Here is a 72,089-nt window from a genome sequence, read left to right as displayed (position 1 = left end):
GGTAAAAGAGTGCGACAAATGTCATAGAACAAGAAACATATCCAAGAGAAATCAGATGCCTCAGAATGCCATGTTAGAGGTAGAACTGTTCGATGTGTGGGGAATAGATTTTATGGGATCCTTCCCACCGTCCTTTGGAAAGCAATACATTCTGGCCGCGGTTGACTATGTGTCGAAATGGGTGGAAGCAGTAGCACTGCTCACGAATGACGCGAAAGTGGTAATAAATTTCCTCAAGAATTGTATCTTTGCACGGTTTGGGGTACCAAGAGCACTGATTAGTGACGAAGGTACCCACTTCCTCAACAAGCTGATGGAGAACCTGCTGAGGAAATACAATGTCAAGCATAGAATCACCATACCATACCACCCCCAGACTAGTGGACAGGTTGAGGTATCTGAAATTTTGGTATCAGATATGAGATGTCAAAGGTAATGTCACGACACTAATATCTGAACAATACAAAACAGGATAAAAGATAAAGAACAATAATACAAGAGACACAAGCAATTGTTAACCCAGTTCGGTGCAACTCACCTACGTTTGGGGGCTACCAAGCCAGGAAGGAAATCCACTAAAATAGAATCAGTTCAAAGACTCTCAGTAAATAACGCAAGTTACAGTCTTTTTCACCTAATCTCTGCCCGTGTGACTTCTACCTAAGAACTCTTAGATATGAGATCCAATCTCACTTTCCCTCAATCACACCAGTGATATAAAACAAGAATTACAATGAAAAGAAGACACTCTTCAAACACACACACTTGATCTTACTTAGCAGCTTCAATCAAGTAGACACACACTCATGCTTAAAAGCTTAGAGTGACAAATTACAACTCAAAAATCAGACCAATTCAATCATCTATGGATGAATTGAATGGTTTACAAGTCACACGACTACACAAGACTTAAACCCTTATTCTCTCTGAATATTTCGCTCTGTATTTCTTGTGTATCAAATCAGGTTTTCCATGTCCTTTTTGTAGAAGCATTTGGCTGGGCTTGGACATCATAAAACCCTAAAACTATTTTCCTTTTAAATCTTCTCATGACAGCTGATTAGATCTCTTTGGAAAATAAGTAAATCTGGTTGTAATTAATGATTGAATGCGTGTGTAAATCAGATCTTCAATCATACATAGATTTGCATTAAAAACGTAATCACATAATACATAACATTCAAACTGAATGTTCTGTTTACAAATGTCATGACATCGAGTCTGACATCCTGGAACAATCCTGCATAATTCCATTTTAAATATCCAGCAGGTACATTATATCAGATGTCATGACATCAGGTATGACATCCTGAAACAATCCTGCATAATTATATTTTCAACATCCAGCAGGTACAAGATATCTTATGTTAAGACATCACATGTAACATCTTGTGAACACTCTTGGTTTTACCAAGATTGCTACCAACACCTAGAACAAACAAAGTCCCCCTTTGGCAAATTTTGGCTAAAACATATATCAGTCCATTTGTTCACAAGAAAAAAACACATCAACAGATAAACAACATAACAACAGTTTAAGCAGCAGCAGAAGCAAACACAATTACTAGCTATAATAGCAACTAGTTTTTACACAAATGCACATGGGTACTTCTTCTCCCCCTAAGTCTGTTCAACACAGACATCTCCTTCAACAACAACAACACTTAAACATCCAGAGTCACACTCTGACATCTCCTTCAACATCTGTAACATTCAGAATCACATTCTGACATCTCCTTTAACATCACCTGTACAACCACCTGTACAACACAAAACATTCTTTTGTTCAACATCTGACATCTCCTTCAACATCACAGAACAGAACATCATAGAACATCATAGAACATCATTCTGTTCAACATGAGCTATCACATGTTTAGCCTAGCTACAACAACACATAATAACTGCAGCTCTCCACATCTCCACACAACTGCAGTTCTCCACATAATACCTTCTCCCCCTTTTTAGTCAAAATAGACCAAAGTGACCAATTAGACAAAATAAATGTCAAGTAGTCTAGCAGAGAATATCACAAGGGATGTTATAACATATAAAATGTTAAAACATAAATGTCAGGTGGTACAAACCATAATTATACACAACTGCAATAGCTGAGATAATCAGAAATCCAGAGAACTCATAAAGAGCCCAAATATTACATCATGGCATCAGAAAAGACTGCCAAACAGAAAACATCAAATCATCCAAGCATCCAAGCATCCAGAACACACATCATTAACACAGGGGGACCATCAACACAACAACTTAGTCTGAGGAGGTAGCATCTTCTTCACTTTCAGATCCAGAACTGCCACTAGAATTGTCTTGAGAATCAGACCTCTCACTTGAGGTATGGGCATCTGTCTCCTTGGATTTACCAACCTTATCCATCTCTTCTTGCTCCAAGCTACTAATGAGAACCTCTAAAGCCTCTTTCCTAGCCTTGGCCACCCTAATCCCAGATTCCAACTCCTTACATGTTTCTTTCAATTCAGCAATTAGGCCACCTTGAGAGGTTGGCTTCTTCCTTGCAGATGTCATGACAATGTCATTGACATGACTACCCTCAAATAACTTGTAGTGAATTGACAATGGAGGCTTCCTTCTACTGGGGATATCACTTGTGTTTAGAATACCAGGTTGCTGGCTTAAAATTATTCCACAAATGATTGAGGGAAAGGCAATTGGCAGCTTCACTGCATTAGTGATAGCATGTCTAACAATTTGTTCAAACATGAACCTTCCATAATCAAAGTTGAGCTTGGTTCCAATAGCATATATTATCCTTCCAAGAACATTAGAGATTGTTGAGATGTGGTTTGTTGGTACCCAGTTGGCTGAACCTATCTTATGCAAGATAACATATTTTACAGTTAATTTTCCAACTGATAGATGCTTTTTGCTTGGCCATTCCTTGACTTGACCAGCAGTGATTATCCTACAGACTTCATTGTCTGTGGCCTCTAATTTAACAGCTCCTTCTGTTCCTCTCCCTAGGAACTTATTGTTTACAGTTGGGGAGAACCTTACACACCTTCCTCTCACAAACACTTTGCAAAACTCTTTGCTGTTCTTGTCAGTAATATCCTCCGGGATGTTCATAAAAAACTCCTTCACCAGACCTTTAAAACATTGGGGCAGTGCACTAACTGTTTTCATCAAACCAGCATACTTGATCAATTCCATAACCTCTTTCACTTCCACAACCTCCTTCCCTAGCTCCCTTTCCACAACAACTCTCCCATGTATCACAAATTTCCACTTGGCTGCACCATCTTCCAAATGAAAAGAAATGTTATCCAAATGCACAGCAGCAACCTTGGCAGGAGATTTTCTAACATTTTGCTTTTTAGCAGGAGAGATGTCTGGGACATCATCTTCAACATCATCTTCAGAATCAGAACTTTCTATGACCTTTCTCTTCTTGACTTCCACTTTACTCCATGATTTTGAAGGACCTACAACAACAGCCTTCTTACCAGTTCTGGCTGTCACCATCTCAGCCACAGACCTCCCTTTCATGGTCTTCATTTTCTTTGCAACACTTGGCTCCAAGTGATGAAACAAGGTGTCATCTTCACTATCTGAGCTGGTAGTTCCAATATTTGGTAATGATTTTCCATAAATGGGGCACTTTCTTTTAAATGGGCAGACAATATTTTTATTACCTTTTCCACTCCATATTAATTGCTATAAATTCTCATGGATACAAATCCCCAATTTCCCTCTTAAACATTCAAACTGATTAGCATCCAAAGCCTTTGTAAATATGTCAGCTAATTGCATTTCAGTAGTAACATGCTCCAGTGCTATGATTTTCTCTTCCACCAGTTCTCTAATGAAGTGATGACGAATATCAATGTGCTTTGTCCTGCTGTGCTGAATAGGATTTTTAGAAATATTTATAGCACTCAGGTTGTTACAGTACACTGTCATGACATCTTGTGTGAGATTATATTCAATCAACATTTGTTTCATCCAAACCAGTTAAGAACAACTACTTCCAGCTGCTATATATTCATCACAAACACCTACAACAAAGGCAATGTCAGGTCTACTTGCTGTGAGGTATAGCAGACTTCCTCTCATGCTTCTGCATAAACTTTGATCTGCACTAACACCATTTTTATCTTTGGAGACTTTCGAATGTGTAGGAGCAGGTGTCCTTTTATGACTTGCACTCTCCATGCCAACCTTCTTAACAATGTTCTTGGCATATTTGCTTTGAGATAGAAAGATAGAATCTTCTATCCGCTTGACTTGCAGCCCAAGGAAATAGGTCAGTTCTCCAACAAGGCTCATCTCAAACTCAGACTGCATTTGTATAACAACATGTTCTACCATCTGATCTGACATCCCATCAAACACAATATCATCCACATCTAGTTGAGTCACCATGAGCTTTCCTCCTTCATTTTTCATAGATAGGGTCTTTTCAATACCTCCCCTCCTGTAGCCATTGTTAGTGAGGAACACGGTGAGTCTCTCATTCTTTCTGTCTGAGAAATCAGCTGGGGGATCATTTGGAGATACCTTAACATCATCTGTGACATCAGTCTGTTGGTCATCAACCACAACATTGATAGATTCCACCATTACTTTTGTTCTGGAATTAAAGACTCTGTAAGCTCTGCTGTTTGTTGAGTAGCCCAGAAAAATTCCTTCATCACTTTTGGGATCCATCTTCCTTCTTTGTTCACTATCAGTCAAGATATAACATTTACTACCAAACACATAGAAGTATTTGACTGTAGGTCTTCTCCCTTTCCAGACTTCATATAGGGTTGTAGGAGTCCCTTTCTTCAAGATCACTCTGTGTTGAACATAGCAGGCTGTGTTCATAGCTTCAGTCCAAAAGTGGTAGGGCAATTTCTTAGCATGAATCATAACTCTGGCTGATTCTTGAAGGGTTCTATTTTTCTTATCCACCACACCATTTTGCTGGGGAGTGATGGGAGATGAGAACTCATGATGAGCTCCTTCTGAAGAGCAAGATTTAGCAAATTTGCTGTTCTCAAATTCCTTCCCATGATCACTTCTAATTTTGACAGCTTGACTTTCCTTTTCTCTTAGAAGTTTTAGACAAAGATCTTTGAAGACTTCAAAAACATCAGATTTTTCTCTTATAAAATTGATCCAGGTGTATCTGGAGAATTCATCCACCATTACATATGCATACTTCTTCCCACCAAGGCTTTCCACCTGCATGGGTCCCATCAAATCCATATGTAGGAGTTCCAAAACTTTGGTAGTGGTGTCATGTCTGAGCTTCTGGTGTGACATCCTTGTCTGTTTTCCAATCTGACATTCTGCACAGACTTTTCCTTCATCAATCTTCAAGTTGGGAATTCCTCTAACAACTTCAACAGATATAATCCTCTTCATACCATTAAGATGTAGATGGCCTAATCTTTGATGCCATATCTTCACTTCTTCTTCTTTGGCTAAAGTACACATTGAAGAATAACCAGTTTCTTGAGAACTCCACATGTAGCAGTTGTCTTTAGACCTAACTCCTTTCATGATCACTTCATTTTCTTTGTTAGTAATCAGACATTCAGTTTTAGTGAAGTTTACATTTAGACCTTGGTCACACAGTTGACTGATGCTTATTAGATTTGCAGTCAATCCCTTAACAAGTAGGACATTGTCAAGGTCAGGAACTCCAGGTCAATCAAGCTTACCAATCCCCTTGATTTCACCCTTTGCTCCATCACCAAAGGTTACATAGCTTATGGCATAAGGATGAAGGCCAGTTAGCAGGTTTTTGTTTCCAGTCATGTGTCTGGAGCACCCACTGTGATGTTTGGGTCTAGGTTGATGGTGAGCAAGACTGGGATAACCATGCAGCTTATAGCAGAAGGGCTTTATGTGGCCAAATTTTCCACAGTAATGACACCTCCATCTTTGGTGTTTCCCTTTCTGCTGTCTTCCCTTACGATGTTGTGACATATGATGTGACATCTCAGGTTTGCTTTTAATATGGTTGCACTTAGGTTTGGATTTAGGTTTGCCACTAGTGTAACTGCACTCAGGCTTAGATTCATTGAACCCAATGCCAGATTTGTCTCCTGTTATTTGTCCAGTCTGGAGAATCTTGTCTAAGGTGTCAGATCCATTGTTTAGCATTCTTACATACCTTGTCATCTCATCCAGTTTAGAATTCAAGAATACAACTTCAGTCTTTAATTTGGAGATGGTTTCCACATGTTCTGCCTTCTCATTCTCCAGCTGTGCTATCACTTTCTTCTGGCTTTCAACTTGTGGACTCTCATCTAGTTTGGCATTCAGAACCACTGCTTCTGTTTTTAATTTAGAGATGGTTTCCAAGTGTTCTACCTTCTCATTCTCCAGTTGAGTTATCACCTTCTTCTGGCTTTCAACCTGTTGACACACTTCTGCACTTCTGTGACACAACTTTCTGTAGGTAGTGGCCAACTCTTCAAAGGTTACTTCATAATCACTCGAGTCTTCATCAGAACCCCATCTTCTAGTCAAGGCAGTCACCAGATTTGCCGACTCTTCTGTTGCACTTTCATCAGACCAAGTGGCAGCAAGACTCCACTTCTGTTTCTTGAGGTAGGTTCCACATTCAGTTTAATGTGTCCATACCCATCACATTCATGGCACTGAACTCCTTTTCCTTCTTTGGGCTTTTCATCTGACCTTGTTCTTCTTCCAGCATTGTTGGATTCACTGATGTCAGATGAGATGTTCTTGACATTTGCCTTAGATCTTATATCCATATTTTTCAGAAGTCTGTTGAACTGTCTTCCCAGCATTGCTACATCATTTGCCAGATCTTCATCAACATCCTGACCACTTTCCTCCTCTTCCTCCTCAGTGTTTGACATGAAGGCTATGCTTTTGGCTTTCTTTTCAGATCCATCACGCATTCCCATCTCAAATGTTTGGAGGGAACCAATTAGCTCATCAACTCTCATATTGGAGATGTCTTGAGACTTTTCTATGGTTGTCACCTTCATAACAAATCTCTTAGGGAGCAACTTGAGTATTTTCCTTACTAATTTTTCATTTGACATCTTCTCTCCCAGGGCTCTCGAGGCATTAGCAATTTCAAGGATACTCATATGAAATTCATGAATATTTTCATCTTCTTTCATCCTTAAATTTTCAAACTTGGTGGTGAGCAGTTGTAGTCTAGACATCTTCATTCTAGAGGTACCTTCATGAGTGGTTTTGAGAATGTCCCAAGCATCTTTAGCCACCTCACAGTTGTTTACCAATCTGAAGATATTCTTGTCTATTCCATTGAATATAGAATTCAATGCTTTAGAATTTCTAAGGGATAAATCATCCTCCTCCTTGGTCCATTGTTCTTTAGGCTTTTTATCAGTTGTAGCTTCTCCTTCCTTAGTAACCACTGGATGTTCCCAGCCTATTAACACAGCCTTCCAAGCCTTATTATCCAGAGATTTTAGGAAGGCTACCATTCGAGGTTTCCAGTAGTCATAATTGGATCCATCCAAAATAGGTGGCCTGTGAACATATCCTCCATTTCTCTCTATAGTACCAGAAAGTATCGTCCCTAGATCTCACCCAGAACCAGAGCAGGATGCTTGCTCTGATACCAATTGAAATCCTGGTATCAGATATGAGATATCGAAGGTAATGTCACGACACTAATATCTGAACAATACAAAATAGGATAAAAGATAAAGAACAGTAAGGCAAGAGACACAAGCAATTGTTAACCCAGTTCGGTGCAACTCACCTACGTCTGGGGGCTACCAAGCCAGGAAGGAAGTCCACTAAAATAGAATCAGTTCAAAGACTCTCAGTAAATAATACAAGTTACAGTCTTTTTCACCTAATCTCTACCCGTGTGACTTCTACCTATGAACTCTTAGATATGAGATCCCATCTTACTCCCTCTCAATCACACCAATGATATAAAACAAGAATTACAATGAAAAGATGACACTCTTCAAAGACACACACTTGATCTTACTTAGCAGCTTCAATCAAGTAGACACACACTCATGCTTAAAAGCTTAGAGTGACAAATTACAACTCAAAAATCAGACCAATTCAATCATCTATGGATGAATTGAATGGCTTACAAGTCACACGACCACACAAGACTTAAACCCTTATCTCTCTGAATATTTCGCTCTATATTTCTTGTGTATCAAATCAGGTTTTCCATGTCCTTTTTATAGAAGCATTTGGCTGGGCTTGGACATCATAAAACCCTAAATCTATTTTCCTTTTAAATCTTCTAATGACAGCTGATTAGATCTCTTTGGAAAATAAGTAAATCTGGTTGTAGTTAATGATTGAATGCGTGTGTAAATCAGATCTCCAATCATACATAAATTTGCATTAAAAATGCAATCACATAATACATAACATTCAGACTGAATGTTCTGTATACAGATGTCATGACATCGGGTCTGACATCCTGGAACAATCCTGCATAATTCCATTTTAAATATCCAGCAGGTACATTATATCTCGCACCCACCTCTTCAGTAGGACCCTGTGAGTTCCTTCCTTCGCGCTTGTTCACAAACATTGTGGACAATGTTGAGTTCAAGTGTGGGGGAGATTTTATGTTATTTGTAATTTGTTTATGTTATTTTTATATTTTAATTTTGTATTCTAGATTGAATTTGTCTGTTGAATGTACATTATGCTGCAAATGTGTATGTCAAGTCTGTGTTGATAGGTTGGAAAAGTAATGATCACAATTGAGAGTGGATGAAAGATCACACAACTCACCATGGCTTGTTGTGAAGGATCTCCCCAGAAAGTAACACTGCTGAAAATAAAGATCGTACGCAACGTATACAGCTTAACCGACACGAGTATCCTGCACATTCCGAAGTAAGAAAGCAATTGCACCAAATTAAGGAGCACTGTGGATCCTGTCAAAGCTGAGCCAAACCAAGTGAGTCATAAAAAGCCAAACACATTAATCATCATGAGCGTCATTCAGGTTTGTTTTTATCACTCTAAATTTGCGTAGACTCTCTGGGACTGTCACTGCATGATACACACACTGGGCACGTTGTTTGTAATTAACCCCGAGTCTTTCTAGCCATCCCGAATTATTATATCCCTCGTTAACCCCCTTTGAGCCTATATCCATTTTTTTGTTTAAAACACCATGAATGTAACCATTGGCCAAAATACTTCCTCACCCTGTTCAGAGTCATGAGAAGGTATTCAAGCTGTGTTGAAAAGCTAAGTTTGGGGTAAAAACCCCAAAAGCTCTCAAAGCCCTAGAAAGTGCAAAAACAAAAGAAAAAGAAAAAATTGATAAATCGAGAAAGAAGCACGGAAAAGGGCAGTCGGTAAAAATTCAAGAAATAAGAAAAGAAAACCGAGGAAATAAAAGAAACAAACACAGGATGGAACATCGACTCTGAACCAAAAGCCCATTGTTTTCCTTTTTTTTTTGTGAATCCATACCCTAACCCAAGCCAACCTACAACCCGGAAGACCTCAAAAGTGTGTGTGTTATGTGTAAGTGATGGGAAAAGAGAGACTATTCAAACTTGTGAGTGATATTGCATACTTTGAATTATGAGTGTAAACAGCTTACCCCGAGAGAATTGGTGAGAATGTGAAATAAGTTGACAGGTGAAATGGTGCTTTGAAGTGAAAGTGTGAATGATGACTTACAAGGATGGGTAGGACTTGTGGAAGGAAAAGGGAAGACGTTCGCGAATGATCTCAGCAGTGGTGGAAAGCATACAGAATTTTGACTTCCGTTATGTTATTTACGCATTTTTCATCTTTGTTATGTTTTACTTTTTTTATCTTGATTTCATGCGTGGGATAGCTGTGTTTATGTCCGACGGATCCAGGTAGAAGAACCGGAGAACTCAGAAGAAGACAATGCGAGATTCTGACACACAAAGGAACCAGAAAACCCCGATACAGGAGGCCTGACACGGCCACCCATGTCACCTGACACAGGTCGTGTCATGGCAAGGGAAGCTAATGAAGGAAAACAGTAGTAATTGATATTTGTTGATGCAACAGTAGGGTAGATTGATTAAAGGTTTTCTCACCAAGGACTTGGGAGAAAATACCCTTGAGAACTGGTAGTAATTGATATTTGTTGATGCAATAGTAACTCAGAGTTGTTACAGGGATAAATCATACACCTTCCCTAGCATTGTTCCTTTTTCTCTATAAACCCTTATTTTCATATTTCTTTATTATTTTCTTTTTACACTCAAAAACCAAATTAATACTTTTTGTTTAATTGAATGATAATTTAAACTCAATACTAACGTGCAGTCCTTGAGATCGACATTCGGGGAATTTCCCCATTATTACTATAAAAGGCAAAATAGTACACTTGCTATTTTCCCGATCAAGTTTTTGGCGCCGTTGCCGGGGACTGCCAAAAATATAGAGTTTAATTTTATTTCAATTAAAATTTTGTTGCTCTGCAATAAAATTATTTTTCTGTCATTTATATTTTACTAACTAGTGTATGCGAGGAAAACCCTCAGCTGAAATTCTTTTTGACGCAGAGATCGAGAGAAACCTTCACAGAAGATGCAGAGAACAAAGAGTGGATTCTACAGAAGAAAGTACCTCGGATCAACCAAAAGTCAAGGAACCAATGGCTGAAGTTCCTCCAAATCTACCTCTTCCACCATTGGAAAGACTCCTAGGTGACTATGGAGGTGCAAACGCACCGGGTGGTCGACTGACCATTGTTAACCAACCGGTGAATGTGACAAATTTTCAACTGCATCCTAACACGATCAATCAATTGGAAAGAAAACCTTTCACCGGAAAGGTTAATGAAGATGCCAACAAACACCTGCAGAGATTTTTGACCATGAGCACCACATTGAAAATTGATGGTCACACTGATGAAGCAAAAAAATTAAGAATGTTCTTGTTCACTTTAGCTGAAGACGCAGAAGAATGGTTCTATTCTCTCCCTGCCGGTAGTATCACTTCCTGGGAGGAGATGGAAACTGCATTCTTAAATGAGTATTTTCCAGCATCAGTATTCCTGAGAAAAAGGTATGAAATTCTGAATTTCAAACAGAAGGATGGTGAATCATTGGGAGACAATTACAAAAGATTCAAAAGGATCTTAGTCGCGTGTCCCACTCATAATATGGATCAGACAGAACAAATGCAGATGTTCGTTAATGGGCTGAAAATAAAGACAAAACAGTTGATTGATACAGCAGCCGGTGGCTCAACAAATTTCTCAACAACCACTGGTATCAAGAGGATTATTGAAGCAATAGCGGCCAATGAGCATCTAGAGCTATATGACAGATGTACCAGGCAGCCAGATGGGGTGATTGATCTAAAATTAGAAACAAATAAAATCCGTTTGGAAGACACTGTTGCTGCCGAAGTAGACAAAAAGCTGAAAGCTATGAATATAGGTACTCAACAGATAGCGCAGGTTCAACCAGCTCAGGAGAGAACTTGTGAAATTTGTAATGGACCTCATCACAATGTCTATTGCTTTGCGACTCCCCAACAAATTGAAGAGATCAAATTCTTGAAGCAGAATAATCCCTACTCTAACACTTACAACCCAGGTTGGAAGAATCATCCAAACTTCTCCTGGAAAGATCAGAGAGGGAATGTTCCACAACAGGGTACAGGGCAATATCAGACTCAGTATCAGCAACAACAACAACAATAACAGGCACCTAAAAAGGCAGATTGGGAGATTTCCATTGAAAACCTGGCAGCTCAAAATAGGCAATTTGAAGAAGAGACTAGAAACAATCAGGAAAACACCACCGCCTCCCTAAAGAATCTCGAAGTTCAGCTGGGGCAGATAACACAACAACTGGAAAGTTCTCGAACACCAGGTTCCCTACCAAGTGAAATAGTTCAAAATCCAAGGGGTTAGGAGAATGTTAATACTGTCACGACGATAGAGAAAAAGGCTGCTAAAAAGAAAAAATTTATATCACCGAGCAAGCTGACTAAAGAAGAAACTACAAAAGGAACTAAACCGGTGATTAAGCTGCCCTATCCTCAGAGAATGACAAAGAAGGAACCTAGTGAGTCAGACTTGGAGAAATTCATGACAATGTTTAAAAGGGTTGAGGGTCACATGGCCTTGTTTGAAGCACTTGAAAGGATGCCTATGTACAAGAAATTCTTGGAAGAGGTAATGGCTGAAAAGAGACCAACCACTGAAGAACAAGTATCCGGTAAGGAACAGTATAATGCAAACTCACTGGAGCAGAACATTCCTAACAAACAAAAGGATCCAGGAACTGTCACAGTACCATGCACAATCAAAGAAAGAACCTTCAACAAGGTACTAATAGATTCTGGAGCTAGTGTGAATCTGATGCCATTATCGATCTATCACAGGATGGGTATTAAAAATATCAGTGATATAAAGACCAATCTGAAGTTTGCGGATCACTTAAGAAAAGATGCATATGGTATAGCTGAAGATGTGCTGGTAACAATAGCGGACTTGAATTTTCCAGTCGATTTTATAATCCTAGACATACTTGAAGATAATGAGGCACCCATCATTCTGGGTCGACCTTTCATGAAGACGAGTCGATGCAAGCTCGACATGGATCAGTGCACGTTAACCTTGAAAGTTCACGACAAGGAAATAACATTGAATGCTATTGAAGACCAGGAGCTAGAGGAAGATACAGAATCTCAGTATCAAGTAGGAATAATCAGGACATTGAATGCTATTAAAATCTCACCACTGCCAGTAGCCACCCTAAACGGAAAGATTCCCATCTCTATACCAAACACCAAGAGGAAGGTTAAAAAGGAATCGTGGCATAAAGGAGTCCGCACTGAGAGAAGAGACAACGTCCTAGTTGTGGACAAAAGGTGCAACAAGGTTTTGAACCTAAAATACCCCCCATAATAAGGGGAATGAACCGTCGAGCCATGCGACGTTAAACGAAGCGCTCCGTGGGAGACAACCCACGCTTTTCATTTCTAAGTATTGTGTGTGTCTGTAGGTATACAGGAGTTCTACAAGGAGGAGCCAGAGGAACCAGCGGTTGACCTGACAAGAAAACCCAAAAACGACCAAAAGGACAGCCTGACACGGCCACCCGTGTCAACTGACACGGCCACCCGTGTCAGCTGACACGGGCCATGTCAGAGGAGAAAAATGTATGAAGGGTGTTGGAAAATAGTGGCCTGACACGGCCACCCGTGTCAGCTGACACAGGCCGTGTCAGGAGCACTGAAGGAAAATTGGTTTGAGATGTGGTAAAACAGTGGCCTGACACGGCCCGTGTCAGGATCACTGTAAAACATTTTGTGAAAAGTGGCTAAACAGTAGCCTGACACGACCACCCGTGTCAGCTGACACAGCCGTGTCAGGCATGCGGATTTTTGAATTTTTTTTGAAAATTTGAAATTTTCGTGGGGCCCACCCACTTAAACCACTCTTAACCACACTTTTTCCCTTATCACTCATCATTATCATATTTTTACCATACTCATCACTCTCTCTCATACTTTTTCATCTTCTTCTCCCACTCTCTCACAAACTCCATTAACACTCACTCACCTCACCACACAAAACCCTCCATGCACCCAAGTTCCCCTCACCTATAGCTAAAACACCCTTCACAAATATTTCTCACCTCGCCGTTCCGGTCGTAACCACGGTTTCAGATTTTTCTAACTTAAAAGTTCAGAATATTGCTATTTTTTGCAGGTCCAAAATGCCCCCGAGAAGAATCCTTACCGGAAAGCAACAACTGACAGAGATGGCGAAGTCCCGGAAACGCTCGAGCCGGAATCCTAATCCCCACAATATTGTGTTTGACAATCCGGAGCAAGAGCGACGTTACCAAATTCATCGGAAGCGCAAGCTCACGCCGACCAGGTATATGTGTGAGAATACTCTGAACGCTCTAGGGTTGAAATTTGAGGTAGACAGAATGTTCCATGTTTTGGGCATGCTCGAGTTTATGAGTTTGGAGGCGCCGACCTACGAGCGCATTACTCTCGAGTTCCTCAGTACATTAGAGTTCCAGCTGGAAAAGTGGTGGATTAACATAACCATTTATTATTTCGGTACCTTACGTTTTCGGTTATTTAACAATTATCATGAATTATCTGTTGAGGAGTTAGCTGCAATACTCCGACTCCCTCTGAACGGACCCGGAGCGGTCCCATACGGGTTCTCTCCGAAGGATTTCTGGATCGCCATAACTGGGAGGACGGATTACTCCTCCAAAGGCGGGAAAGCCTCGGGCATCCAGAATCCCTGTTTCAGGTACGCCCAAAAAGGTTTAGCCTACACATTGTTCGGTAGAGGCGACATCACTGGAGTAGCTACTCAGAGAGAGATATTCTTCATGTACTCGATGGCCCAAACCAAGACCATCAATGTAGTTGTCTTTGCAGTAAACTACCTGGGGAGAGTCGGCCGAGCGAACTCTGGAGGAATATCCGTGGGAGGAATGATCATCCAAATTGCATTGCATTTCGGGTATCAGGCTGTTTTACTTGAGGACGCGCCAATTGCAGGTAATACAAAAATTGACATGTCCGCTTTGATTTCCCAAGGTATGACTGCGGTTGCCCCCACTTATTATTCCGTACTCATTCACAAAAGGTTTATCATCGCTCTGCCGGATCCGGACAGAGTTGCTATCACTGACTGTGCGAATTGGTTATATGTGAGTGCCGATCCCGATGCGGATGAAGACCACGAAATTGACCATTTTAATGCAGGTGAGCACTTTGTAGATGACCAGGAAGAAGAAACGGAAAGAGAAGAAGAATACCCTCAAGCACCTCCTGAGCAGTTTGTTCCACAGCATCAGGAACCCACCCAGCAGGGGGCGGGTTCATCATCTTGGTCAACTGACCAATGGAGCTGGGTACAGACCGAGATAGGTGACTTGAGGACTGAACAGCAAAGGCAAGGCATCGAGCAAGCCCGTCAGGGAGCGATGTTGGATGAGATGAGCAGCATGATGCGACAGTTGATGTTGCATTTCCCGCACCCACCTCCTCAGTAGGACCCTGTGAGTTCCCTCCTCCACGCTTGTTCACAAACATTGTGGACAATGTTGAGTTCAAGTGTGGGGGAGATTTTATGTTATTTGTAATTTATTTATGTTATTTTTAATTTTTAATTTTGTATTCTAGATTGAATTTGTCTGTTGAATGTACATTATGCTGCAAATGTGTATGTCAAGTCTGTGTTGACATGTTGGAAAAGTAATGATCACAATTGAGAGTGGATGAAAGATCACACCACTCACCATGGCTTGTTGTAAAGGATCTCCCCAGAAAGTAACACTTCTGAAAATAAAGATCGGACGCAACATATACAGCTTAACCGACACGAGTATCCTGCATATTCCGAAGTAAGAAAGCAATTGCACCAAATTAAGGAGCACTGTGGATCCTGTCAAAGCTGAGCCAAACCAAGTGATTCATAAAAAGACAAACACATTAATCATCATGAGCGTCATTCAGGTTTGTTTTTATCACTCTAAATTTGCGTAGACTCTCTGGGACTGTCACTGCATGATACACACACTGAGGCACGTTGTTTGTAATTAACCCCGAGTCTTTCTAGCCATCCCGAATTATTATATACCTCGTTAACCCCCTTTGAGCCTATATCCATTTTTTTGTTTAAACACCATGAATGTAACCATTGGCCAAAACACTTCCTTACCCTGTTCAGAGTCATGAGAAGGTATTCAAGCTGTGTTGAAAACCTAAGTTTGGGGTAAAAACCCCAAAAGCTCTCAAAGCCCTAGAAAGCGCAAAAACAAAATGTCATACCCCGATTTTGGTCCTGAATTTTTTCCATTTATTTTATTTTTGTTTGGCACTTGGCCTAAGGTTCATTTGCATACATTCGTTCCCAAAGCCATATTTTTGTTACACATTGGTCATTGTCTATGCCTTTTTGATCATGGTGCTTTTGATTATAAAATGGATTTTAATATCTTATTTTTTTATTATTTTGTATTTTTCAATTTGATTTTAATTTCGAATTAAGTTTAATTCCAATTGTCAATTTAATCTTAATTGTTTATTTTACTAATGATTCAAACTCTAATCAATTGTAATTTCCAAATGAATGTTAGAGTTGATATCCAAGTAATTTTAAATTAATTATAGATTAATTTGATTTTAATTTGATTTTTGCTGATTCGTTATTATTAATTAAATTGATATTCAAACTAATATTGGATTATTCCTAAAAATCCACATCCATTTTTATAATCAAATATCCAATAACCCAACTCTATTTTTAAATCCATTTTTGTTTCAAACTATACCCAAAATCCACATCCATTTTCATTATCCATTTGGAACCAAAATCCATTTCATATCCATTTCACATCCAAATCCATTCAATCATAAAAATTAACCAATTAACCCAAAGTTCATTAATCCAAAACAATTATTAAGAAAAAAACAAATCCCAATTCCAAAAGAGTTCCATAACAATAACATGCATCCCTGTTAATTTTCACAATTACAATTCGTAATCATACTCATTACAAACATGGATTTACAAAGTTTCAATAAGGAAATCCTAAAACCATTTTTCAAAAGCATGAAGATGCTCTAGCTCCAACATTCACTACAACAGAACTGAAGCGTTATATAGCCTATGCAAAGACTCTTAAACCGAAGCTATCACACAGCTGCAAGCTCTTATTCGTGGCCACTTGGTTAGAAGACAAGCTGTTTCTGCATTATATTGTGTGAAGAGAATCGTTAAAGTCCAAGCGTTGGCTCGTGGTTACAATGTTAGGCGTGCTGATATTGGGCTTGAGGTCTTGGAAATTCGTAAGGATACTCAATGTTCAAAATCTGTTGGCTCAGTTACATCCACAGAGGCAGAGAAGTTGCCCGATAATGTCTTTGTTCATAAGCTGCTGGCTGCATCGTCCCATGCTTTTCCTCTATCTATCAGAAGCGATTTTGGAGAACCTCACTTGGCTGAAAACAGGCTTGACCGATGGACTAGGTCACACTTTTAGGCACCTCTTCCTAAATTGAAGAAGAAACATGATTTGGCATCTGTTGAAAAAAAATATATCAGTTCTCAAACAGTTGAAAAGGGACAAGTTAAAAGGAATACTCGGAAATCTCCTACTGTGAAAGCCAATGATGGCTCAACTTCAGGTTCTAACAAACAGAAACAAGGTCTAAAAAAGGATTCAAAACACTCATTGGTTTCAGCTCAGAAGCCGAACACTTGGATTGGGGGAACAAGACTTAGAGTTTGCAATTGGCACGGTTTACTGCCTTCAACATATGCACCAGCTAAACCCTCCGCTCGCCCATAGCAGCCTAAACACTTCATCTGTTCAACTCACTGACGACTACGCCGCCAAAATCTCGGACTTAAGTTTCTTGAAAGAAATAGCTTCACTCCTTCTCCTGGATTTCAAGTCAATTAAGCCAATTGGAATCACTCAAATTACCGTAAGTGAATGTCGGCATTGTCATTACAGCAAACATAACCATAACCTACAAGAAACACACCAAACCATAACAGTCAATTTAGAACCTTCTGGTTACAACTTGACGGCATTGATATTTTCAATAAAAGGAAAGCTTGAAGATTGTTTCCTTCATCTCACAGTTATGATGTTTCCCATGTGATCCGTACCAGCTATCAGTTGATCGATACATCTGAAGTTGATTTTGAAGACAAAATCCAAATATCTGCTGTTAAGAAACGACCACAATCATCAGGGGGTTCTTTATTTCCCCATCAGCTTGAAGCTCTGAACTGGTTGCGTAAGTGCTGGTATAAGTCCAAGAATGTGATACTTGCTGATGAGATGGGGCTTGGGAAAACAATATCTGCTTGTGCTTTTATTTCATCATTGTATTTTGAATTCAAAGTTTCACGTCCTTGTTTGGTTCTGGTACCTCTTGTCACTATGGGCAATTGGCTCACTGAGTTTGCGCTATGGGCTCCAGATGTGAATGTTGTTCAATATCATGGCTGTGCAAAAGCAAGAGCCATAATTCGACAGTATGAATGGCCTGCAAGTGATCCAAGTGGACTGAATAAGAAAACAGAAGCCTATAAGTTTAATGTGCTTTTAACCTCATATGAAATGGTTCTTGCCGACTATCCTCATTTTCGGGGAGTTCCTTGGGAAGTTCTTGTGGTTGATGAGGGCCATCGACTGAAGAATTCACAAAAAGTGGAGCATCATCATAGATACCAACGATCGTCCCTGCGTTGGCCTGCGGATCTCTGCAACCGATCAACATCTTCAAGACTTCCTTCGTTGATGGTCTACCGGCTGGAAGTGTTATTGGTACTGCTTCACTTAGACGAAAGTCACAAATTCCTTCACATGGTCAAAGGCAGTTAAAAAATCAATGCTCCATTTAAGTCACTGCAGTAAAACAAAATAACTGACAAGCAGTAAAATTCCAAAAAGTTCCCGAATCGGAATTGAGACAAAAAGCGAAGAAGAAAGCTAAGTTCAGAATACCATTTCCGGATAATAGCATCAAATAGGACAAACTCGTTTTTGAGCAGAAAAAGCACTTCTGGAGTTTGCTTCTTTGAGCTTTTGAGTATCAAACCAAAACCCTAGGCTGTGAACATAAATAGACAGAAGAAATCAGTGGAAAAAAAACCTAATCGGAGGCAGAATTAAAAGCGGCTAAACAGAAAACCCTAATCCAAAAAATCAAAAACAAACCTATTTTGAAGAGGCGAAGGAGGGAGGTTTGAATCTCATCGTTACCGTCGTCACCGCCGGAGGTGAGCTCTTTTTTCGTTTCAACCACGATTTCTTGCATGATTCAGAGTATTTGAGTGAGACGTGAGCGATTGAGAAGAGATTGAGAGAGGTGAACGCGTTTGAGATAGGTTTGGGATGAGAGATGGCGGAAGCGATAGAGATGGCAAACAAGGTTTAGAGAGAGAAGTTGAGAGAGTGAGTAGGACGGGGAGTTTTCTTTTTCTTTTTGTTTCTGTCTTTGTGAGAGAGATGGCGAATCTTCAGAGATTTACGCCTCTCTGTTTCTTTTCCTTTTATTTTTTTTTTAATAATAAAAAGTATTCAAAACCCAATTAATTGACAAGTCTAGTTTTTACAATCTGCCATTTACTTTGGTCTGTTGGTATTATTGGTAATTAAAATTTGCAGTTCCCACCCAACAGCCAGGCGGCTAGGGTTGCGTTTGGGATTCCCCCCATTTATTTTAATTAATCATCCATTATTAGACCATCCCTTTCTTATTTTTATTTTAATTCATACTTTTAATTTATCTTAGTTTATATATTTAAGTTAGTGTTAAAATAATAGCTAGTTGGTAAGTGGCCTGGTGGAGAGGAGTGATTTCTAGGTCTTTAGTGTAGTGGGTTTGATACCTCCATGTGTAGTTTTTTTCTTTTAACATTTTCTTTTATGTTTATGCTTTATTACTCATAGTTTTTTATTATTGTTTAATAACATAGATTTGTTTTCTTTTAATTGCATCATTCATTCAAAACCATTTTAAAATTATTAAAATCACATTTTTTTTCTCGATTCAATATCGAGCCCATTTTCATACCCTTGTAAGTCGATTGCTTTTAAGCATCGCCATCAACCTCACATGGCTTACTCTTGGGCCTTCTTACAATGAGCTCTTAAGCAACATCAACTTAACTTTCAATAATTTCAAACCTCGATACTTTAATTGTTTTAATTTAATATTCAAATCATTTTCTAAATAAAACGTGAAGAAAAAAGATTACCTGGATGGAATGTCCAGTCGTAATCCCGAATATTAGGCTCAAGCTGTAAGAGCTTGTAAGTCATAAATATTCGTCTTCTCGCCAAAATATCCGTAAATACCTCAAATCACCTTCTAAATAAAGCGTGAAGAAAAAGGTTACCTGGATGGAATGTCCAGTCGTAATCCCGAATATTAGGCTCAAGCTGTAAGAGCTTGCAAGCCATAAATATTCGTCTTCTCTTTAACACTCCAATATTCAAAATCATTTTCTTAATAAAGTTGGAAGAAAAAGGTTACCTGGATGGAATGTCCAGTCGTAATCCCGAATATTAGGCTCAAGCTGTAAGAGCTTGCAAGCCATAAATATTCGTCTTCTCTCCAAAACACCTGTAAATATCTCAAACCATGTTCTTAATAAAGTTGGAAGAAAAAGATTACCTGGAGGGAATATCCAGCCGTAATCCCGAATATTAGGCTCAAGCTGTAAGAGCTTGCAAGTCATAAATATTCGTCTTCCCTCCAAAACATTCATAAATATTCGAATCATTTTCTTAGCAATATTGGAAAGAAACAGACTGCTTGGGTGGAATGTCCAGACGTAGTCTCGAGTATTAGACCCAAGCTGTAAGAGCTTGTAGGTCACAAGTACTCGTCTTTCAAACTTCAAAATACCTAATTCCTACCTTAATACTTTTTCAATAAAGATGGAAATGGAACATGGTGTATACCGTGCACTCCTGAGGCTAGGATTCGAGATGTATATCTCGCTCATCCAAGTTCTCGCCATCACTCAAAATACATCCAACCGATCAAACTCTTTTCTCGCCGCCGTGCGGTTAATCAGAGAACCTTTTTCATAAATGAAAGATATATTGTCTTAAGTGATACAAAACAATGTTTCGGCCACGATTGTTGAGTAGAGATAAATGACGCTTTTCCGAATGTAGATTTATAAATCCGTTCGATGTGTGGTATGCGTCCACTCCTCATCTGTTTTGGGTAAAACAATGTTTTCGTCGATTGTTACAATATAGCTTTCGCTAAAATCGACCAACAAACAAAACATTTTTCTACCCAGAACTACGTAAGCCTTGATTTCTCTTTTGAGATACGTAGGAGCAGGATTTATAAATCTTGTCAGGCCCACTAATAAAAAACTTAGGTTTAGTCCTTCGTTAAAAATCCAAAAACATTTCTTCTATCTTCCTTTCTTTCTTTCCCACCTAATAATTTGAAAAGCCTAATATTTCAACTGACACTAACGCACACAACTGACCTAATGGTTCCCGTTGAGTACAACGGATGTGAGGGGTGCTAATACCTTCCCCTTGCGTAATCGACCCCCGAACCCTGATATTGGTTGCGATGACCATATCTTATCCTTTCTTTTGTCTTGGGTTTTATCGATATTTCCCCTTTCCTTTTTAGGAATAAATAAAGTTCGGTGGCGACTCTGTTTAGTCCATCATTGCGAGCGTGCGATTGCGCTTCACTTTGAAGTCGTATCCCCATTATTTTTCGAGGTGCGACAGATGGCGACTCCACTGGGGAACACAAATCCCTAAGTGAGTCAAGCCTAGTTAGGTCGTTTGTGTGCCTTTGCTTGTTTACCTATGTGGATTTTCTTTATTGTTTTTACTATCTCTATTGTCATATTGATATAAATCTGCTGTATTGGTTCGATTATGGTTTGGTACTTGGATATTCTGATTGCAAACCTTGTGGGAAAAACTTTTTACCCGAGTCTTGAGTAAAAACATAAGATAGGACGAGGTTGAGTAGTGCGGGTCCGCGAGATGTATTTCTCGTTGGGTCGGTACGAGAACCTCACTTAGAGTAGATTCTTGAGAGGATGTTGTCGCTCGGCAAGTAAGTTGCCGTAAGCTTCGATGTTTTCTTCAGGATCCATGACTCTGAGAACCATTTGTAGAACCTTAGTTCTTTGCCCCACTAGGAAAGATGGTTGCGTAGTGTGGGTCTGCGAGATGTATTTCTCGTTATATCGATGCGAGAACCTCACTTAGAGTAGATTCTTTAGATGGAGTTGATGCCCGACAAGTAAGTTGCCGCAGGTAGCAAACAGTCTAATGGATCCATGACTCTAGGAACTTTTTCAAAAAACCTTAAATCATACCTGGTGAGAACCATGTTCTATACAAAGCAATCAGACTTATCCATGCCTTAAGCCTATTGAACCTATACAAAAAGAATGCATTACATTCATACATTGCATCAACATCATAAAAAGCAAACTCTTAGTTACCTCTTATTTGTTTCAGGAATTGAGAACTTGAAAATGACAACTTCAATAAGACACACTTTCACGCTTAAGTACAAGGAACCTAAGTTGGACAGTCTGAAGGGTTTAATCTCTGATTTGTCTCTCAGCAGACGTGATGAGTTTGGAAAAAGCTATGGGAAAATTTTGAGCCTTCTAAATAAGAAAGTTGACTATGGAATTATCGGCTCTCTTGCACAATATTATGATCCACCTCTACGCTGTTTCACATTCGCTGATTTCCATCTAGCTCCCACTTTGGAAGAAGTCGAGAGGATCGTGGGTCTCAAGTTGAAAGATTTTAATCCGTTTCCAAAGCTCGAAGAAGATATGGGCCCAAAGAAGATAGCTTCGGCCCTAAGTATCAATGTCCCGACTGTTCGAGACAATTGGGCTGAAAAAGGGGGTTGCAAAGGTTTTGCCGCGATGTTTTTGGAGGATTTAGCTCTAAAGTTCAAGAAAAGTGGAAATTGGAATGCATTCTATGCTGTGGTGGCTTTATTGATCCATGGGATTGTGTTATTCCCAAATCTTGAAAAATTTGTGGATCAAGTGGCCATAGAAGTCTTTCTCTCTGGCAATCCAGTACCATTTCTCTTAGCTGATATTTACTATGCCCTTCACACTCGACATGAAAAGAGGGGTGGAATGTTGTTGTGTTGTGCTCCGTTGCTTTACACTTGGTTCATGCAACACATGCCCGAAGAAGGTCCTTTTGTGGCAAAAGAACTTAAGTCTCCTCAGAAATTAGCTTCTCTCACCGCGAGTTCCATCAGATGGTATATCCGAGAGTGGGAAACCCCAGACATTATAGTCAGCTGTGGGGAATTTCCTAATGTACCGTTGTTGGGCACCAAGGGTTGCATCAACTATAACCCTATGTTATCTCGATTACAACACGGTTACCCCATGGATGATCCTCCTAACGCAAAAGACTTACAGCCATTTGTGCTCTCTGACATCCAAGCAAGCAATCCTGATGTAAGAGCAGTACGAAAGGCTTGGTTAAAGATTGTAAGAAAGGGTAAAGAGTTTGGAAAGAGAAACATTCTTGCCAAAGAACCCTACACGCAATGGGTGAGAGAAAGAGTTGAGAAAATCCAGTTGCCATATATCTTAAAGGCTCCAGCTTTTCCTAAAACTCCTGAGCCCGAGCCCATACTCCATGAGGACATGGAGAAACTCGTTACTAAGGTTAAGGAGCTCGAAGTGGAGAATGCCGATTTACGAATTCAGATGAACCGAGTTATCTTGGAAAATCAGAATTTGAAAGAGGAACGTAAGGGAAAAGCCCAAGAACTTGAGGATAGCAACAAGAGAGCTAGGCTATTGGAAGACCAGAAAGATGATCTTGATCATATCCTATTGGGTTCCACATCAGTGATCCGAACCAGGAAGGAAGAGCTCAAGAAAGCTGAGTATAGGATTTGTGAGTTAGGGAGGCTGTTGGATAAATCTCTTATGGATAAAAAAGAAATTAAGTCTGACTTTGAGGCACAAATCCGTGACTTGAGGGAAGCTCTGAAGAAATGCGAGGAAAAGTCGTCTCGCGAGATCCTCCAAAAGGAAGAAGCTGAAAGGAACTGTCACCATCTCAGGTACCAGTTGGAAGAAGCTACTAGGAGGTTTGCAGTTTTGGAGAGCCAGGAAGGTGATGCAGCGTACTTACTCCTAAAAAATGATTGTGTGTACTGGAAGAGGTTGTATAGAGAGGCTAGAGCAACCCTAGATGAAGATCAAAAGGTCATCAAGGAACTCCAAGAGCTCTATGTTGAATGGAATGGCAAGTTCCGCAACTTGGCTAGGTTTGTTAACCTCAACATGTTGGAACTTCCAGAAAAACTCCAGGAAACGGATTGGTGTATGTGTCCAGAAAACACGCCTCCTCAAGTTTTCAACTTCGTCAAGTTTATCAAGAAGATGATGAATGAGCTCACCACAGATATGGCTACGATCTTAAGAGCTGAGACATAACTTAAGTTTACTTGTACTTGAATTTGAGTTGTTGGTGTTTAAATTTTTTGTATTCGAATCGTGTGTACTTGAAGCTAAACCCTTTTGTATTCGAATTTGATTTTAATTAATGAAAGTTGTCATTTTGGGTCTCAATTATTACATGATTGTTCTTATATTCTAACATTGCTGGAATAAATAATAAAGATAACTCAGAGTTTTGTAAACAAGATGCATCCATACATGCATTCATACATTTTCAAAAAAAAAACAGAGCCTCATTTTGTCCTTTCTTCCTCCAGTTTCACGCTGAATTTTCAACACCAGTATAATACTCGTGCCAGAGCTCGTCAAAGAATGGCAGATCAATAGCATGAATTGGAGCGAGTGAGCTCAGAGCTCGAAGACCTGCGTGGCAACATGGGTCAGGTCATGGAGATATTACAGGTCATCCGGGAAAAATTAGACACCCAAACAACGGTTGTTTCAGAAATCGCCGGTCCAACGATTGAACCCCAACCTGCAAGGACGGTACCAACAACCTGGCCAACCTATGGTTTACCTCCCGGTTTCACGCCTACAGTTGAAGGTGCACCTGGTTTTGCACCATCCGCTCAGCAAACGGCCCCTCTACCGACCATCAATGAAAATCATCTTGTGGTCCACACGTTCGCACCTCCTCTCGTTCGTGCACACGTGCAACCCTATTTTGAGGATCAACAACACGCTCCAGACTTTTCAGATGAAGATGAGGAAAGGTAGGAGGACCTAAGAGGGATGAAGGAGAACTACCAGCTGCTTGAGAAGAGATTGAGGGCTATGGAAGGTGACCAAGTTTTTGGTGCTACAGCTAAGGAGATGTGCCTGGTGTCCGGTCTTGTGATCCCTGCAAAGTTCAGGACCCCAGATTTCGATAAGTATGAGGGCCACTCGTGTCCTAAGAGTCACCTCATTATGTACTATCGAAAAATGGCTGCGCATGTGGAGGATGATAAACTCATGATACATTGCTTCCAGGACAGCTTGAGGGGTGCTCCCTCCAAGTGGTACTTAAGCCTTGATCAGAGTAGGATCCGTTGTTTTCAAGACTTATCTGATGCCTTCATCCAACATTACAAGTACAACATGGATATGGCCCCAGATAGGAGACAACTGCTCAGCATGTCCCAGAAAGATAAGGAGTCTTTTAAGGAATACGCGCAAAGATGGAGGGAAGTGGCCTCGCAAGTCGAACCACCTCTGGCTGAGAAGGAGTTAGCTGATTGGTTCATGGATACAGTCAAACCTGTGTTTTATGAAAGAATGGTGAGTAGTGTGTCTGCAAGTTTCTCTGATCTGGTCGCCGTGGGCATAAAGGTCGAGTTGGGACTGAAGAATGGAAAGATGATGACTACCTCTGAAACATCTGGTAGTAATGCCAAAAAGTTTCCTGGAGGGTTTCAAAGAAAGAAGGAGGGTGATACGAATGCAGTGTCAACCAGTCAAAGGAGGAGTCATTCATGGAAGAAACAACACCAATTTGCTCAACAACAACCGATTTATCCAGTACAATATGTTCAACAACCGTATGTGGCAGCTGTCACACCAAATTTTAACCAACCACAAGCTTCAGTTTATCAACCTGTTCCTACTCAACAAGCGCCGATATACCAGCAAGCGCCGGCGCCACCTGCTTATCAACAGCCGAGGACACAGGCTCCTCGTCCACAAAATCCTCAAAATCAAAATAGGGTACAGAGAGGTAGACTTCCGTTTGCTTCAATCCCTATGACATACACTGAATTGTACCCATCATTGCTACAGAAAGGTTTAGTGACGCCCAGATTTTTGGGTCCTCCACCAAATCCTTTACCTCCGTGGTACAATCCAGATGCCCATTGTCCTTTCCATGGGGGTGCCCCTGGACATGATTTAGAAGGATGTTATGCTTTAAAGCATATTGTGCGAGACCTGGTTGAGAAGAAGATTCTGTCGTTTCGAGACGTCGGACCCAATGTCAAAAGTAACCCTTTGCCAGCACATGGTGATGTTAATGCTGTTGAGGATGCTTCTGATGTGTGTATAATAAAAAACGTGGAAGATGTTAAAACTCCGTTGCTAGCGCTTCATGCAGGATTGGTGGGGGCTAGATTGATTGATACATGTCACGACAGCTGTGAGGAATGTGCCATTCAGCCAAAAGGATGTAAAGTGGTACGAAATGACATTCAGAATTTGATGAATCAAGGGGTTTTACAAATTTTTGGTCCAATAATAAATGAGGAAGTTTCGGTCATTGAACCTGTTTTTAACATACCAGAACCGTTTGAGGTGACTTATCACAGGAGAGACATTGTTCATCCGTCACCCGTGGTAGTTTGCATGCCTACCCCATTTCCTTTTGAGAGCACCAAGGCGGTACCCTGGAAGTACGACATAACAGTGGTGGATGGAGTGGTAGATGGAAAGCCCAAAATTGCTGAAAGTAAGGAAGTTTTGGAGAATGTTGACACCGACATCACCAATATCGCAGGGACAAGCAGAATGACCCGCAGTGGTCGGATTTATACTCCCAATTTTAATGTGAACCCTCAAGAGCCAACAAGGGGAGCTGCAAATGTAAATCCTACCCCAAAACAGGGAGGGGCACAGCCGGCTGTGCAAACAGATGAAGCAAGTGAGTTCCTAAGGATAATAAAGAAATCTGACTACAAGATAGTTGATCAGTTGCATCAAACGCCATCAAAAATATCTATCTTGTCTTTGCTTCTAAATTCCGAAGCTCACAGGTAGGCTCTGCTGAAAGTGCTTGCTCAGGCTCATGTTACCCAAGATATAACGGTCGGCCAATTCGATGGAGTGGTCACCAATATCACAGCCTGCAACACTCTAAGCTTCAGTAATGAAGAGCTGCCCAAAGAGGGGAAGAATCACAACCGCGCTTTGCATGTATCCATAAAGTGCCAAGAAGATGCTCTTGCCAGAGTTTTAGTTGACACTGGATCGTCCCTCAATGTTCTACCAAATAGGGCACTTGCTAAATTGTCTTATCAAGGTTCAGAATTGAAGCCTAGTGCGCTTGTGGTAAAAGCGTTTAATGGCTCGCGAAGGACAGTAGTTGGGGAGGTGGAGTTACCAATACAGATCGGACCACATGTATTCCCCATCAATTTCCAGGTCATGGACATAAATCCAGCTTATAGCTGCCTTTTGGGACGCCCATGGATACATGCTGCTGGGGCAGTAACTTCTACTCTACATCAAAAGATGAAGTTCGTTGTCGATAACAAGCTCGTTATTGTCTCAGGTGAAGAGGACTTTATCATCAGTCAACTCTCCTCTTTCCGTTACATTGAGGCCGATGAGGATGCCTTAGAAACTTCTTTTCAAGCACTTGAGATATCCAATGCCACACTTGAAGAGGTTAAGGATCCTGTTGAGAAAACCAGTTTGTCATTCGCCTCTTTGAAGAGCGCAAAATCAGCAGTTGAAAGTGGAGGCTCTGCAGGTTGGGGACAAGTCATCAACGTCAATGAGAAAAATGACCGTTTTGGTTTGGGGTACAAGTCTTCTGCTAACGGAGGAGCCCTGGTCCCTGCAAAGGACCGTGTGCGGAGCATACAAGAGGTTTTCCTGAGCAAAGGATTTATCCATGGAGAACAAGTTGGTGCAGTGGAAGATGACACTGAAGATGGAGAGACATCAAATTTGATATACCGATGTGAAGCAGCCCTGACAAACTGGGAAGCGGTTGAGATTCCAGAAGTTTTTCCTGTGTCAAAGTAATTGTTGTTTTCCTTTGTGTTTTTTGAAAATCCTTAGCTCTGCCCAAGGCTAATGGATCATTTGTAGGGCCCCTTTTGAATTTCAAAAAAAATCATTATGACAAATAAAGAGCATTTTGTTCAAATTCTTGTCGTTCATTTATCTGTTGTTTTTCTTAAAATGGCAATCCTTTCAAAAACTACAAAAATATTTTTTTTACTTCTTTTTGCATTTTATTTCCATTTTTCTAAAGAAAACCATCATTAAAAAACATGCAGAATAATCAATAAGCCAGTTGAATTCGATGACCCCGCTACTTCCTATAATTTTGAACTCCCCATCTACCAAGCGGAAGAGGAGAGTGAGGAAGATGGTGATTTCCCAGAAGAACTGGAAAGGATGCTCGAGCACGAGTCAAAGGCCCTTTAGCCACATCAAGAACCAGTGGAAACAATCAACCTTGGCACTGAAGAGGACAAGAAAGAGGTCAAAGTTGGGACTACACTTGAGGCAAGCATCAAGGAAAGATTGATCAAGTTGCTATATGAATATGTAGATGTATTTGCTTGGTCATATCAGGATATGCTAGGTTTAGATACTGATATTGTGGTCCACAAGCTACCACTACAGCCAGATTGTCCGCCAGTGAAGCAGAAGCTCCGAAGAGCAAGACCCGACATGGCTCTAAAGATTTGTGACGAGGTGAAACGTCAATTTGATGCCGGTTTTCTAGCAGTTGCAAAGTACCCTCAATGGGTAGCTAACATAGTACCTGTACCCAAAAAGGATGGCAAGGTCAGGATGTGTGTTGATTATAGGGATCTAAACAAAGCTAGTCCAAAGGACGATTTCCCCCTGCCACATATTGACACTCTGGTAGACAACACTGCTAAGTTCGCAGTCTTCTCCTTTATGGACGGATTCTCGGGTTATAATCAAATCAAGATGGATCCAGAAGACATGGAAAAGACCACATTCATCACCCCTTGGGGAACATTTTGTTACAAGGTAATGCCATTCGGTCTCAAAAATGCTGGGGCAACTTACCAAAGAATAATGGTCACCCTTTTCCATGATATGATGCATAAAGAAATTGAGGTTTATGTGGATGATATGATTGCAAAATCCCAAAGTGAAGAGGATCACATAGACCACTTGCAAAAGCTATTTGAGCGTCTTCGTAAATTTCGACTACGACTGAATCCTGCTAAATGCACCTTTGGTGTCCGGTCTGGAAAGTTGCTTGGTTTCATTGTTAGTCAAAGAGGAATCGAGGTGGACCCTGACAAGGTCCGAGCTATACAAGAGATGCCTGCTCCACGCACTGAGCGAGAGGTTAGAGGCTTCCTGGGACGTTTGAATTATATCTCAAGGTTTATCTCACATATGACGGCCACATGTGAGCCTATCTTCAAATTGCTTCGAAAAGATCAAGCAGTTGAATGGAATTCTGACTGCCAAATGGCTTTTGAGAGAATCAGACAATACCTGCAAGAGCCCCCTATTCTAATTCCACCTGTTCAGGGGAGACCACTCTTTATGTACTTAACTGTGCTTGAAAAGTCAATGGGATGTGTGCTGGGACAACATGACGAAACCGGTCGAAAGGAACATGCTATCTATTATCTGAGTAAGAGGTTTACCGATTGTGAATCCCGATATTCACTCTTAGAGAAAACTTGTTGCGCTTTAGCATGGGCCGCTCGTCGTCTAAGACAATACATGATTTGCCACACTACTTTGTTGATCTCAAAAATGGATCCAATAAAGTATATCTTTGAAAAGCCTGCTTTGACTGGAAGACTCGCCCGTTGGCAGATGTTACTATCTGAGTACGACATCCAATATGTGTCTCAGAAAGCCATAAAAGGGAGTGTGTTGTCTGATTACCTGGCAAACCAGCCCGTTGAAGATTACCAGTCGTTGAAGTTTGACTTCCCGGATGAAGACATTATGGTAGTAAAGGATTGTGAAATCCCAGAACCTGATGAAGGACCTGAGCCCGGATCTCGGTGGAAGCTCATGTTTGATGGTTCCTCCAATTACATGGGGCATGGCGTAGGAGTTGTCCTGTTGAATCCAAATGGTGGATACACTCCCTTCACAATAAGGTTGTGTTTTGATTGCACGAACAATATATCAGAATATGAGGCGTGCATCCTAGGCATTGAAGCAGCAATTGATCTCCGAATCAAAATCCTCGAAGTATGTGGAGACTCAGCCTTGGTGATATACCAAGTCAAGGGCGAATGGGAAACCCGTGATACCAAGTTGATCCCATATCGTGCCTATGTCATGGAATTAATAAAATACTTTGACGAAATCACTTTCCGTCATATCCCGAGAACTGAGAATCAAATTGCTGATGCTTTGGCTATGTTGGCTTTAATGTACCAAGTTAGATTCCATAATGAAGCACCTCTCATTCAGATCGAGCGGAAAGTCGAGCCTGCCTACTGTCAGTCAGTTGAAGAAGAAGCCGATGGTAAACCCTGGTTTCATGACATCAAATGCTTTTTGCAAAATCAAGAATATCCAACAGATGCAACATCCCTTGACAAGAAAACATTGAGGAAGTTAGCATCCAAATTCTTCTTGAGCAATGGTGTGTTGTACAAGAGAAATCACGATATGATTCTGCTCAGATGCGTGGATGGACGTGAAGCGGACCTGTTGATCAAGGAGATTCATGAAGGATCCTTTGGAACTCATGCCAATGGGCATGCCATGGCCAAGAAGATTTTGATAGCTGGTTATTACTGGTTGACCATGGAATCCGACTGTTTCAATTATGCTAGAAAATGTCATAAATGCCAAATCTATGCCGACAAGGTACACGTGCCTCCGACCCTACTCAATGTTTTGACGTCACCTTGGCCTTTCTCAATGTGGGGTATCGACATGATTGGCGCCATCGAGCCTAAACCTTCCAATGGTCACCGCTTCATCCTGGTTACCATTGATTACTTTACCAAATGGGTAGAAGCCGCCTCTTATGCTAATGTGACAAAGCAAGTGGTTGCACGGTTCCTCAAGAAAGAGATCATTTGCCGTTATGGAATTCCAAGTCGGATCATCACAGATAATGGGACGAATCTGAACAATAAGACCATGAAAGAGTTATGCGAGAGCTTCAAGATTGAGCACCATAACTCTTCACCATATCGTCCAAAGATGAATGGCGCTGTTGAAGCCGCTAATAAAAACATCAAGAAGATCCTGCAGAAAATGGTGAAAACCTATAAGGATTGGCACGAAATGCTACCCTTCGCATTGCATGGATATCGGACTTCCGTCCGCACTTCAACAGGGGCAACCCCGTTCTCTTTGGTATATGGGATGGAAGCAGTTCTCCCAATTGAAGTAGAGATACCTTCAGTGAGAATCTTGATGGAAACCAAGCTAGAAGAGGCTGAGTGGATTCAAAATAGATTGGATCAGTTGAACCTCAAAGATGAGAAGCGATTGACTTCTTTGTGCCATGGACAATTATACCAGAAAAGGCTTAAAAGGGCTTTTGACAAGAAAGTACGTGTTCGGGAATTCAGAGAAGGAGACCTCGTGCTTAAGAAGATCTTGCCAATACACAAAGACTCGCGTGGGAAGTGGACTCCTAATTATGAAGGCCCATATGTTGTGAAGAAAGCTTTCTCCGGAGGTGCCTTGATTCTCACAACTATGGATAATGAAGAGCTCTCACACCCCGTGAACTCTGATGCAGTTAAAAAATACTATGCCTAACAAAAACCCGCTAAATCGAAAACCTGAAAGGGCGATTTAGGCAAAAAAAAGGGGTATCCCGGTGGACTGAAAACCCGAAAGGGCGGTCCAGGAAAAAGTTAGGGATGAATAAAAATGGTAGCTCGCTAAGTTGAAAACCTGAAAAGGCGACTTAGGCAAAAAGGAGCGTCCCGGTGGATCGAAAACCCGAAAGGACGATCCAGGCAAAAGTTAGGGGCATAAAGGCATAAATTGCATCAGTTGTTACTGATTAACACCGAAGAATTAGAGGTGGAAGATTAATCCAGTCACTCCCCTTAGGAGGAAGGTTTTTGAGGGATCATATCTATTAAGGATGTTAGTGGTCATTGAATTCAATGTAAACCTTTCCTTATTGCCATTTTCAAAAAAAATGTAACACTCTATGGAGCTACGCCATTTGTGTGCTACCATTCTTGAATAAAATACAAGTTTTCCCAATCATTGTTAATTTGTGTTCATCTATGCTTTTCTTTGTTATGCAAAATGTCATTTATTTGTTAATAATGAAGTTTTGAAACTTGGAAAAAGAATTTGAAACTTAGAACAAATTTACTTTGATACATGTGAAAATCAAAGGAAAATCTTTTGTTTCCCCAAAAGCCTCAAGGTTGCATAAATATCCATGGATCACCAACAAAAGTCCCCATGGAATACAACTTATTAATCCTCTAGAAGGATGGACCTTTGGTTATTTATAACTGTCAATCGTGATAGTTTCTCCACTGGATGCGCCTGTTAATTGTACGAGTATGAGTTATTGGTGTTGAGGAATCAGAATCTCTGTCCCTACAAACACCCAGTCTGCTAAGTGTCAGCATTCTCATAATCATGATCATTGATATATCATGCATTCAAATCATGCATAGCCGAAATGTACTTCGTGCTCATTTTGCGTTGACCTAGGTCTTGTCGTTGATCCTATGTCCTTGGACCTCTAATTCCGTTTTGTCTTTGGTATCTTTAAACCAACATCCGGTTTTCGCAGTCATTTTCAAGTCCCATTGTTGTTGGCAAAGTCCGTTAAAAGCTGGTTGTAGTCCATTGCTTACGGTCAAAGTCCAATTGTTGCTATTCCAGGGTCAGGTCATACTTGAACCTGCTCTGAAGAGTTTTTCCAAACTTTTGTTCAATACTATTCAGGTCATGTTTGAACCTGTTGTTGAGCTTTATTCCGGTGTCAGGTCATACTTGAACCTGCTCTGAAGAGTTTTTTCCAACTTTTGTTCAATACTACTCAGGTCATGTTTGAACCTGTTGTTGAGCTTTATTCCGGTGTCAGGTCATACTTGAACCTGCTCTGAAGAGTTTTTTCCAACTTTTGTTCAATACTACTCAGGTCATGTTTGAACCTGTTGTTGAGCTTTTATTCCGGTGTCAGGTCATACTTGAACCTGCTCTGAAGAGTTTTTCCAATCTTTGTTCAATCCTATTCAGGTCATATATGAACCTGCTATTGAACTTTAATCCATTGTCAGGTCATATATGAACCTGTCGTTCAATCCTATTCAGGTCATATATGAACCTGTTATTGAACTGTTATCCATTACCAGGTCATATATGAACCTGTTGTTGAACCCTTATTCCGGTGTCAGGTCATACTTGAACCTGCTCTAAAGATTTGTTTCTCTCTGTTTGTTCAATCCTATTCAGGTCATATATGAACCTGTTATTGAACTGTTATCCATTACCAGGTCATATATGAACCTGTTGATACACTCTTTTGAATTTTTTCTGAGTTCGTTAGGTCACATCTGGACCGGCTGTCAGAACTTCTTGATATTCCCCCAGCATTGTCAGGTCATATATGAACCTGTTTTGTCGTGTTTTATTCCAGTATTGCCAGGTCATATCTGAACCTGCTGTGACTTTTTTTTTCTTATTCGGGTTTAGTAAGTCATGTGTGAACTTACTACCGAAATCCCTTGTATTCTAAGTGTCGTTTATCAAATCTCACTTGGAATACTCCCCAGTGTGTGTCTGATTCTCCAGCAGGACTGTTTCCCCAGCAAGTTGTTTTTTTTTTACCCCATTTGTCTGTCTCCCTGTGGATCATCAGCATTCCCCACAAGTTGGTCTGTCTAGTAGCATCTCCTGTCAAGGGTCTACCATATCCCTAGCAGGTAAAATTACAAAAAAAATCATGCATCCATGCATACCATATCATATCATATCATATCAGATCATATCATATCATATCATATCACATCATGTCATAGGGATTCAGGATCAAAATCCGGGTCTTCTTAGTATTTAACCATCTCCCACTATGATCATATGAAGAGTGTCCTGCTTCATATTCTCTAGTAGAAGATACTTAAATAGGGGCAACTGTCATACCCCGATTTTGGTCCTGAATTTTTTCCATTTTTTTTATTTTTGTTTGGCACTTGGCCTAAGGTTCATTTGCATACATTCGTTCCCAAAGCCATATTTTTGTTACACATTGGTCATTGTCTATGCCTTTTTGATCATGGTGCTTTTGATTATAAAATGGATTTTAATATCTTATTTTTTTATTATTTTGTATTTTTCAATTTGATTTTAATTTCGAATTAAGTTTAATTCCAATTGTCAATTTAATCTTAATTGTTTATTTTACTAATGATTCAAACTCTAATCGATTGTAATTTCCAAATGAATGTTAGAGTTGATATCCAAGTAATTTTAAATTAATTATAGATTAATTTGATTTTAATTTGATTTTTGCTGATTCGTTATTATTAATTAAATTGATATTCAAACTAATATTGGATTATTCCTAAAAATCCACATCCATTTTTATAATCAAATATCCAATAACCCAACTCTATTTTTAAATCCATTTTTGTTTCAAACTATACCCAAAATCCACATCCATTTTCATTATCCATTTGGAACCAAAATCCATTTCATATCCATTTCACATCCAAATCCATTCAATCATAAAAATTAACCAATTAACCCAAAGTTCATTAATCCAAAACAATTATTCAAAAAAAAAACAAATCCCAATTCCAAAAGAGTTCCATAACAACAACATGCATCCCTGTTAATTTTCACAATTACAATTCGTAATCATACTCATTACAAACATGGATTTACAAAGTTTCAATAAGGAAATCCTAAAACCATTCATCAAAAGCATGAAGATGCTCTTGCTCCAACATTCACTACAGCAGAACTGAAGCGTTATATAGCCTATGCAAAGACTCTTAAACCGAAGCTATCACACAGCTGCAAGCTCTTATTCGTGGCCACTTGGTTAGAAGACAAGCTGTTTCTGCATTATATTGTGTGAAGAAAATCGTTAAAGTCCAAGCGTTGGCTCGTGGTTACAATGTTAGGCGTGCTGATATTGGGCTTGAGGTCTTGGAAATTCGTAAGGATACTCAATGTTCAAAATCTGTTGGCTCAGTTACATCCACAGAGGCAGAGAAGTTGCCCGATAATGTCTTTGTTCATAAGCTGCTGGCTGCATCGTCCCATGCTTTTCCTCTATCTATCAGAAGCGATTTTGGAGAACCTCACTTGGCTGAAAACTGGCTTGACCGATGGACTAGGTCACACTTTTAGGCACCTCTTCCTAAGTTGAAGAAGAAACATGATTTGGCATCTGTTGAAAAAAAATATATCAGTTCTCAAACAGTTGAAAAGGGACAAGTTAAAAGGAATACTCGGAAATCTCCTACTGTGAAAGCCAATGATGGCTCAACTTCAGGTTCTAACAAACAGAAACAAGGTCTAAAAAAGGATTCAAAACACTCATTGGTTTCAGCTCAGAAGCCGAACACTTGGATTGGGGGAACAAGACTTAGAGTTTGCAATTGGCACGGTTTACTGCCTTCAACATATGCACCAGCTAAACCCTCCGCTCGCCCATAGCAGCCTAAACACTTCATCTGTTCAACTCACTGACGACTACGCCGCCAAAATCTCGGACTTAAGTTTCTTGAAAGAAATAGCTTCACTCCTTCTCCTGGATTTCAAGTCAATTAAGCCAATTGGAATCACTCAAATTACCGTAAGTGAATGTCGGCATTGTCATTACAGCAAACATAACCATAACCTGCAAGAAACACACCAAACCATAACAGTCAATTTAGAACCTTCTGGTTACAACTTGACGGCATTGATATTTTCAATAAAAGGAAAGCTTGAAGATTGTTTCCTTCATCTCACAGTTATGATGTTTCCCATGTGATCCGTACCAGCTATCAGTTGATCGATACATCTGAAGTTGATTTTGAAGACAAAATCCAAATATCTGCTGTTAAGAAACGACCACAATCATCAGGGGGTTCTTTATTTCCCCATCAGCTTGAAGCTCTGAACTGGTTGCGTAAGTGCTGGTAAAAGTCCAAGAATGTGATACTTGCTGATGAGATGGGGCTTGGGAAAACAATATCTGCTTGTGCTTTTATTTCATCATTGTATTTTGAATTCAAAGTTTCACGTCCTTGTTTGGTTCTGGTACCTCTTGTCACTATGGGCAATTGGCTCACTGAGTTTGCGCTATGGGCTCCAGATGTGAATGTTATTCAATATCATGGCTGTGCAAAAGCAAGAGCCATAATTCGACAGTATGAATGGCCTGCAAGTGATCCAAGTGGACTGAATAAGAAAACAGAAGCCTATAAGTTTAATGTGCTTTTAACCTCATATGAAATGGTTCTTGCCGACTATCCTCATTTTCGGGGAGTTCCTTGGGAAGTTCTTGTGGTTGATGAGGGCCATCGACTGAAGAATTCACAAAAAGTGGAGCATCATCATAGATACCAACGATCGTCCCTGCGTTGGCCTGCGGATCTCTGCAACCGATCAACATCTTCAAGACTTCCTTCGTTGATGGTCTACCGGCTGGAAGTGTTATTGGTACTGTTTCACTTAGACGAAAGTCACAAATTCCTTCACATGGTCAAAGGCAGTTAAAAAATCAATGCTCCATTTAAGTCACTGCAGTAAAACAAAATAACTGGCAAGCAGTAAAATTCCAAAAAGTTCCCGAATCGGAATTGAGACAAAAAGCGAAGAAGAAAGCTAAGTTCAGAATACCATTTCCGGATAATAGCATCAAATAGGACAAACTCGTTTTTGAGCAGAAAAAGCACTTCTGGAGTTTGCTTCTTTGAGCTTTTGAGTATCAAACCAAAACCCTAGGCTGTGAACATAAATAGACAGAAGAAATCAGTGAAAAAAAAACCTAATCGGAGGCGGAATTAAAAGCGGCTAAACAGAAAACCCTAATCCAAAAAATCAAAAACAAACCTATTTTGAAGAGGCGAAGGAGGGAGGTTTGAATCTCATCGTTGCCGTCGTCACCGCCGGAGGTGAGCTCTTTTTTCGTTTCAACCACGATTTCTTGCATGATTCAGAGTATTTGAGTGAGACGTGAGCGATTGAGAAGAGATTGAGAGAGGTGAACGCGTTTGAGATAGGTTTGGGATGAGAGATGGCGGAAGCGATAGAGATGGCAAACAAGGTTTAGAGAGAGAAGTTGAGAGAGTGAGTAGGACGGGGAGTTTTCTTTTTCTTTTTGTTTCTGTCTTTGTGAGAGAGATGGCGAATCTTCAGAGATTTACGCCTCTCTGTTTCTTTTCCTTTTATTTTTTTTAATAATAAAAAGTATTCAAAACCCAATTAATTGACAAGTCTAGTTTTTACAATCTGCCATTTACTTTGGTCTGTTGGTATTATTGGTAATTAAAATTTGCAGTTCCCACCCAACAGCCAGGCGGCTAGGGTTGCGTTTGGGATTCCCCCCATTTATTTTAATTAATCATCCATTATTAGACCATCCCTTTCTTATTTTTATTTTAATTCATACTTTTAATTTATCTTAGTTTATATATTTAAGTTAGTGTTAAAATAATAGCTAGTTGGTAAGTGGCCTGGTGGAGAGGAGTGATTTCTAGGTCTTTAGTGTAGTGGGTTCGATACCTCTATGTGTAGTTTTTTTCTTTTAACATTTTCTTTTATGTTTATGCTTTATTACTCATAGTTTTTTATTATTGTTTAATAACATAGATTTGTTTTCTTTTAATTGCATCATTCATTCAAAACCATTTTAAAATTATTAAAATCACATTTTTTTCTCGATTCAATATCGAGCCCATTTTCATACCCTTGTAAGTCGATTGCTTTTAAGCATCGCCATCAACCTCACATGGCTTACTCTTGGGCCTTCTTACAATGAGCTCTTAAGCAACATCAACTTAACTTTCAATAATTTCAAACCTCGATACTTTAATTGTTTTAATTTAATATTCAAATCATTTTCTAAATAAAACGTGAAGAAAAAAGATTACCTGGATGGAATGTCCAGTCGTAATCCCGAATATTAGGCTCAAGCTGTAAGAGCTTGTAAGTCATAAATATTCGTCTTCTCGCCAAAATATCCGTAAATACCTCAAATCACCTTCTAAATAAAGCGTGAAGAAAAAGGTTACCTGGATGGAATGTGTAACACCCCAATAAAAATAAGACACTTATTTAATTTAAATTAATATTTTATTTATTAATTTAATTAAATAATTGGAATTTGGATTATTATTATTATTTTGGAAAATATATAAGTTGGAATTTAGAAAAATCCCATTTTTGGTAAAAAGGTTATTTTCACGTGAAAAAGGGAAAAGAGGCAGAAAGGGCAAAAAGCAAAAGAACGAAGGTTGAAGGAAGGGAAAGCTTGGAGCTCAGAGACTGCCGGATTTACTCAGGTAAGGGGGGTTTATCATCGATTAACGGGTATTATGGGATGATATGTACTGGGTAGTAATAGACCATTGTTTTACCTCTGATTGGATGATATATGTTGAAATTGTGAACTTTTGAGATGAACGAAAATTTGGATTATAATTGACGAAATTCGTAGGAATTAGAGGTAGAAAGGTTAGAAATTTGTGAAATCGAAAGTGTATGATTCGTGTTAGATGATATGAATGAATTGTGTGTGAAATTTGGACTGTAGAAGGTTGAATTGGATAGGTCTCGTAGCAGAGAAAGCCATTGCAGATCTGAGAGCTCTGGTCTCTGGTCATACGCGTATGGCACTAGGCAATACGCGTATGAGATGTTGGTACGCGTATAGGGGGGAAGCCTTACGCGTATGGGTGGAAAAGATGGCATTTTGAACGTGAATTGGTCTCTGTTGGTACGCGTAATGGGAAGTTGTTACGCGTAGCGTACGCGTATGGGATAGGTGGTACGCGTATGAGTTGGGCGAGGAAACGCGCAATACGCGTAAGAGAGTAGGCATTACGCGTATGGAGTTGGCCAGGTTTGGGCAATACGCGTATGACATGGACAGTACGCGTATGGGCAGAGTTGGGATTTTCCTGAACTGTTGTTGTGCAGTTTTTGGTTGTTTAGGCTGAGTGATGTACTTAGCTGAGATATGATGTTGTAGGGATCATTTCCCGTCGTTTTGAGTGGTATAGGTATTAGTAGAGCGGGCTAATACTGTGGTTGATTATGTGGCATGATATGATGTGCTTTTGTGATTAATTATGTTGATAATGTGTGATGGTATACATGATGATGTGAATGTATACATTTGTGAATAGACTGTATTATGGCTTAGAGTGTGAGCATGTGTCTATTCTTGATTATTGTTGACGTTGCATTGCTAGGTGATTAGCATGCACATTGTGGCCTTCGGGTGGTAGCTAATTCCCATGGTGAGGAATTAGTGAGTAAATCATTTTGATTGTTGTTGATGTCTGCATGCTAGGTGATTAGCGTGCATTTCATGGCCCATTTGGGGTGGTAGCTAATTCCCATGGTGAGGAATTAGTGAGTGAGTCACTATGTCTCAAATGAGTGGGACTAGTGAGCTTGGTAGCCGTGCCTGGATTTGGACGGTGAGGTTGAACTATATGTTCACAACATAGTCGGTACCGCATGCATAGAGTCTCATTGCATAATGAATGTATGGCATATAATATGAATGGATGTATTCCAGTATTATATGTGTGTTGTATGTTGTGTTGTTAATGTTGAATGTGATTGAGATTTTACCGTTGAGTATGATGCTTGAATGGATATTGCTGTTGCTGAATGCGTAGTCTGATTAGGGTGAATTAATGTGTTAATTACTTGGCATTACATGTTGTTCTATAATGCTTATTATATTGATTGAGGAACTCACCCTTACGCCTATTTTTCAGGTAACGAGAAATGAGTTGAGTAGAAGCTAATGCTTGGAGTCTAGAGTAGTTCTTATGGGTCATGCTCTGATAGATGTAACATCGGGAGGGGATGTTTTAATTAAATTGATATTGGTTGTTGAATGATTTACATGTATTGTGTTACATGTCCTACATTGATGTTGAATTATTCCGCTGCGAATTATGCAAAAGAACCTTATTTTGATTTAAATAAATGAGCATGACAGGATGCTTGATAATTTTGTTAAATGATTGTGTGACACCCTTCGGGGCATAATTACTCTGATGAATATATTGTTATTTTAATTATAATAATTTGGGGTATTTTAGAAGGGTGTTACATTAGTGGTATCAGAGCATAGTCGGTCGTGTCGAGTCGTAGTTATTCTGTTTCCCCTGTACGGGATAGGTGTTGTGTAACCCTATCAGTACTTATTCGTTTAGCTTGTTTGGGTTTTCAGAATAGAGATGGCTGGAAGAGGTAGAGATGATGCTGCGATTGCTGAGGCTCTGGGTATGCTAGCTGGAGTACTTGGAGGAAATCCGAATGTTATGGGAATGGGAGCTGCTCGTCAGTTGAGTGAGTTCCAGAAGAACAATCCTCCAATGTTTAAGGGAGCATACGATCCAGATGGTGCTCAGAAGTGGCTGAAGGAGATAGAGAGGATCTTCAGAGTAACTGAGTGTGCTGATAACCAGAAGGTCAGGTTCGGTACACATATGCTGTCAGAGGAAGCTGATGATTGGTGGGTTGCTACCCGCACTGAGTTGGAAACTGCTGGAGATGCTGAGATTTCTTGGGCTGTGTTCAGAGAGAGATTTCTGAGGAAGTATTTTCCCGAGGATGTCAGAGGAAAGAAGGATATAGAGTTCTTGGAATTGAAGCAGGGTAACAGGTCTGTTACGGAGTATGCTGCTAAGTTCACAGAGCTGTCGAAGTATTATACTCCCTATGCTGAGGCTGCTGGGGAATTTTCAAAGTGTGTGAAGTTTGAGAACGGGTTGCGTCCCGAGATCAAGCAGGCGATTGGATATCAGAGGATTAGAGTGTTTTCTGATTTGGTTGACTGTTGCAGGATTTTCGAACAGGATTCCAAGGCAAGAGCTGAGAGCTATCAGCAGAGAGTTGATAGGAGAGGCAAGAATCAGATGGATCGTGGAAAACCGTATGCAGCTGGCAAAGGTTTTCAGAGGCAGGGTGGGGCGAAGAGGACTAGTGGGGGAGATTCTAGTGCTCCTGTTAAGTGTTACAGATGTGGTCAGGCTGGACATCGTATCCATGAGTGTACCAGTAATGAGAAGAAATGTTTCAAGTGTGGAAAAGGTGGTCATTTAGCTGCAGATTGCCGGTTGAAGACTGTGACTTGTTTCAACTGTGGAGAGTTGGGTCATATCAGTCCACAGTGTCCTAAGCCGAAGAAAGAGAATCAGTCAGGAGGCAAGGTTTTTGCTTTATCAGGTTCTGAGACTTCTGCAGATGATCGTTTGATCCGAGGTACGTGTTATATTAATGGCTTTCCTCTTGTAGCTATTATTGACACCGGTGCTACTCATTCTTTTATATCGTTGGATTGTGCTGTGAAGCTTAAGTTAGAGATATCTAAGATGTTTGGAAGTATGGTGATTGATACTCCTGCGAAGGGTTCAGTGACTACTACTTCTGTTTGTCTGAGTTGCCCTTTGAGTATTTTTGGTAGGGATTTTGGGATAGACCTTGTGTGTCTTCCATTAGTGCAGATTGATGTTATTCTGGGTATGAACTGGTTGGTGTTTAACCGAGTCTATATCAACTGTTTTGATAAGACTGTGATATTCCCTGAGATTGAGGAAGGAAAGAGTTTGTTTCTATCAGCAAGGCAAGTGAATGAGGAAGTAGCAGATGGGGCAGAGTTGTTTATGCTGTTAGCGACTTTGGAGGCTAAAGATAAACTGGTGATTGGCGATCTAGCTGTGGTGTGTGATTTCCCTGATGTGTTTCCGGAAGAAGTGAATGAATTACCGCCAGAGCGTGAAGTTGAGTTCTCGATTGATTTGGTACCTGGTACTAGACCGATATCGATGGCTCCGTACCGTATGTCTGCTGTTGAGCTAGCTGAATTGAAGAGTCAGTTGGAAGATTTGTTGGATAAGAAATTTATTCGTCCGAGTGTGTCACCGTGGGGTGCACCAGTGCTATTGGTTAAGAAGAAGGAAGGTACTATGAGGTTGTGTGTGGACTACAGGCAATTGAATAAAGTGACGATCAAGAATCGGTATCCTTTACCGAGGATTGATGATTTGATGGATCAGTTGGTTGGTGCAAGTGTGTTCAGCAAGATAGACTTGAGATCTGGGTATCATCAGATACGTGTGAAAACTGAAGATATTCAGAAGACTGCTTTCAGAACGAGGTATGGACATTATGAGTATTCTGTAATGCCTTTCGGTGTGACTAATGCACCTGGAGTATTTATGGAGTATATGAATAGGATTTTCCATCCGTACCTAGATCAGTTTGTGGTGGTGTTTATTGATGACATTTTGGTATACTCGAAATCTGAAGAAGAGCATGTTGAGCATTTGAGAGTGGTTTTGGGAGTTCTACGAGAAAAGAAGCTATTTGCTAAACTATCTAAGTGTGAATTTTGGTTAGAAGAAGTTAGTTTTCTTGGTCATGTGATTTCAAGAGGTGGCGTGGCTGTTGATCCTTCTAAGATAGAAGCGGTATCTAAGTGGGAAGCTCCGAAGTCAGTTTCTGAGATAAGGAGTTTCCTTGGACTTGCAGGTTACTATAGAAAATTCATTGAGGGATTTTCCAAGTTGGCGTTACCGTTGACAATGTTGACCAGAAAGGGGCAAGCGTTTGTTTGGGACTCAAAATGTGAAGAAGGTTTCCAAGAGTTAAAGAGAAGGTTGACTACTGCTCCTATTCTGATATTACCGAGTTCGTCGGAATTATTTGAGGTTTATTGTGATGCTTCATTGTTGGGTTTAGGCGGTGTGTTGATGCAGAATAAGCAGGTTATAGCTTATGCTTCGAGACAGCTAAGGGTTCATGAGAGGAACTATCCGACACATGATTTAGAGTTGGCAGCCGTGGTATTTGTTCTGAAGTTGTGGAGGCATTATTTGTATGGGTCAAGATTTGAAGTTTTCAGTGACCATAAGAGTTTAAAGTATTTGTTTGATCAGAAAGAGCTGAATATGAGACAGAGGAGATGGTTAGAATTTCTGAAAGATTATGATTTTGGTTTGAATTACCATCCGGGTAAAGCAAATGTAGTGGCTGATGCGTTGAGTCGGAAATCATTACATATGTCTATGTTAATGGTTAAAGAATTGGATTTAATTGAGCAGTTTAGAGACTTGAGTTTGGTGTGTGAGAGTACTCACAATAGTGTTAAACTGGGAATGTTGAGATTAACGAGTGGTATTCTGGATGAGATCAGAGAAGGTCAGAGATCTGATATGCTTTTGGTTGATAAGTTGACTTTAGTAAATCAAGGTCAAGGTGGTGAATTCAGAGTTGATGAGAATGGTGTTTTGAAATTTGGTAGTCGGGTGTGTATTCCGGATGTTACTGAGCTTAAGAAGAGTATTCTTGAAGAGGGACATCGTAGTGGCTTGAGTATTCATCCTGGAGCTACAAAGATGTACCATGATTTGAAGAAGTTATTTTGGTGGCCAGGAATGAAGAGAGAAATTGCGAGTTTTGTTTATTCCTGTTTGACTTGTCAGAAGTCAAAGATTGAGCATCAGAAGCCGTCTGGGCTAATGCAACCGTTGGCTATTCCAGAGTGGAAGTGGGATAGTATCAGTATGGATTTTGTTTCTGGTTTGCCGAGGACAAGTAAGAATTTTGAGGCTATTTGGGTGATTGTTGACAGATTGACAAAGTCGGCTCATTTCATTCCGATCAGAATGGATTATCCGTTAGAGAGGCTAGCCGAGTTGTATATTGAGAAGATTGTAAGTTTGCATGGTATTCCGTCGAGTATTGTTTCGGACAGAGATCCTAGATTTACATCGAAGTTCTGGGAAGGTTTGCAGAGGGCTTTGGGAACTAAGCTGAGATTGAGTTCTGCATATCATCCGCAGACTGATGGTCAGACTGAGAGGACGATTCAGTCATTAGAAGATCTTTTGAGAGCTTGTGTTTTGGAAAAAGGAGGTGCTTGGGATTGTTATTTGCCTTTGATTGAGTTTACCTACAACAATAGTTTTCATTCGAGCATTGGTATGGCACCGTTTGAAGCTTTGTATGGTAGGAGATGTCGGACACCGTTATGTTGGTATGAGTCCGGTGAGAGTGCTGTAGTTGGACCGGAGATTGTTCAACAAACTACGGAAAAGATTAAGATGATTCAGGAGAAGATGAGAATTGCTCAGAGTCGTCAGAAGAGTTATCATGATAAGAGGAGGAAGTCACTTGAGTTCCGAGAGGGAGACCACGTGTTTCTTCGTGTTACTCCGATAACTGGTGTTGGTCGGGCTTTGAAGTCGAAGAAGTTGACACCTCGATTTATTGGTCCTTATCAGATTTTGGAGAGGATAGGAGAGGTAGCCTATCGTATCGCCTTACCACCGTCGCTTGCGAATTTGCATGATGTTTTCCATGTGTCGCAGTTGAGGAGATACATTCATGATCCGTCGCATGTAGTCCAAATAGATGATGTACAGGTGAGAGATAACCTGACTGTTGAGACATCACCTATGAGGATCGAGGATCGAGAGTTGAAGCAGTTGCGGGGTAAAGAGATTGCCTTGGTGAAGGTAGCTTGGGGGGGACCAGCAGGTGGCAATGTGACTTGGGAACTGGAGAGCCAGATGAAAGAATCTTATCCGGAGTTGTTCGATTGAGGTATGTTTTCGAGGACGAAAACTCTTTTAGTGGGGGAGAGTTGTAACACCCCAATAAAAATAAGACACTTATTTAATTTAAATTAATATTTTATTTATTAATTTAATTAAATAATTGGAATTTGGATTATTATTATTATTTTGGAAAATATATAAGTTGGAATTTAGAAAAATCCCATTTTTGGTAAAAAGGTTATTTTCACGTGAAAAAGGGAAAAGAGGCAGAAAGGGCAAAAAGCAAAAGAACGAAGGTTGAAGGAAGGGAAAGCTTGGAGCTCAGAGACTGCCGGATTTACTCAGGTAAGGGGGGTTTATCATCGATTAACGGGTATTATGGGATGATATGTACTGGGTAGTAATAGACCATTGTTTTACCTCTGATTGGATGATATATGTTGAAATTGTGAACTTTTGAGATGAACGAAAATTTGGATTATAATTGACGAAATTCGTAGGAATTAGAGGTAGAAAGGTTAGAAATTTGTGAAATCGAAAGTGTATGATTCGTGTTAGATGATATGAATGAATTGTGTGTGAAATTTGGACTGTAGAAGGTTGAATTGGATAGGTCTCGTAGCAGAGAAAGCCATTGCAGATCTGAGAGCTCTGGTCTCTGGTCATACGCGTATGGCACTAGGCAATACGCGTATGAGATGTTGGTACGCGTATAGGGGGGAAGCCTTACGCGTATGGGTGGAAAAGATGGCATTTTGAACGTGAATTGGTCTCTGTTGGTACGCGTAATGGGAAGTTGTTACGCGTAGCGTACGCGTATGGGATAGGTGGTACGCGTATGAGTTGGGCGAGGAAACGCGCAATACGCGTAAGAGAGTAGGCATTACGCGTATGGAGTTGGCCAGGTTTGGGCAATACGCGTATGGCATGGACAGTACGCGTATGGGCAGAGTTGGGATTTTCCTGAACTGTTGTTGTGCAGTTTTTGGTTGTTTAGGCTGAGTGATGTACTTAGCTGAGATATGATGTTGTAGGGATCATTTCCCGTCGTTTTGAGTGGTATAGGTATTAGTAGAGCGGGCTAATACTGTGGTTGATTATGTGGCATGATATGATGTGCTTTTGTGATTAATTATGTTGATAATGTGTGATGGTATACATGATGATGTGAATGTATACATTTGTGAATAGACTGTATTATGGCTTAGAGTGTGAGCATGTGTCTATTCTTGATTATTGTTGACGTTGCATTGCTAGGTGATTAGCATGCACATTGTGGCCTTCGGGTGGTAGCTAATTCCCATGGTGAGGAATTAGTGAGTAAATCATTTTGATTGTTGTTGATGTCTGCATGCTAGGTGATTAGCGTGCATTTCATGGCCCATTTGGGGTGGTAGCTAATTCCCATGGTGAGGAATTAGTGAGTGAGTCACTATGTCTCAAATGAGTGGGACTAGTGAGCTTGGTAGCCGTGCCTGGATTTGGACGGTGAGGTTGAACTATATGTTCACAACATAGTCGGTACCGCATGCATAGAGTCTCATTGCATAATGAATGTATGGCATATAATATGAATGGATGTATTCCAGTATTATATGTGTGTTGTATGTTGTGTTGTTAATGTTGAATGTGATTGAGATTTTACCGTTGAGTATGATGCTTGAATGGATATTGCTGTTGCTGAATGCGTAGTCTGATTAGGGTGAATTAATGTGTTAATTACTTGGCATTACATGTTGTTCTATAATGCTTATTATATTGATTGAGGAACTCACCCTTACGCCTATTTTTCAGGTAACGAGAAATGAGTTGAGTAGAAGCTAATGCTTGGAGTCTAGAGTAGTTCTTATGGGTCATGCTCTGATAGATGTAACATCGGGAGGGGATGTTTTAATTAAATTGATATTGGTTGTTGAATGATTTACATGTATTGTGTTACATGTCCTACATTGATGTTGAATTATTCCGCTGCGAATTATGCAAAAGAACCTTATTTTGATTTAAATAAATGAGCATGACAGGATGCTTGATAATTTTGTTAAATGATTGTGTGACACCCTTCGGGGCATAATTACTCTGATGAATATATTGTTATTTTAATTATAATAATTTGGGGTATTTTAGAAGGGTGTTACAGAATGTCCAGTCGTAATCCCGAATATTAGGCTCAAGCTGTAAGAGCTTGCAAGCCATAAATATTCGTCTTCTCTTTAACACTCCAATATTCAAAATCATTTTCTTAATAAAGTTGGAAGAAAAAGGTTACCTGGATGGAATGTCCAGTCGTAATCCCGAATATTAGGCTCAAGCTGTAAGAGCTTGCAAGCCATAAATATTCGTCTTCTCTCCAAAACACCTGTAAATATCTCAAACCATCTTCTTAATAAAGTTGGAAGAAAAAGATTACCTGGAGGGAATATCCAGCCGTAATCCTGAATATTAGGCTCAAGCTGCAAGAGCTTGCAAGTCATAAATATTCGTCTTCCCTCCAAAACATTCATAAATATTCGAATCATTTTCTTAGCAATATTGGAAAGAAACAGACTGCCTGGGTGGAATGTCCAGACGTAGTCCCGAGTATTAGACCCAAGCTGTAAGAGCTTGTAGGTCACAAGTACTCGTCTTTCAAACTTCAAAATACCTAATTCCTACCTTAATACTTTTTCAATAAAGATGGAAATGGAACATGGTGTATACCGTGCACTCCTGAGGCTAGGATTCGAGATGTATATCTCGCTCATCCAAGTTCTCGCCATCACTCAAAATACATCCAACCGATCAAACTCTTTTCTCGCCGCCGTGCGGTTAATCAGAGAACCTTTTTCATAAATGAAAGATATATTGTCTTAAGTGATACAAAACAATGTTTCGGCCACGATTGTTGAGTAGAGATAAATGACGCTTTTCCAAATGTAGATTTATAAATCCGTTCGATGTGTGGTATGCGTCCACTCCTCATCTGTTTTGGGTAAAACAATGTTTTCGTCGATTGTTACAATATAGCTTTCGCTAAAATCGACCAACAAACAAAACATTTTTCTACCCAGAACTACGTAAGCCTTGATTTCTCTTTTGAGATACGTAGGAGCAGGATTTATAAATCTTGTGAGGCCCACTAATAAAAAACTTAGGTTTAGTCCTTCGTTAAAAATCCAAAAACATTTCTTCTATCTTCCTTTCTTTCTTTCCCACCTAATAATTTGAAAAGCCTAATATTTCAACTGACACTAACGCACACAACTGACCTAATGGTTCCCGTTGAGTACAACGGACGTGAGGGGTGCTAATACCTTCCCCTTGCGTAATCGACCCCCGAACCCTGATATTGGTTGCGATGACCATATCTTATCCTTTCTTTTGTCTTGGGTTTTATCGATATTTCCCCTTTCCTTTTTAGGAATAAATAAAGTTCGGTGGCGACTCTGTTTAGTCCATCATTGCGAGCGTGCGATTGCGCTTCGCTTTGAAGTCGTATCCCCATTATTTTTCGAGGTGCGACAGATGGCGACTCCACTGGGGAACACAAATCCCTAAGTGAGTCAAGCCTAGTTAGGTCGTTTGTGTGCCTTTGCTTGTTTACCTATGTGGATTTTCTTTATTGTTTTTACTATCTCTATTGTCATATTGATATAAATCTGCTGTATTGGTTCGATTATGGTTTGGTACTTGGATATTCTGATTGCAAACCTTGTGGGAAAAACTTTTTACCCGAGTCTTGAGTAAAAACATAAGATAGGACGAGGTTGAGTAGTGCGGGTCCGCGAGATGTATTTCTCGTTGGGTCGGTACGAGAACCTCACTTAGAGTAGATTCTTGAGAGGATGTTGTCGCTCGGCAAGTAAGTTGCCGTAAGCTTCGATGTTTTCTTCAGGATCCATGACTCTAAGAACCATTTGTAGAACCTTAGTTCTTTGCCCCACTAGGAAAGATGGTTGCGTAGTGTGGGTCTGCGAGATGTATTTCTCGTTAGATCGATGCGAGAACCTCACTTAGAGTAGATTCTTTAGATGGAGTTGATGCCCGACAAGTAAGTTGCCGCAGGTAGCAAACAGTCTAATGGATCCATGACTCTAGGAACTTTTTCAAAAAACCTTAAATCATACCTGGTGAGAACCATGTTCTATACAAAGCAATCAGACTTATCCATGCCTTAAGCCTATTGAACCTATACAAAAAGAATGCATTACATTCATACATTGCATCAACATCATAAAAAGAAAACTCTTAATTACCTCTTATTTGTTTCAGGAATTGAGAACTTGAAAATGACAACTTCAATAAGACACACTTTCACGCTTAAGTACAAGGAACCTAAGTTGGACAGTCTGAAGGGTTTAATCTCTGATTTGTCTCTCAGCAGACGTGATGAGTTTGGAAAAAGCTATGGGAAAATTTTGAGCCTTCTAAATAAGAAAGTTGACTATGGAATTATCGGCTCTCTTGCACAATATTATGATCCACCTCTACGCTGTTTCACATTCGCTGATTTCCATCTAGCTCCCACTTTGGAAGAAGTCGAGAGGATCGTGGGTCTCAAGTTGAAAGATTTTAATCCGTTTCCAAAGCTCGAAGAAGATATGGGCCCAAAGAAGATAGCTTCGGCCCTAAGTATCAATGTCCCGACTGTTCGAGACAATTGGGCTGAAAAAGGGGGTTGCAAAGGTTTTGCCGCGATGTTTTTGGAGGATTTAGCTCTAAAGTTCAAGAAAAGTGGAAATTGGAATGCATTCTATGCTGTGGTGGCTTTATTGATCCATGGGATTGTGTTATTCCCAAATGTTGAAAAATTTGTGGATCAAGTGGCCATAGAAGTCTTTCTCTCTGGCAATCCAGTACCATTTCTCTTAGCTGATATTTACTATGCCCTTCACACTCGACATGAAAAGAGGGGTGGAATGTTGTTGTGTTGTGCTCCGTTGCTTTACACTTGGTTCATGCAACACATGCCCGAAGAAGGTCCTTTTGTGGCAAAAGAACTTAAGTCTCCCCAGAAATTAGCTTCTCTCACCGCGAGTTCCATCAGATGGTATATCCGAGAGTGGGAAACCCCAGACATTATAGTCAGCTGTGGGGAATTTCCTAATGTACCGTTGTTGGGCACCAAGGGTTGCATCAACTATAACCCTATGTTATCTCGATTACAACACGGTTACCCCATGGATGGTCCTCCTGACGCAAAAGACTTACAGCCATTTGTGCTCTCTGACATCCAAGCAAGCAATCCTGATGTAAGAGCAGTACGAAAGGCTTGGTTAAAGATTGTAAGAAAGGGTAAAGAGTTTGGAAAGAGAAACATTCTTGCCAAAGAACCCTACACGCAATGGGTGAGAGAAAGAGTTGAGAAAATCCAGTTGCCATATATCTTAAAGGCTCCAGCTTTTCCTAAAACTCCTGAGCCCGAGCCCATACTCCCCGAGGACATGGAGAAACTCGTTACTGAGGTTAAGGAGCTCGAAGTGGAGAATGCCGATTTACGAATTCAGATGAACCGAGTTATCTTGGAAAATCAGAATTTGAAAGAGGAACGTAAGGGAAAAGCCCAAGAACTTGAGGATAGCAACAAGAGAGCTAGGCTATTGGAAGACCAGAAAGATGATCTTGATCATATCCTATTGGGTTCCATATCAGTGATCCGAACCAGGAAGGAAGAGCTCAAGAAAGCTGAGTATAGGATTTGTGAGTTAGGGAGGCTGTTGGATAAATCTCTTATGGATAAAAAAGAAATTAAGTCTGACTTTGAGGCACAAATCCGTGACTTGAGGGAAGCTCTGAAGAAATGCGAGGAAAAGTCGTCTCGCGAGATCCTCCAAAAGGAAGAAGCTGAAAGGAACTGTCACCATCTCAGGTACCAGTTGGAAGAAGCTACTAGGAGGTTTGCAGTTTTGGAGAGCCAGGAAGGTGATGCAGCGTACTTACTCCTAAAAAATGATTGTGTGTACTGGAAGAGGTTGTATAGAGAGGCTAGAGCAACCCTAGATGAAGATCAAAAGGTCATCAAGGAACTCCAAGAGCTCTATGTTGAATGGAATGGCAAGTTCCGCAACTTGGCTAGGTTTGTTAACCTCAACATGTTGGAACTTCCAGAAAAACTCCAGGAAACGGATTGGTGTATGTGTCCAGAAAACATGCCTCCTCAAGTTTTCAACTTCGTCAAGTTTATCAAGAAGATGATGAATGAGCTCACCACAGATCTGGCTACGATCTTAAGAGCTGAGACATAACTTAAGTTTACTTGTACTTGAATTTGAGTTGTTGGTGTTTAAATTTTTTGTATTCGAATCGTGTGTACTTGAAGCTAAACCCTTTTGTATTCGAATTTGATTTTAATTAATGAAAGTTGTCATTTTGGGTCTCAATTATTACATGATTGTTCTTATATTCTAACATTGCTGGAATAAATAATAAAGATAACTCAGAGTTTTGCAAACAAGATGCATCCATACATGCATTCATACATTTTCAAAAAAAACAGAGCCTCATTTTGTCCTTTCTTCCTCCAGTTTCACGCTGAATTTTCAACACCAGTATAATACTCGTGCCAGAGCTCGTCAAAGAATGGCAGATCAAGAGCATGAATTGGAGCGAGTGAGCTCAGAGCTCGAAGACCTGCGTGGCAACATGGGTCAGGTCATGGAGATATTACAGGTCATCCGGGAAAAATTAGACACCCAAACAACGGTTGTTTCAGAAATCGCCGGTCCAACGATTGAACCCCAACCTGCAAGGACGGTACCAACAACCTGGCCAACCTATGGTTTACCTCCCGGTTTCACGCCTACAGTTGAAGGTGCACCTGGTTTTGCACCATCCGCTCAGCAAACGGCCCCTCTACCAACCATCAATGAAAATCATCCTGTGGTCCACACGTTCGCACCTCCTCTCGTTCGTGCACACGTGCAACCCTACTTTGAGGATCAACAACACGCTCCAGACTTTTCAGATGAAGATGAGGAAAGGCAGGAGGACCTAAGAGAGATGAAGGAGAACTACCAGCTGCTTGAGAAGAGATTGAGGGCTATGGAAGGTGACCAAGTTTTTGGTGCTACAGCTAAGGAGATGTGCCTGGTGTCCGGTCTTGTGATCCCTGCAAAGTTCAGGACCCCAGATTTCGATAAGTATGAGGGCCACTCGTGTCCTAAGAGTCACCTCATTATGTACTATCGAAAAATGGCTGCGCATGTGGAGGATGATAAACTCATGATACATTGCTTCCAGGACAGCTTGAGGGGTGCTCCCTCCAAGTGGTACTTAAGCCTTGATCAGAGTAGGATCCGTTGTTTTCAAGACTTATCTGATGCCTTCATCCAACATTACAAGTACAACATGGATATGGCCCCAGATAGGAGACAACTGCTCAGCATGTCCCAGAAAGACAAGGAGTCTTTTAAGGAATACGCGCAAAGATGGAGGGAAGTGGCCTCGCAAGTCGAACCACCTCTGGCTGAGAAGGAGTTAGCTGATTGGTTCATGGATACAGTCAAACCTGTGTTTTATGAAAGAATGGTGAGTAGTGTGTCTGCAAGTTTCTCTGATCTGGTCGCCGTGGGCATAAAGGTCGAGTTGGGACTGAAGAATGGAAAGATGATGACTACCTCTGAAACATCTGGTAGTAATGCCAAAAAGTTTCCTGGAGGGTTTCAAAGAAAGAAGGAGGGTGATACGAATGCAGTGTCAACCAGTCAAAGGAGGAGTCATTCATGGAAGAAACAACACCAATTTGCTCAACAACAACCGATTTATCCAGTACAATATGTTCAACAACCGTATGTGGCAGCTGTCACACCAAATTTTAACCAACCACAAGCTTCAGTTTATCAACCTGTTCCTACTCAACAAGCGCCGATATACCAGCAAGCGCCGGCGCCACCTGCTTATCAACAGCCGAGGACATAGGCTCCTCGTCCACAAAATCCTCAAAATCAAAATAGGGTACAGAGAGGTAGACTTCCGTTTGCTTCAATCCCTATGACATACACTGAATTGTACCCATCATTGCTACAGAAAGGTTTAGTGACGCCCAGATCTTTGGGTCCTCCACCAAATCCTTTACCTCCGTGGTACAATCCAGATGCCCATTGTCCTTTCCATGGGGGTGCCCCTGGACATGATTTAGAAGGATGTTATGCTTTAAAGCATATTGTGCGAGACCTGGTTGAGAAGAAGATTCTGTCGTTTCGAGACGTCGGACCCAATGTCAAAAGTAACCCTTTGCCAGCACATGGTGATGTTAATGCTGTTGAGGATGCTTCTGATGTGTGTATAATCAAAAACGTGGAAGATGTTAAAACTCCGTTGCTAGCGCTTCATGCAGGATTGGTGGGGGCTAGATTGATTGATACATGTCACGACAGCTGCGAGGAATGTGCCATTCAGCCAAAAGGATGTAAAGTGGTACGAAATAACATTCAGAATTTGATGAATCAAGGGGTTTTACAAATTTCTGGTCCAATAATAAATGAGGAAGTTTCGGTCATTGAACCTGTTTTTAACATACCAGAACCGTTTGAGGTGACTTATCACAGGAGAGACATTGTTCATCCGTCACCCGTGGTAGTTTGCATGCCTACTCCATTTCCTTTTGAGAGCACCAAGGCGGTACCCTGGAAGTACGACATAACAGTGGTGGATGGAGTGGTAGATGGAAATCCCAAAATTGCTGAAAGTAAGGAAGTTTTGGAGAATGTTGACACTGACATCACCAATATCGCAGGGACAAGCAGAATGACCCGCAGTGGTCGGATTTATACTCCCAATTTTAATGTGAACCCTCAAGAGCCAACAAGGGGAGCTGCAAATGTAAATCCTACCCCAGAACAGGGAGGGGCACAGCCGGCTGTGCAAACAGATGAAGCAAGTGAGTTCCTAAGGATAATAAAGAAATCTGACTACAAGATAGTTGATCAGTTGCATCAAACGCCATCAAAAATATCTATCTTGTCTTTGCTTCTGAGTTCCGAAGCTCACAGGGAGGCTCTGCTGAAAGTGCTTGCTCAGGCTCATGTTACCCAAGATATAACGGTCGGCCAATTCGATGGAGTGGTCGCCAATATCACAGCCTGCAACACTCTAAGCTTCAGTAATGAAGAGCTGCCCAAAGAGGGGAAGAATCACAACCGCGCTTTGCATGTATCCATAAAGTGCCAAGAAGATGCTCTTGCCAGAGTTTTAGTTGACACTGGATCTTCCCTCAATGTTCTACCAAAGAGGGCACTTGCTAAATTGTCTTATCAAGGTTCAGAATTGAAGCCTAGTGCGCTTGTGGTAAAAGCGTTTGATGGCTCCCGAAGGACAGTAGTTGGGGAGGTGGAGTTACCAATACAGACCGAACCGCATGTATTCCCCATCAATTTCCAAGTCATGGACATAAATCCAGCTTATAGTTGCCTTTTGGGACGCCCATGGATACATGCTGCTGGGGCAGTAACTTCTACTCTACATCAAAAGATGAAGTTCGTTGTCGATAACAAGCTCGTTATTGTCTCAGGTGAAGAGGACTTTATCATCAGTCAACTCTCCTCTTTCCGTTATATTTAGGCCGATGAGGATGCCTTAGAAACTTCTTTTCAAGCACTTGAGATATCCAATGCCACACTTGAAGAGGTTAAGGATCCTGTTGAGAAAACCAGTTTGTCATTCGCCTCTTTGAAGAGCGCAAAATCAGCAGTTGAAAGTGGAGGCCCTGCAGGTTGGGGGCAAGTCATCAACGTCAATGAGAAAAATGACCGTTTTGGTTTGGGGTACAAGTCTTCTGCTAACGGAGGAGCCCTAGTCCCTGCAAAGGACCGTGTGCGGAGCATACAAGAGGTTTTCCTGAGCAAAGGATTTATCCATGGAGAACAAGTTGGTGCAGTGGAAGATGACACTGAAGATGGAGAGACATCAAATTTGATATACCGATGTGAAGCAGCCCTGACAAACTAGGAAGCGGTTGAGATTCCAGAAGTTTTTCCTGTGTCAAAGTAATTGTTGTTTTCCTTTGTGTTTTTTGAAAATCCTTAGCTCTGCCCAAGGCTAATGGATCATTTGTAGGGCCCCTTTTGAATTTCAAAAAAAATCATTATGACAAATAAAGAGCATTTTGTTCAAATTCTTGTCGTTCATTTATCTGTTGTTTTTCTTAAAATGGCAATCCTTTCAAAAACTACAAAAATATTTTTTTTACTTCTTTTTGCATTTTATTTCCATTTTTCTAAAGAAAACCATCATTAAAAAACATGCAGAATAATCAATAAGCCAGTTGAATTCGATGACCCCGCTACTTCCTATAATTTTGAACTCCCCATCTACCAAGCGGAAGAGGAGAGTGAGGAAGATGGTGATTTCCCAGAAGAACTGGAAAGGATGCTCGAGCACGAGTCAAAGGCCCTTTAGCCACATCAAGAACCAGTGGAAACAATCAACCTTGGCACTGAAGAGGACAAGAAAGAGGTCAAAGTTGGGACTACACTTGAGGCAAGCATCAAGGAAAGATTGATCAAGTTGCTATATGAATATGTAGATGTATTTGCTTGGTCATATCAGGATATGCTAGGTTTAGATACTGATATTGTGGTCCACAAGCTACCACTACAGCCAGATTGTCCGCCAGTGAAGCAGAAGCTCCGAAGAGCAAGACCCGACATGGCTCTAAAGATTTGTGACGAGGTGAAACGTCAATTTGATGCCGGTTTTCTAGCAGTTGCAAAGTACCCTCAATGGGTAGCTAACATAGTACCTGTACCCAAAAAGGATGGCAAGGTCAGGATGTGTGTTGATTATAGGGATCTAAACAAAGCTAGTCCAAAGGACGATTTCCCCCTGCCACATATTGACACTCTGGTAGACAACACTGCTAAGTTCGCAGTCTTCTCCTTTATGGACGGATTCTCGGGTTATAATCAAATCAAGATGGATCCAGAAGACATGGAAAAGACCACATTCATCACCCCTTGGGGAACATTTTGTTACAAGGTAATGCCATTCGGTCTCAAAAATGCTGGGTCAACTTACCAAAGAATAATGGTCACCCTTTTCCATGATATGATGCATAAAGAAATTGAGGTTTATGTGGATGATATGATTGCAAAATCCCAAAGTGAAGAGGATCACATAGACCACTTGCAAAAGCTATTTGAGCGTCTTCGTAAATTTCGACTACGACTGAATCCTGCTAAATGCACCTTTGGTGTCCGGTCTGGAAAGTTGCTTGGTTTCATTGTTAGTCAAAGAGGAATCGAGGTGGACCCTGACAAGGTCCGAGCTATACAAGAGATGCCTGCTCCACGCACTGAGCGAGAGGTTAGAGGCTTCCTGGGACGTTTGAATTATATCTCAAGGTTTATCTCACATATGACGGCCACATGTGAGCCTATCTTCAAATTGCTTCGAAAAGATCAAGCAGTTGAATGGAATTCTGACTGCCAAATGGCTTTTGAGAGAATCAGACAATACCTGCAAGAGCCCCCTATTCTAATTCCACCTGTTCAGGGGAGACCACTCTTTATGTACTTAACTGTGCTTGAAAAGTCAATGGGATGTGTGCTGGGACAACATGACGAAACCGGTCGAAAGGAACATGCTATCTATTATCTGAGTAAGAGGTTTACCGATTGTGAATCCCGATATTCACTCTTAGAGAAAACTTGTTGCGCTTTAGCATGGGCCGCTCGTCGTCTAAGACAATACATGATTTGCCACACTACTTTGTTGATCTCAAAAATGGATCCAATAAAGTATATCTTTGAAAAGCCTGCTTTGACTGGAAGACTCGCCCGTTGGCAGATGTTACTATCTGAGTACGACATCCAATATGTGTCTCAGAAAGCCATAAAAGGGAGTGTGTTGTCTGATTACCTGGCAAACCAGCCCGTTGAAGATTACCAGTCGTTGAAGTTTGACTTCCCGGATGAAGACATTATGGTAGTAAAGGATTGTGAAATCCCAGAACCTGATGAAGGACCTGAGCCCGGATCTCGGTGGAAGCTCATGTTTGATGGTTCCTCCAATTACATGGGGCATGGCGTAGGAGTTGTCCTGTTGAATCCAAATGGTGGATACACTCCCTTCACAACAAGGTTGTGTTTTGATTGCACGAACAATATATCAGAATATGAGGCGTGCATCCTAGGCATTGAAGCAGCAATTGATCTCCGAATCAAAATCCTCGAAGTATGTGGAGACTCAGCCTTGGTGATATACCAAGTCAAGGGCGAATGGGAAACCCGTGATACCAAGTTGATCCCATATCGTGCCTATGTCATGGAATTAATAAAATACTTTGACGAAATCACTTTCTGTCATATCCCGAGAACTGAGAATCAAATTGTTGATGCTTTGGCTATGTTGGCTTTAATGTACCAAGTTAGATTCCATAATGAAGCACCTCTCATTCAGATCGAGCGGAAAGTCGAGCCTGCCTACTGTCAGTCAGTTGAAGAAGAAGCCGATGGTAAACCCTGGTTTCATGACATCAAATGCTTTTTGCAAAATCAAGAATATCCAACAGATGCAACATCCCTTGACAAGAAAACATTGAGGAAGTTAGCATCCAAATTCTTCTTGAGCAATGGTGTGTTGTACAAGAGAAATCACGACATGATTCTGCTCAGATGCGTGGATGGACGTGAAGTGGACCTGTTGATCAAGGAGATTCATGAAGGATCCTTTGGAACTCATGCCAATGGGCATGCCATGGCCAAGAAGATTTTGAGAGCTGGTTATTACTGGTTGACCATGGAATCCGACTGTTTCAATTATGCTAGAAAATGTCATAAATGCCAAATCTATGCCGACAAGGTACACGTGCCTCCGACCCTACTCAATATTTTGACGTCACCTTGGCCTTTCTCAATGTGGGGCATCGACATGATTGGCGCCATCGAGCCTAAAGCTTCCAATGGTCACCGCTTCATCCTGGTTGCCATTGATTACTTTACCAAATGGGTAGAATCCGCCTCTTATGCTAATGTGACAAAGCAAGTGGTTTCACGGTTCCTCAAGAAAGAGATCATTTGCCGTTATGGAATTCCAAGTCGGATCATCACAGATAATGGGACGAATCTGAACAATAAGACCATGAAAGAGTTATGCGAGAGCTTCAAGATTGAGCACCATAACTCTTCACCATATCGTCCAAAGATGAATGGCGCTGTTGAAGCCGCTAATAAAAACATCAAGAAGATCCTGCAGAAAATGGTGAAAACCTATAAGGATTGGCACGAAATGCTACCCTTCGCATTGCATGGATATCGGACTTCCGTCCGCACTTCAACAGGGGCAACCCCATTCTCTTTGGTATATGGGATGGAAGCAGTTCTCCCAATTGAAGTAGAGATACCTTTAGTGAGAATCTTGATGGAAACCAAGCTAGAAGAGGCTGAGTGGATTCAAAATAGATTGGATCAGTTGAACCTCATAGATGAGAAGCGATTGACTTCTTTGTGCCATGGACAATTATACCAGAAAAGGCTTAAAAGGGCTTTTGACAAGAAAGTACGTGTTCGGGAATTCAGAGAAGGAGACCTCGTGCTTAAGAAGATCTTGCCAATACACAAAGACTCGCGTGGGAAGTGGACTCCTAATTATGAAGGCCCATATGTTGTGAAGAAAGCTTTCTCCGGAGGTGCCTTGATTCTCACAACTATGGATGATGAAGAGCTCTCACACCCCGTGAACTCTGATGCAGTTAAAAAATACTATGCCTAACAAAAACCCGCTAAATCGAAAACCTGAAAGGGCGATTTAGGCAAAAAAAAGGGGTATCCCGGTGGACTGAAAACCCGAAAGGGCGGTCCAGGCAAAAGTTAGGGATGAATAAAAATGGTAGCTCGCTAAGTTGAAAACCTGAAAAGGCGACTTAGGCAAAAAGGAGCGTCCCGGTGGATCGAAAACCCGAAAGGACGATCCAGGCAAAAGTTAGGGGCATAAAGGCATAAACTGCATTAGTTGTTACTGATTAACACCGAAGAATTAGAGGTGGAAGATTAATCCAGTCACTCCCCTTAGGAGCAAGGTTTTTGAGGGATCATATCTATTAAGGATGTTAGTGGTCATTGAATTCAATGTAAACCTTTCCTTATTGCCATTTTCAAAAAAAAATGTAACACTCTATGGAGCTACGCCATTTGTGTGCTACCATTCTTGAATAAAATACAAGTTTTCCCAATCATTGTTAATTTGTGTTCATCTATGCTTTTCTTTGTTATGCAAAATGTCATTTATTTGTTAATAATAAAGTTTTGAAACTTGGAAAAAGAATTTGAAACTTAGAACAAATTTACTTTGATACATGTGAAAATCAAAGGAAAATCTTTTGTTTCCCCAAAAGCCTCAAGGTTGCATAAATATCCATGGATCACCAACAAAAGTCCCCATGGAATACAACTTATTAATCCTCTAGAAGGATGGACCTTTGGTTATTTATAACTGTCAATCGTGATAGTTTCTCCACTGGATGCGCCTGTTAATTGTACGAGTATGAGTTATTGGTGTTGAGGAATCAGAATCTCTGTCCCTACAAACACCCAGTCTGCTAAGTGTCAGCATTCTCATAATCATGATCATTGATATATCATGCATTCAAATCATGCATAGCCGAAATGTACTTCGTGCTCATTTTGCGTTGACCTAGGTCTTGTCGTTGATCCTATGTCCTTGGACCTCTAATTCCGTTTTGTCTTTGGTATCTTTAAACCAACATCCGGTTTTCGCAGTCATTTTCAAGTCCCATTGTTGTTGGCAAAGTCCGTTAAAAGCTGGTTGTAGTCCATTGCTTACGGTCAAAGTCCAATTGTTGCTATTCCAGGGTCAGGTCATACTTGAACCTGCTCTGAAGAGTTTTTCCAAACTTTTGTTCAATACTATTCAGGTCATGTTTGAACCTGTTGTTGAGCTTTATTCCGGTGTCAGGTCATACTTGAACCTGCTCTGAAGAGTTTTTTCCAACTTTTGTTCAATACTACTCAGGTCATGTTTGAACCTGTTGTTGAGCTTTATTCCGGTGTCAGGTCATACTTGAACCTGCTCTGAAGAGTTTTTTCCAACTTTTGTTCAATACTACTCAGGTCATGTTTGAATCTGTTGTTGAGCTTTTATTCCGGTGTCAGGTCATACTTGAACCTTCTCTGAAGAGTTTTTCCAATCTTTGTTCAATCCTATTCAGGTCATATATGAACCTGTTATTGAACTTTTATCCATTGTCAGGTCATATATGAACCTGTCGTTCAATCCTATTCAGGTCATATATGAACCTGTTATTGAACTGTTATCCATTACCAGGTCATATATGAACCTGTTGTTGAACCCTTATTCCGGTGTCAGGTCATACTTGAACCTGCTCTGAAGATTTGTTTCTCTCTGTTTGTTCAATCCTATTCAGGTCATATATGAACCTGTTATTGAACTATTATCCATTACCAGGTCATATATGAACCTGTTGATACACTCTTTTTGAATTTTTTCTGAGTTCGTTAGGTCACATCTGGACCGGCTGTCAGAACTTCTTGATATTCCCCCAGCATTGTCAGGTCATATATGAACCTGTTTTGTCGTGTTTTATTCCAGTATTGCCAGGTCATATCTGAACCTGCTGTGACTTTTTTTTTCTTATTCGGGTTTAGTAAGTCATGTGTGAACTTACTACCGAAATCCCTTGTATTCTAAGTGTCGTTTATCAAATCTCACTTTGAATACTCCCCAGTGTGTGTCTGATTCTCCAGCAGGACTGTTTCCCTAGCAAGTTGTTTTTTTTTACCCCATTTGTCTGTCTCCCTGTGGATCATCAGCATTCCCCACAGGTTGGTCTGTCTAGTAGCATCTCCTGTCAAGGGTCTACCATATCCCTAGCAGGTAAAATTACAAAAAAAATCATGCATCCATGCATACCATATCATATCATATCATATCATATCATATCATATCATATCACATCATGTCATAGGGATTCAGGATCAAAATCCGGGTCTTCTTAGTATTTAACCATCTCCCACTATGATCATATGAAGAGTGTCCTGCTTCATATTCTCTAGTAGAAGATACTTAAATAGGGGCAACTGTCATACCCCGATTTTGGTCCTGAATTTTTTCCATTTTTTTAATTTTTGTTTGGCACTTGGCCTAAGGTTCATTTGCATACATTCGTTCCCAAAGCCATATTTTTGTTACACATTGGTCATTGTCTATGCCTTTTTGATCATGGTGCTTTTGATTATAAAATGGATTTTAATATCTTATTTTTTTATTATTTTGTATTTTTCAATTTGATTTTAATTTCGAATTAAGTTTAATTCCAATTGTCAATTTAATCTTAATTGTTTATTTTACTAATGATTCAAACTCTAATCGATTGTAATTTCCAAATGAATGTTAGAGTTGATATCCAAGTAATTTTAAATTAATTATAGATTAATTTGATTTTAATTTGATTTTTGCTGATTCGTTATTATTAATTAAATTGATATTCAAACTAATATTGGATTATTCCTAAAAATCCACATCCATTTTTATAATCAAATATCCAATAACCCAACTCTATTTTTAAATCCATTTTTGTTTCAAACTATACCCAAAATCCACATCCATTTTCATCATCCATTTGGAACCAAAATCCATTTCATATCCATTTCACATCCAAATCCATTCAATCATAAAAATTAACCAATTAACCCAAAGTTCATTAATCCAAAACAATTATTCAAAAAAAAAACAAATCCCAATTCCAAAAGAGTTCCATAACAACAACATGCATCCCTGTTAATTTTCACAATTACAATTCGTAATCATACTCATTACAAACATGGATTTACAAAGTTTCAATAAGGAAATCCTAAAACCATTCATCAAAAGCATGAAGATGCTCTTGCTCCAACATTCACTACAGCAGAACTGAAGCGTTATATAGCCTATGCAAAGACTCTTAAACCGAAGCTATCACACAGCTGCAAGCTCTTATTCGTGGCCACTTGGTTAGAAGACAAGCTGTTTCTGCATTATATTGTGTGGAGAGAATCGTTAAAGTCCAAGCGTTGGCTCGTGGTTACAATGTTAGGCGTGCTGATATTGGGCTTGAGGTCTTGGAAATTCGTAAGGATACTCAATGTTCAAAATCTGTTGGCTCAGTTACATCCACAGAGGCAGAGAAGTTGCCCGATAATGTCTTTGTTCATAAGCTGCTGGCTGCATCGTCCCATGCTTTTCCTCTATCTATCAGAAGCGATTTTGGAGAACCTCACTTGGCTGAAAACTGGCTTGACCGATGGACTAGGTCACACTTTTAGGCACCTCTTCCTAAATTGAAGAAGAAACATGATTTGGCATCTGTTGAAAAAAAATATATCAGTTCTCAAACAGTTGAAAAGGGACAAGTTAAAAGGAATACTCGGAAATCTCCTACTGTGAAAGCCAATGATGGCTCAACTTCAGGTTCTAACAAACAGAAACAAGGTCTAAAAAAGGATTCAAAACACTCATTGGTTTCAGCTCAGAAGCCGAACACTTGGATTGGGGGAACAAGACTTAGAGTTTGCAATTGGCACGGTTTACTGCCTTCAACATATGCACCAGCTAAACCCTCCGCTCGCCCATAGCAGCCTAAACACTTCATCTGTTCAACTCACTGACGACTACGCCGCCAAAATCTCGGACTTAAGTTTCTTGAAAGAAATAGCTTCACTCCTTCTCCTGGATTTCAAGTCAATTAAGCCAATTGGAATCACTCAAATTACCGTAAGTGAATGTCGGCATTGTCATTACAGCAAACATAACCATAACCTGCAAGAAACACACCAAACCATAACAGTCAATTTAGAACCTTCTGGTTACAACTTGACGGCATTGATATTTTCAATAAAAGGAAAGCTTGAAGATTGTTTCCTTCATCTCACAGTTATGATGTTTCCCATGTGATCCGTACCAGCTATCAGTTGATCGATACATCTGAAGTTGATTTTGAAGATAAAATCCAAATATCTGCTGTTAAGAAACGACCACAATCATCAGGGGGTTCTTTATTTCCCCATCAGCTTGAAGCTCTGAACTGGTTGCGTAAGTGCTGGTATAAGTCCAAGAATGTGATACTTGCTGATGAGATGGGGCTTGGGAAAACAATATCTGCTTGTGCTTTTATTTCATCATTGTATTTTGAATTCAAAGTTTCACGTCCTTGTTTGGTTCTGGTACCTCTTGTCACTATGGGCAATTGGCTCACTGAGTTTGCGCTATGGGCTCCAGATGTGAATGTTGTTCAATATCATGGCTGTGCAAAAGCAAGAGCCATAATTCGACAGTATGAATGGCCTGCAAGTGATCCAAGTGGACTGAATAAGAAAACAGAAGCCTATAAGTTTAATGTGCTTTTAACCTCATATGAAATGGTTCTTGCCGACTATCCTCATTTTCGGGGAGTTCCTTGGGAAGTTCTTGTGGTTGATGAGGGCCATCGACTGAAGAATTCACAAAAAGTGGAGCATCATCATAGATACCAACGATCGTCCCTACGTTGGCCTGCGGATCTCTGCAACCGATCAACATCTTCAAGACTTCCTTCGTTGATGGTCTACCGGCTGGAAGTGTTATTGGTACTGTTTCACTTAGACGAAAGTCACAAATTCCTTCACATGGTCAAAGGCAGTTAAAAAATCAATGCTCCATTTAAGTCACTGCAGTAAAACAAAATAACTGACAAGCAGTAAAATTCCAAAAAGTTCCCGAATCGGAATTGAGACAAAAAGCGAAGAAGAAAGCTAAGTTCAGAATACCATTTCCAGATAATAGCATCAAATAGGACAAACTCGTTTTTGAGCAGAAAAAGCACTTCTGGAGTTTGCTTCTTTGAGCTTTTGAGTATCAAACCAAAACCCTAGGCTGTGAACATAAATAGACAGAAGAAATCAGTGAAAAAAAAACCTAATCGGAGGCGGAATTAAAAGCGGCTAAACAGAAAACCCTAATCCAAAAAATCAAAAACAAACCTATTTTGAAGAGGCGAAGGAGGGAGGTTTGAATCTCATCGTTGCCGTCGTCACCGCCGGAGGTGAGCTCTTTTTTCGTTTCAACCACGATTTCTTGCATGATTCAGAGTATTTGAGTGAGACGTGAGCGATTGAGAAGAGATTGAGAGAGGTGAACGCGTTTGAGATAGGTTTGGGATGAGAGATGGCGGAAGCGATAGAGATGGCAAACAAGGTTTAGAGAGAGAAGTTGAGAGAGTGAGTAGGACGGGGAGTTTTCTTTTTCTTTTTGTTTCTGTCTTTGTGAGAGAGATGGCGAATCTTCCGAGATTTACGCCTCTCTGTTTCTTTTCCTTTTATTTTTTTTTTTTAATAATAAAAAGTATTCAAAACCCAATTAATTGACAAGTCTAGTTTTTACAATCTGCCATTTACTTTGGTCTGTTGGTATTATTGGTAATTAAAATTTGCAGTTCCCACCCAACAGCCAGGCGGCTAGGGTTGCGTTTGGGATTCCCCCCATTTATTTTAATTAATCATCCATTATTAGACCATCCCTTTCTTATTTTTATTTTTATTCATACTTTTAATTTATCTTAGTTTATATATTTAAGTTAGTGTTAAAATAATAGCTAGTTGGTAAGTGGCCTGGTGGAGAGGAGTGATTTCTAGGTCTTTAGTGTAGTGGGTTCGATACCTATATGTGTGGTTTTTTTCTTTTAACATTTTCTTTTATGTTTATGCTTTATTACTCATAGTTTTTTATTATTGTTTAATAACATAGATTTGTTTTCTTTTAATTGCATCATTCATTCAAAACCATTTTAAAATTATTAAAATCACATTTTTTTCTCGATTCAATATCGAGCCCATTTTTATACCCTTGTAAGTCGATTGCTTTTAAGCATCGCCATCAACCTCACATGGCTTACTCTTGGGCCTTCTTACAATGAGCTCTTAAGCAACATCAACTTAACTTTCAATAATTTCAAACCTCGATACTTTAATTGTTTTAATTTAATATTCAAATCATTTTCTAAATAAAACGTGAAGAAAAAAGATTACCTGGATGGAATGTCCAGTCGTAATCCCGAATATTAGGCTCAAGCTGTAAGAGCTTGTAAGTCATAAATATTCGTCTTCTCGCCAAAATATCCGTAAATACCTCAAATCACCTTCTAAATAAAGCGTGAAGAAAAAGGTTACCTGAATGGAATGTCCAGTCGTAATCCCGAATATTAGGCTCAAGCTGTAAGAGCTTGCAAGCCATAAATATTCGTCTTCTCTTTAACACTCCAATATTCAAAATCATTTTCTTAATAAAGTTGGAAGAAAAAGGTTACCTGGATGGAATGTCCAGTCGTAATCCCGAATATTAGGCTCAAGCTGTAAGAGCTTGCAAGCCATAAATATTCGTCTTCTCTCCAAAACACCTGTAAATATCTCAAACCATCTTCTTAATAAAGTTGGAAGAAAAAGATTACCTGGAGGGAATATCCAGCCGTAATCCTGAATATTAGGCTCAAGCTGTAAGAGCTTGCAAGTCATAAATATTCGTCTTCCCTCCAAAACATTCATAAATATTCGAATCATTTTCTTAGCAATATTGGAAAGAAACAGACTGCCTGGGTGGAATGTCCAGACGTAGTCCCGAGTATTAGACCCAAGCTGTAAGAGCTTGTAGGTCACAAGTACTCGTCTTTCAAACTTCAAAATACCTAATTCCTACCTTAATACTTTTTCAATAAAGATGGAAATGGAACATGGTGTATACCGTGCACTCCCGAGGCTAGGATTCGAGATGTATATCTCGCTCATCCAAGTTCTCGCCATCACTCAAAATACATCCAACCGATCAAACTCTTTTCTCGCCGCCGTGCGGTTAATCAGAGAACCTTTTTCATAAATGAAAGATATATTGTCTTAAGTGATACAAAACAATGTTTCGGCCACGATTGTTGAGTAGAGATAAATGACGCTTTTCCGAATGTAGATTTATAAATCCGTTCGATGTGTGGTATGCGTCCACTCCTCATCTGTTTTGGGTAAAACAATGTTTTCGTCGATTGTTACAATATAGCTTTCGCTAAAATCGACCAACAAACAAAACATTTTTCTACCCAGAACTACGTAAGCCTTGATTTCTCTTTTGAGATACGTAGGAGCAGGATTTATAAATCTTGTCAGGCCCACTAATAAAAAACTTAGGTTTAGTCCTTCGTTAAAAATCCAAAAACATTTCTTCTATCTTCCTTTCTTTCTTTCCCACCTAATAATTTGAAAAGCCTAATATTTCAACTGACATTAACGCACACAACTGACCTAATGGTTCCCGTTGAGTACAACGGACGTGAGGGGTGCTAATACCTTCCCCTTGCGTAATCGACCCCTGAACCCTGATATTGGTTGCGATGACCATATCTTATCCTTTCTTTTGTCTTGGGTTTTATCGATATTTCCCCTTTCCTTTTTAGGAATAAATAAAGTTCGGTGGCGACTCTGTTTAGTCCATCATTGCGAGCGTGCGATTGCGCTTCGCTTTGAAGTCGTATCCCCATTTTTTTTCGAGGTGCGACACAAAAGAAAAAGAAAAAAAATTGATGAATCGAGAAAAAGAAAGAAAAGTAAAAATCAAATACTCGAGGATTCAAAAGAAAGAAGCACGAAAAAGGGAAGTCGGTAAAAATTCAAGAAATAAGAAAAGAAAATCGAGGAAATAAAAGAAACAAACACAGGATGGAACATCGACTCTGAACCAAAAGCACATTGTTTTCCCTTTTTTGTGTGAATCCATACCCTAACCCAAGCCAAGCTACAACCCGAAAGACCTCAAAAGTGTGTGTGTTATGTGTAAGTTATGGGAAAAGAGAGACTATTCAAACTTGTGAGTGATATTGCATACTTTGAATTATGAGTGTAAACAGCTTACCCCGAGAGAATTGGTGAGAATGTGAAATAAACTGACAGGTGAAACGGTGCTTTGAAGTGAAAGTGTGAATGATGACTTACGAGGATGGGCAGGACTTGTGGAAGGAAAAGGGAAGACGTTCGCGAATGATATCAGCAGTGGTGGAAAGCATACAAAATTTTGGGGAGTGATAATGAAACATTACTTGGGACAAGCAATGAGCTAAGTTTGGGGTTGTGATCAGTCACAATTTATAGTAAGTTTTCATTACTGATCCGATGCAAAACAGAGACATTTGATACACTATGCAAGCATTTAAGGTACAATTCGAGTAGTTTTACTTCCGTTATGTTATTTACGCATTTTTAATCTTTGTTATGTTTTACTTTTTTTATCTTGATTTTATGCATGGGATAGTTGTGTTTATGTCCGACAGATCCATGTAGAAGAACCGGAGAACTCAGAAGAAGACAATGCGAGATTCCAACACACAAAGGAACCAGAAAACCCCGATATAGGAGGCCTGACACGGCCACCCGTGTCACCTGACACAGGCCGTGTCAGGGAAAGGGAAGCTAATGAAGGAAAACAATAGCCTGATACGACCACCCGTGTCAGTTGACACGGGCCATGTCAGGCAGAAACCCCCCCCCCCCCCCCCCCCCCCCCCGTGTTGGCCTTGCCATGGGCGTGTCAGGAGAAACAGTAGGCTAACACGGCCACCCGTGTCAGCCCAAGCCTAGAATTTCCAATTTTCTCGGGCTTTTCATTCTGCGGGCTTTTTGAAGACATCTTTGGACCTGTCCAACTGCTGCTGGGAACTTTCACTATAAAAAGAGGTCTTCTGCCAAAGGAAAAATCATCTTGGAATACAGCAAACCACAGTATTTTGAAGCAATCGAGTATCACAGAGATTAAGGCATTTGGAGAACTGAAGAGATTCATGAGCGGGAGCGATTGAAGATCAAAGTCATCTAATTACTTGTAATGTGTAAATTTTATCTTGAGTTTGTTTTAAACAATATGAGTAGATAAACCCCCCAATGCTAGGGGGTGTCCCTGATTTAGAATTATAATGAATTTGAATTTACATTTGCATTTATAATATTTTGTTTACGGTGACCTTTTGATGTGTTTATTGTTTTCTCTTTCGGACCAATTGAGATTGATTTATGGTTATCACTTAGGCTGGACCGCCAGTGATAAGGTTTTCATCAGGTTACTCTGCAGTAGATATCACCTAGGACTAGGGATACCCTGTATAAACTAGTGCATTCTTGATATTATACAACTTAACTTCACCCTAATTGGCTATGGACATATGAATTAGGGTAGATTGATTAAAGGTTTTCTCACTAAGGACTTGGGAGAAAATATCCTTGAGAACTGGTAGTAATTGATATTTGTTGATGCAATAGTAACTCAGAGTTGTTACAGGGATAAATCATACACCTTCCCTGGCATTGTTCCTTTTTCTCTATAAACCCTTATTTTCATATTTCTTTATTATTTTCTTTTTACACTCAAAAACCAAATTAATACTTTTTGTTTAATTGAATGATAATTTAAACTCAATACTAACGTGCAGTCCTTGAGATCGACATTCGGGGAATTTCCCCATTATTACTCTAAAAGGCAAAATAGTACACTTGTTATTTTCCCGATCAGTGCCTCACGAAAAGATTGGTCAATCAATCTAGATGATGCATTCTGGGTGTACCGAAAAACGTTCAAAACACCAATAGGTATGTCCACGTATCAACTGGTCTATGGTAAAGCTTGTCATCTACCACTCGAACTTGAGCACATGGCATCTCGGGCTACCAAATTCCTCAACTAGGATCTTTACAAGGCGGGTAATTCTCGGATCCTCTAATTACAAGAGTTGGAAGAATTCAGAAATCGAGCATATGAGAATACCAAGATATACAAAGAGCAAACCAAAACATGGCATGACAGACACATTTAGAAGAAAGAACTTCAGGAAGGACAACTGGTCCTATTATTCAATTCAAGGTTGAAGCTATTCCTGGGGAAACTAAGGTCAAGATGGTCGAGACCCTTTGTGATACAAAAAGTATTTCCGCATGGAGTCGTTGAACTAAGAAATCCCGCAAACAGGGACACATTCAAGGTGAATGGGCAGAGAGTCAAACCGTACCTACAAGACCAGGAGGGTGGTCTAATAGACAAAATCCAACTCAACTAAACATATGGAGAACCGTCGAGTCATGCGACGTTAAACGAAATGCTTCGTGGGAGGCAACCCACACATTTTAAATTTAATCAGTTATGTGTGTTTGTAGGTTTACACAGGAGCTCTACAAGGAGGGAACATCACGTCAACAAATGTCTAAGTCATGTAAAAGGATAATCAACGTGGCCAGAGGTACCGGCGGTTGAACAGGAGAAAAAGCCAAAAAAAACGGCCAAAAGGGCAGCCTGACACGGCCACCCATGTCAGCTGACACGGGCCATGTCAAGAGGATGAAAAATCGGGCCAAAAAGTGGAAAAACAGTGGCCTGACATGGCCATCCGTGTCAGTTGACATGGGCCGTGTCAGGAACACTGAAGGTGAAAGGAAATTTTATTTATCAATGGTAGCCTGACACGGGCGGCCGTATCAGCTGACACGGCCCGTGTCAGGAGCACTGAAGATAATACCCAAACCGTGATGAGGGACAGTAGCCTGACACGGCCGTGTCAGGCAGGCAAAAATTTTGAAATTGTTTTGGAAATCCGAATTTTAAGTGGGACCCACACATTTAATCCACCATTAACCATAAATTTTCCCCATTCACCTTATCATTATCAGATTTTTTCTTACCATCTAATCATTCTTATTCCCTTTCTCTCAAAACCTTCCAACCTCCATTAAAACTCACAAACCCCACTACCTAAAACCTTCCATAACCCACACTTCCACTCAGCTATCGCAAAAACACCCTTCACAATATTACTCCACTCGTTGTCCCCGTTCTAATCACGGTTTTGGAATTTCCTAACTCCATAGTTCAAATAGTTTCTATTTTTGTAGGTCCAAAATGCCCCCGAGGAGAATTCTCACCGGAAAGCAGCAGCTCACGGAGATGGCGAAGTCACGGAAGCGCCTGAGCCGGAATCCAAATCCACACAACATCGTGTTTGATAATCCGGAACAAGAAAAGAGATATCAAATTCACCGGAAGCGCAAACTCACACCGACGAGGTACATATGTGAGTGTACTCTGAACGCACTGGGGCTCAAAATGGAGGTATACCGGATGTTCCACATTTTAGGAATGCTAGAGTTCATGAGCCCGGAAGCATCGACATACGAGCGCATCACTCTCGAATTCCTCAGCACGTTGGACTTCCAGCTCGAGAAGCGGTGGATAGACACGAACATGTATTATTTCGGCACTTTGCGTTTCCGGATGTTTAATAATTATCATGAACTGTCTGTTGAGGAGTTAACAGCGATACTCCGACTCCCTCTGTATGGACCAGGAGCGGTCCCAGATGGGTTCTCACCTAAGGATTTCTAGATTACCATCACCGGGAGGATGGATTACACCTCCAAAGGTGCTAAGGCCTCGGGCATCCAGAATCCATGTTTCAGGTATGCTCAGAAGGGTTTGGCATACACCCTGTTTGGAAGAGGTGATAATACAGGGGTAGCTACTCAAAGAGAGTTATTCTTTATATACTCAATGATACAAAACAAGGCCATCAATGTAGTTGCCTTTGCAGCGGACTATCTGCGCAGAGTTGGTCGAGTCGACTCCGGAGGCATATCTGTAGGTGGGATGATCACCCAAATCGCTGAGCATTTCGGGTATCAAGCTATTTTACTCGAAACACGCCAATTGCAGGTAAGACCAAAATTGACATGTCTACTCTAATTTCACAAGGTATGATTGTTGTTGCCCCTACTTACTATTATATGCTTATTCATAAGAGATTTATTATCGCTATGCCGGATCCGGACAAAGTTGCTATTATTGACTGTGCCCATTACTTGTATGTGAGCGTTGACCCCGACGCGGAGGAAGGCCACGACACTGACCATTTTACTGCAGGTGATCAGTTTATAGATGACCAGGTGGAGGGCACAGAGGCAGAAGAAGAAGAACCTCAAGCACCTTAGGAGCAGTTTGTACCATCACATCAGGAACCTACCCAGCAAGAGGCAGGTTCATCTTCCTGGTCCACTGACCAATGGACCTGGGTATAAACCGAAATAGGTGACTTGAGTACGGAACAACAACGACAAGGCATTGAGCAAGCCCGTCAGGGGGCAATGTTGGATGAGATGAGCAGCATGATGCGACAGTTGATGCTGCATTTCCCACAACCACCTCCTCAGTAGGGTACTGTGAATGTCCTCCTTCGCTCTTGTTTGCAAACATTGAGGCCAATGTTGAGTTAAAGTGTGGGGGAGATTTTATGTCTTTTTTTTATATTTTATTTTCAGTATTTTATTATTTTATCTCAGTATTGTGTTATTTTACTTTTGTGCATTATAGATTTGGTTTTTCTGCTTGAAGGTACATTATACTGCAAGTGTTTCAAGTCGGTGTTGATATGTTGGAAATAGTAATGATCACGATTGGGAGTGGATGAAAGGATCGCGCCATTTACCATTGCTTGTTGTGAAGGATCTCCCCAAGAAGTTGACACTGCTGAAAGTAAGATCGGATGCAACATATACAACTTAACCAACATAAGTGTCATGTACATTCCGAAGTGAGGAAGAAGTCGCACCACGCTAAAGAGAACTGTGGATACTGTCAAAGCTTAACCAAACAGGGTGAGTCATAAAAATCCAAACACACGTGATCATCATGAGCGATATTCAGGTTTGTCTTTATCACTCTAAATTTACGTAGATTCTCTGGGACTGTCACTGCATGATACACACACTAAGGCACGTTGTTTGAAATTAACCCCGAGCCTTTCTAGCCATCATAAATAATTATATCCCTTGTTAACCCCATTTGAACCTGTATCCATTTGTTTGTGTAAACCCCATAAATGTACCCCTTGGCCAAAACACTTATGTACCCTGTTCAGAGTCATGTTAATGCATTTAAACTGTGTTGAAAAGCTAAGTTTGGGGTAAAAAAAACCCAAAAGCTCCCAAAGCCCAAGAAAGTGCGAAAACAAAAAGAAAAAATGAATGAAATAGGAAATCATCGAGAGAAAGAAAAAAGAGAAAAAAAATTATAACTCGAAGATTCAAAAAGAAGCACGAAAAAGGGCACTCGGTAGAAAAATAGAAAGAAAAAAAAGAAAACCGAGCAAACAAAAGAAACAAACACAGTATATAACATCGATTCTGAACCAAAAACCCACTTATTTCCCGTTTTTGTTTGAATATCCACACCCTAACCCAAGCTAAGTTACAACCTGAAAAAGAGACTATTCAAACTTGCGAGTTGATATTGCATATTCTGAATTATGAGTGCAGATACTTAACCCCAAGAGAATTGGTGAGAATGTGATTTAAGCTGACAGGTGAAACGGTATTTTGAAGTGGAAGTGAGATTGAAAACTTACAAGGAAAAAGTAGGACTTATGGAAGGAAAAGGAAAGACGTTAGCGAATGATCTCAGCAGTGGTGGGAAACATAAAGAATTCGGGGGAGTGACAGTGTTGTCTGAAACATTACTTGCGGACAAGCAATGAGCTAAGTTTGGGGTTGTGATCAGTCACCATTTGCATAAAGTTTTCGTTACTGATCCGACAAGAAATTGAGGCTTTTGAAACACTGTGCAAGCATTTTTTTTATACTTTTCGAGTCAATTTTACTTCCGATATTATATTTAAGAATTTTCAATCATTGTTATATTTTAATTTTATTTTCGTGATTTTATGCGTGGGATAGCTGTGTTTT

This window comes from Lathyrus oleraceus, chromosome 7 (assembly GCF_024323335.1).
Source record: "Lathyrus oleraceus cultivar Zhongwan6 chromosome 7, CAAS_Psat_ZW6_1.0, whole genome shotgun sequence".
Classification (NCBI taxonomy): Eukaryota; Viridiplantae; Streptophyta; class Magnoliopsida; order Fabales; family Fabaceae; genus Lathyrus; species Lathyrus oleraceus.
Note: the sequence above shows the minus strand (reverse complement) of the source record.